Below are 65861 nucleotides of genomic sequence, written 5' to 3' on the forward strand. Positions count from 1 at the left end.
TCTTCCCTCCTCACCCAATTCCTGCTGCCCAAACCCAGCCTGAGGCTCAGCTCCCCATCCCCTCAGTCTCTCCAAGGAATTGCACTTGGATTTCCCAATCCAGCAGGGCAGCAATGCTGTTCTCCTCACCGTGGATCTTAATTGCAGTAATTGCTTAAGAAATAATTAAAATAAATTCAAAGAAAGAAGAGACAATAAAGAAGAACTGCCAGCTCCAGCCAAGGGGTGCTCAAGCCCCTTCTCAATGATCTGCTTTAATTAACCACTGCAAATGAACCAATTAAGATCACACCAACACATTATTCTTTTTAATCAAGTTCTAGAGAAAAACTGCAGAAGAAGAGAGAACCTTTTTAACCCCAAAACTCTTCTAGGAGATGCACAGGGCAGGGCTGCACTGCACCCCCAAGAAGAATTGGGAGAAAAGACAAACCCAGACTGAGATTCCTGGGAGATTGGTGCAGCTTCTGCCAGCCAGAACAATCCCTGGTCTGAACACACACCTGAGAATCCCCGGAGCCTGGGACATCATCAATATCCTCAGGAGCCTTTTTATTAAAAGCAGATTTCCACAGAGAATTAACAGAATACAGCAAATGAAATGCAAAGGAACAGCTCCCCCAGCCCAGCAGGCTGCAGCATCCAAAAGAAAATGAACAGAAAGATGATGGATTGGGACCATCACCAATCCCAAATCCCTCGTGTGGAATCCCACTCTGCCTTTGTTTATCAATCACTTCTCTTAGTGGACAAACCCTTCAGCTTTGCTCCCAATTCACCGAGTTCCCAACTGTGGCCACCAAGATTCTGCTGCACTGAGTCGTGGTAGGATCAAGTGGTACAGATGCAGAGTGGAGCAGGGAAAGAATTAGGATCATCTCTCCAATTCCAGTTTTCTCGGTGAGGTTGAGAAAAATAAGGAGAATTTCATTTACACGAGAAGATTGGAGTCTGTTTTTAATGACTGGCAGACAACACATGTAGGGAAACATTTCCACCTGTCTCAGCACAGGAAAACCATAAACAGCAGGATGGAATCCTGGAAGAGAAATGATCAGGTGCCTTCTATCAGGGTGGCACCAGAGGAGAGGAGAGGAGAGGAGAGGAGAGGAGAGGAGAGGAGAGGAGAGTCTCCCTTCTCCTGGGATAGGTGTTGTACGTATTTACCTGCCTTCCACACCCTCAACAGCAAATTTGCCTTATGGATATCACATCAGAAAACAAAAAAAAAAATTGCAAGTGAATTGTTAATTTGACAGGATAACAGCCCTGGGACAGACATTTTTTCCTGCTGTGCTCTTGCTCTTTTCAGAGTAGCCTGAACAAGTTTTCCAGCCAGGAGACCCCAAATTAGCACAAAGAGCCACCCCCCAGCACTACAGTTATTTACACCTCAGCTCTTGGCTGCAGAGGAGTGTCCCGAAGGCCCCAGCAGGAGCACAACCTTCAGCACAGGTCCCCTTGCACAGTCCAGGCGCACACAAAGTACACACCGGCCTCAAACTCCTCCCTCCTGACTCAGTTAATTTCTGGAAAGCCACAGAAGAAGGAATTCCAACCTAACTGGGATTTCCTCCCCTTCCTGGCCTTCAGGGCACTGCTGGGCAAAGGCAGCGCTCCCTCCCTGGCCTGCTGGATTCAGTTTGACTCCTCCAAGCTCTCCCCCACGGTGGAATAACTGAAATGTCCCACAGGGGTATAACCAGACCATGAGCTGTCCCAAAGCACGTGAGCTAAATACAACCCTGCAACCACTGTTGTGGTATCCAGCACTAAATTAGTGGTTTCAACCCCCTTCTGACCACCTAACACAGCTAATGAGGACAGGAAAATTAATTTAAACTGAGCACAATGGGCTCAATTTCCAACGCCAGGTTTTACAGGTTCACAAGGAAGTGAGTTTCCCCAGTACATGGATTTCAAACCACCGGCAAAGCCAGTAGGTCAGAAAGGGAAAAACAGTTGCTGGCAGTGCTGGAAGCAATTATTGCCCTGAGTTACAACAGCGTGACCTAAACTGAGGGAGCACCTGAGCCCCTGTGAATATGGCATCAGGTATCTGTGCAGGTTACATTTCATAAGCAAAAAGATCCCTGGGAAGTGCATTAAAATTGTTCCTACCTGTCCTTTCTCAAGGCAAGACTGTTTTTACATAGAGCAAATATTTTTTTATTAAAAAGACAACACTTTACTCAGCTGGAGAAGAAAAAGATGAGATCTGCAAAATTTCCCTATGCCAGGCAATACAAAACAAAACAAAACAAAGCAAAACTTTTCAGTTTGGGTAAAAAAGAACCTTTCATTTCACTTTTCCACCATTTTCAACAACCTACCATATTCATTTTGTCTCTCTTCAAACAAAAAGCCAATTCAACTTTGAAAACCGTGTATTCTGGTGTCCCAAGCTAACACATAAATGCATTTCTCTTCCCCTGTGCCCAAATAGATCTTAGCATAGAAACATCCAAACTCACTTTTCCTGGGAACCTGCAGAATTCTGTGCCAGCAGCTCAGCATTGCCTGACAAAAACCCCACAGATTTCCAGTGGGTTCTGCCTGCTTTGATTTTCAATTCCTCTTCCCCCAGCTGCTCCCTGCTGTGGCATCTGGGGCAGTTATTTCCACGGGGAAGGACAGGGAGGGTTTCACACCTCATCTTTCCCTGGAGCTGCAGGAGAGCCTTTGGGTCCTGCTGTGTCATCCCCCCCAGCCCCTAAAGCATCATTTCCTTCCACCCTTCCAGGAGCTGCCTCACAGCCCCCCAGGAAGGCCCCACATCAAACCCCAACAGCTTTGGTTTGCCTGCTTCTTCCCAGCCACAAGGGATTTCACTGAAACAAGGGCTGAAAATCCTCCTCAAAAGAGGAGCAGAGGGACTCTGCCCCTCCAAATGCAAACTCCCGGCCACCACCACTCCTGTTCCATCAGTGAACCCACATTTGGTTCCATTATAAGATGGGCCTCCACTAAAACTCCAGTTTTTCTCTCCTGCAGGAATTTTGAGGCCCAGGGAATGGCTGTGCCCAGGAGATTTGCCAAAATCCGCTACGATTTCACTGCGCGAAACGCCAACGAGCTCTCGGTGCTGAAGGATGAAATCCTGGAGGTACGTGACCCCTCCTGGGAAAAGGTGTGTCCCCTCCCCTTCCCAGGGATAGCAGCCAGCACCAACTCCATTTCCCTGGTGGTGCGTGAGCAGTGACAGAGCTCTGCTCAAAGCCAAAGCTGGAACAGGCTGCCTGTGCTGGGCTGTGTCACTTCCTCAGCTCAAACACATCGGTCCCATCTCAACCACGGTGAGGAGGGAGGACAACAGCTCCCTGTCGTGCCCTGCTCATCCCCTGCTGGACACGAATCTGTTCATAGCACCGAGTTACTCTCCACAGTCCTCAGGAGTTTCATGGGGAAAGTGACACTGGATGAACGCCAGATCACTGGAGTTTTCCCAGAATCACAGGATGGCCTGGGCTGGAAGGAACCTTCAAGCTCATCTCATCATGAGTGTGTTCCTCACTCCCAGTTTGTGCTTCCTGCTGCTTCTGTTCCACTGTGGAGCAAAACCTGGAGCTCTGGGATCAGCAAATCACTCACTAGAAGTAGCAGAGAGGACTGAAAAGGTCTCAATCCCAACTCTCCAATTGTAGATTCTCACAGATCTGTCTGTCAACATCAGGCAACAGCCAAGGGGTGATGGGAGGAAAATAAATGGCAACACAGGGGCACAGGAAAATGGGAACATGGTTCTTGGAAACACAGAGTCCATCCCCCCAACCTCTGCTGCCTCATGGGAGCTGGGATTTTCCCCTCTTGCTGTGAAGTTTGCAGGGCAGTTCCCTTATTTCACCAGCCCAAAGGGAACTAAATAACTCAAACCCAGAAAGATGACAAACTGAAGCAGAGCCCCAGCACCAACGCCAGCCCTCAGGGAATGGGACCGTGTCCCTTGTCACCACCTGAGAGCACCACTGGGATCAAAGACTCTGCCAGATCAGTTTACACCCCGGAGCACACCTGGAGCAGGAGCTGGTGGGTGTTGAGGGGTTTATGTCCTTTGAGTGGGGCAGGAGGAACAGGGTGAGTTAGAAACATGAGAAACAACATGGTGCCACTGTAAATGTGTTCACAAAACAGGTGAAAGTGAGGTTCTCTCCCAGTCACACTGCAAGAAACCATAAAGCAGCTTTTTAGATCCCTTGGCTGGGATTCTGTGATCCCTCCTCTCCTTCATCCTGCACAAGAACTGCAGAAATCAGTTTTTCCCAAAGAGAAAGTGAGGTTTCAAAAGCTGAAGGGAGACTCTTGGCTCAGGGGGAAGGGGGAGATTCCCCACTGTCCTCTAGAGCCCTCCAGCCTCCAAAACCGTGGTGACCTCCCTGTACACGTTTGTTCCTGGCAGTATTCTGAAGGTACAAATGTCATCACTCACCTTATTGCTCCAACAGAGCACCTAAGCTTGTTCTTTAGACTAAAATACAAAAGTAAGCACTTTCCTAGGCTGAATTTACAGAGTTAATAAAAATGCTGAGCCACACCCCCATTTTCCTTACAATTCCCACAACACAGGGGCACAGGAAAATGGGAAACACTTTTCTGGGCTGAATTTAAATAAAAATGCTGAGCCACACCCCCATTTTCCTTACAATTCCCCACAAACACATTTAATGGGATTTTTGACTGAAGATTTGCTTTCATTCCCTATTTGTTTCTACAGAACTTATTCACCAAATGGATGAGCTGAATGACGAACTGCTTAAGAAGATCACAAACAATAAAATTCAGCCTCCCCACAGGAATTTCAAAGTGGAAAAGCCTCAGCAAGTTTTTGTGCCCCTCACCTTTGAATCCAGCACTGAAGAAGTCAAAGCCTGGCTGGAGGCCAAGTCATTCAGCAAAGAGTAAGATTTGCTCTATTGCCACATGAAACGCTCGTCCTTCCCTGGAGAAGGAGCTGGGGAGGCTGCTGGCACCATCTCACCTGGGACAAGTCACTGGGATTTACTTACAGAGCCTGTGCTGCAAGTTAGATTTCAACCCTCTTAAATCCAGGCTCTATAGCCAGGATGTTCAGAGCCCAAACGCACTCCCATTCTTTCTTATAAACATTTTCTTGGAGAAAAATAATCAACGAACTAAACCCACGGCCTGAAATGCCACTGGAATCAGCTGCCACCCTGGCACAGCCCCAGGGCCCTGTGATACGATCCCAGTGCAGCTCCCAGCCTCCCATCTCCCACTCCTCACCTCTGGCACGAGCCACGTGCAGCACATCCATCATCTCCCACTTTGTGTCTCCCCAGGACCGTGGAACACCTGGGCATCCTCACCGGAGCTCAGCTCTTCTCCCTCAACAGAGAGGAGCTGAAGAAGGTGTGTGGTGATGAGGGAAACAGAGTGTACAGCAAGATCACGGTGGAGAAGAACCAGCTGGAGGTAAGTGTTTTTCTGGATAATTCCTGATGGAATGGGGGGCTGTACCAGCAGTGTCAGATAGCTCATTAAGGAGGCATTTTAAGAAACATAATTTGGGGAAAAAAATGCAACCAAACCTACACCAGCAATAAAACACATGTAAAAATTCTGAAGTGTCTTTTAAGCAAAAGGCCCCAAATCCATAAGATCCCCCTGTTTCCACTAATTAATCTGCTTTTTACTGATATCACCTATCCCTTTGAAACTAGCTCTACTCCTACAGCATTCATTAAATACTGTAATTTAACTACAGCTTGAAGTTCCAATCCCAACTTCCTGTTTTGTTTCCATTTCAGAAAAGCAGAGGGGAGTCAGAGCTCCAAGAAATCATGAAGCGCCGCCAGGAAAGGATTGATTCTGCTAATTAAAGTCTCTCTGCTTTATTTCAGCTCTTAGCCCTAAGTAGTGCAGGAAAAAAGGGAATGAAAGCAATGATTCCCGGCCAGGCCGGAGGCAGCAGAGCTCCCCTTGGGGTCCAGCTGCCACCAGAGTGACAATTCCTTGAACACTGTTGGGAAGGGTTGACAATAAGACCATATCCCACTGGGAAAGGTGTTTTAATTTTGCATGAAGTATTTTTTTTATAACTATATATTTTATACCGAAATTTTCCGTGCATGCGATCAGAGCAGGATTCACAGGGGCTGGAGGTACAACAAGGGCTGGATTCAAACAAGGACCCCCAGAGCTTTTCTCCAAGGGCTGTCCCTGCTCCCACCCCTCGCTGGCAGAGCAGGCCTGGACACAGCTGAGGAGAGCCCAGCCTCAAGGCCTGGAGCCTGCACCACGGGAATAAGGCTTGGAGCCCTGCACTGCTTTGGGTTTGAGGAAAGGACATTAAAGCTCATCCTGCTCCAGCCCCCATCATGGGCAGGGACGCCTTTCCCAAGCCCGAGTTGCTCAAATCCTGTCCAGCCTGGCCTTGGACACTTCCAGGGATGGGGAGTAACGACCCCTCTGGGCAACCTAAGGCAGCCCCATTTCCATTTCCTCCTCAGTGCAGTGTCCCCTGCAGCCCATGAGCACAGGCTGCTGACAACTCCCTGTCCCCCTCCTGTCCCTCGTGCCCCCTCACTGGACAAGGCTGGAATGGCAACACACATTCCCAAAGTCTGGCTGCTTCCTTAAATCCACGGACCAGTTAGTGCTGGCTCTGAGCGGCTGAAATGAGCTCTCAGTGCCTAGAAAGGAGCAGGAGTGACAGACAAAGGGATCTGAATGTGGACACAGGTGAGTTCCACCTGCCCACTGCTGCTGATGCACAGCCTGGGCTCAGGGCAGCTGTGCAGCCCTTCCCTGGGCCACTGATCCTGCACTGGAATGTTGTGGTGTTGCCAAACCCGGCCTCAGCCAGGAGAAGATAAGCCCTGACCATTTGCTCCCGTCCCAGGCACGCCCACAGCCCTTCCCAGGGTTGGTCACTCGTCCCCACCTTCACGTTTTCCCTGTAAAAAGTCAGCTGAAATGATTCCCAAATAGCTGAAACCCCAAAGCACACTGGGAAAGGCAGCTTTAACTCCAAATACATGGGCACAAGGAAAAAAAAATCTAATTTAGCACAGGATGTTGCTCTTGACTTCCTGTTTTCCTTCATAAAGTTATGTGCATTTATACATAACAATCTGTAAGTAGGGGGTGAGGAGAACTTCTCTCCCTAGAGGCAGAATTAGTGATTATGCTTCCAAAATTTACTCACAATTTCACAGCTGAAGCAAGCAGCGTAGTTCCAGTCCACAGCAAGTTTGGCACATTGCATTTCTGTCTCTGTTTAGCTGACAGACCAACCTGACTGCAAAGCAGTGAAGCAAACACAGCTCCAGAGCTGCCCGCAGCCCAGGCACAGCTGGGTTTTCTCTCTCAGCACGAGCTGAGTCTTTGCCCAAATTTGTGTCTCTGTTGCACATTTAATGGAAAAAGCTTTAACACAGCTGGGGAACTCGTGTCTTCATCTGAGAGCACCAGTGCTCCTCAGTTCTGCCTTTATTCCCAAGTGTCTCCGACGGATAATCTGCTTTCTTCATTTAAAGAGGACACTGCTGGCACCAGCAGAATGAGGGTGCAGGCAAGGGGGGATCCTGGGTTTAGTCACAGCCCTGCTGGGATCTGAGAAGGGCACTCACCTTGTCAGGGAGGGATGAAGAGGACAATCCTCCTGAGAAGCCCTGGCGCTGGATTAGGGTGGAGAAGGGAAGCAGGATGGCAAGCACAGGAGGTGAAAAAGTTTCTAAAATGAAAATAAAAACAAATGTTGAGCTAGGAAACACACCACCTTCTAGTCCTGGGGTGTAGAGGAAGCAAATCACAGGGAATTACAGTTATCTGGGATTTTAACAGGAGTGTACACGACAGCTCTGTAAAGCTGGGAGCCGCAGGAGCACTTCCCAAAACAAAATCTCAGCAGACCTTATTGCAGAGGTCACTTTTACAAATTTCCATGTGACTGAGCTGTGCATCTGTTCTGTTTGTACTGCCTGCAGACACTGCTATAAAGTACTGTACATTGATGTAACTGAGCGAAGGAGACAATGACATAACCATGCACTGTACCAGAGTTATTAAAATAGTTAAGTTATACTTATAAATCCATCTCTGTCTCTTTCACTGGGTTCTCATAATGGTTTGACACTGACAGTTTCAGAAACTCAGCAAAATGTCTGAAACCACACATTTCCTTTTGGGTTTGGGGACTGACATTCAATAGGAAGGGTGTTATGGTCTGGATAGCTGTGTTTTAAAAATAGGGGCAAACCATTACAAGGCCGTACAAAAGCACATTTGTGCTTATCTGGAAGGGAGATGACTCTGGCAGCCATCCTAAGTGGAACAATATAGAAAGAAGGAACAGCATAAACCCCTGACTCAGCGCCTGTTACATGGGTTCTCCAATTCCAGCCAAGAGCCATCCTCAGTTTCAGGAGGCAAAAGTTTGTTTTCTCTTTTCCCCAGTAATTAAGTTACTCAGTTGAAATAACTGGTAATGTCTTTTGTAAATGTTTAGGGGAGGTCATTTTCCAAGTAGGACCACACTAACAAGAACACCTCCTCTACAGCCTAAATAAAGTTTAGGCAAACCAAGAGTCCAAAGAGTCCAAACCCTGCTGGGTCGGCGGCTGGAGCTGTGCCCGACAAGCCATTCCGAACCTTCCACGACGGCAGGGGAGGGAGCACAGAGCGCTGAGCTCCTGCAGCCGGGCAGCACCGCGCGCAAAACAGAGGTGAAAATCTCACACATCATAAGAATTAAGTACCAGAAAAGCTCCAGGCTGAACTCCTTTCCTTGTCTGGTCTAGTGGAAGATGTTCCACCCGTGGCATGGGGTGAACCTGGATGGTCTTTAAAGTCCCTTCCAGCTCAAACCAGTCTGGGAATCTGTGATTCCATGACTCACAAGGGAGTCTCTATTCCATGGCAAAAAACCCAGAGACAGTACGAACCTGTTTCAATTCAAACAGGACTTAAACCTAAAGCTTCTTTGCATTATTCTTTCTTGGGTTGGGCAAAGCATGAAAAGGTCCCCTCAGGGCCGCCTCCCCTCAGGGCCGCCTCCCCTCAGGCGCGGCGCCGAGCCTCCCCTCACGGCCGCCTCCCCTCAGGGCCGCCTCCCCTCAGGCCTGCCCGCCGCCATCTTGCGGCACCGGCGGCGCCCGGGCCCAGCGCGGCCATGAGGGACGGGCGGCTTGGGGGCGGGTCGGGCGCCGCTCCGGCCGTGGGGAAGAGCCCCGAGTGGTTCTGGGGACCGGAGATCGCGGGGCCGGGAGATCCCGGGGCCGGCAGAGCCCCGGGCACGCTCTGCTGGGGACAATGGCGGCGTCAGGGTCGCCAAGGCGACCGCCCGCCCCGGCCCCCCGGCCCCCGAACCAGCCAATCAGAATCGTTCTCCCTCCCGCTGCCCCGCCCCGGCTCCTCCCGGCCGCGTCCGTCTCGTGTCCGCGCTCCTGATTGGCCGCTGCCGCCCAGCCGGGCTGGGATTGGCGCGGGAGCGCGCGGGCCGCGGGTGCGCGCGCAGGCCGGTCCCCTCCGGGCACGCACCGTCCCTTATAGGCACGCGAGCCCCCACAGCCGCGGACATGTCGGTGTCCCCCGTGAAGCGGCAGAAGATGGAGTCGGCGCTGGACCAGCTCAAGCACCACACCACGGTGGTGGCCGACACCGGGGATTTCAACGGTGAGGGGCGGCGCGAGGGGATCCCGTCACCGCATCTTCTCCTTAGCCCCCTGTCCCGCCCCCCTTCACGGAGAGTGGGCGCGCCCGGCCGAAGGGGCGCGCGCTGGGGGGAGCGAACCACCCAGCGGCCGGAGGGGGGCGGGGGGAGGCGCTCGGCGGCGGCGCCTCGGTCCCGTCCCGGGCAGATCCCGCCGGGCGGGACATTTTCCAGACCCTCCCGTGATCTTCTCCCGGTCTGCCCTCGAGTGTGCCCTGACCAGCACGTCCAGCTCTGCCTGCTGTCAGACTCAAGCCAGGCTCTGCTGTGCTAATGAATTCGGGTTTTCTTCCAGTGACCTGTCCAGATCTGGGACGTGTTTGGGGTTTTTCCAAACTCAAGGCAACCCGGTCCAGCGGAGGGTGTCGCTGCCCGTGGCAGGGGGTGGAACTGGACAATCTTTAAGGTCCCTTCCAACCCAATCATTACAGGATTATGTAAAAATAAGGCCAGAGTGCTTTTGTTTCCCTTATCTGCTGAGAATGAGCCAGCACACTCCTTTCTGAGAAAGGGAGGTGGCCTTCGATTAAAACGCCACTTGTTCCCAAGCTGTCGCTGCCTGGCCCGACACAGACACAGAGCCTGCTCGGCCCATCAGAGCCAAGAACTCCCTCCCCGGGTGTCTCTGGGTTGTGCAGAGCAGCCCTTGAATCCTGTCCTGTCCTCAGCAGGCCTGCAGTAATCCCTCCACCGCTTGCCTAATCCTGCTGGTGTAACAGTAAACAATCCCAAACAGCCACTGTCAAATGTCTTAAGAGTACTAAACTTAAGGTGGAGAGAGCACAGGGGTGGCAACAGCTCAGACACAGAAAATAAAACAAACCCCCAGATGGCCAAGGGGGCGTTTGTGTGCAGGCACGGTAAGGATTGCAGAATATCCCACAGGGATCATCGAGTCCAGCTCCTGGCCCTGTCAGGACATCCCCGAGTTGTTCTCTGGGCTGCTCTTATCAGCTGGGGGTTACTCTGAGAGGCCTAACAAGGCAGGAGCCTTACCTGGCTCGCTCCTGGCAGGTTAAACCCTGGAGGAGGTGAAGGTGGTTGCTGCTGCTGCTGGTTCCCAGTGGTGTTTGTAGAAGGAGTTTCATTGATGTGCTGCTCTGCTTTAAGCAGTACCCACGTGAACTGAAGTTCTGAAGGAGCTGTTTGTATGGAGTTGACCTTTCTCCAGGATCCTGATCATTGCCTGGGATGGATCTATGGAAAAACAAGGCTTGTTTTTAGTACAGTTGCACTCTCTCACTCGGGGTTTCATCCCTGTGCAGAAATGCTGAGGAGAAGGGGCTGGTAATATAGATTTTGTTATTTTTTTGACATTTTAATTGTATTGTTGAAACTGCTGAGCGGCCTGCAGAGGCTCTGCCCCGTTTGCCCTGGTGCCAGGCTGTGATTACAGCCGGACAATGTGTGCCACAGCCTGCTGGAGCAAAAGCTGGCATCACCTGGAACAGGCGTAGTCCAGGGGTTAGGCTAAGACCAAGGGTCAAGTGTCCTCCTGGTAGGACAAGGAAATGAGAAGAGCAGACACTGAGAAACTGCAGCTGTGTGGAAAAGGTTTAAAAAGCAGTAAGAAAAGGTGCTGGAGTCTCACAGGTGAATTCACCTGTCCTGGCCCCATCAGTTGGACACAAACAAAAGCCTGCATTTCTGACTGCTTGAAGGGAAGGTCCCCTGTTCTTTATTCCCCTCCGTGATTCCTGGAGCTCAGCTGTGCTGGTTGGGATGGAGTTTGGAAATTAGTACTACTTCTCTCCATCCGTCATTTCTACAGGTTTTTACTTTTGGGCAATTTCTGTAGTTTATAAACTTTAAAGTTTGCTGTATCTTGTGACTGCAGCCCACTTGTTCTGTGCTCTGGCACAAGCCAGCCTTCAGGCAGTGTTTAAGCACCACTGATGTGCTCTGTCATTAACAAGTGTTTACATTCTCACCTGGCTGAGCAAAACCCTTCTGATTTCTCAGGCTGGCTGGCTGTTTCAAACAGGCTGGTTTTCTTCCCTTAGCCATAGATGAGTACAAGCCCCTGGATGCCACCACAAACCCCTCCCTGATCCTTGCTGCGGCTCAGATGCCGGCATACCAGAAGCTTGTGGATGATGCTGTTGCCTACGGGAAGAAGCTTGGTGGGTAAGTAAAGAGGGGTTTCATCTCAGCAGAGCTATATTTAAAATGCCTTCTTTATATACAAGCAAGGTACTGGGGTTTCCCCCTTGTACTTGTGGGTTTGTCTCCTGCCCCAAAAGGCCTCAACACTTTGAGAAAAATCCTTATGCCCATTCCAGATGTGTTTTTCAGAAGTGTATCCTCATTTCCCAGCTCACACCTGGCCCTCCTTGCTCAGGAAAGGAGCAGCACCATGAAAAAGAGTGTCCAAAGGCTAATCCTGCTGGCAGGACAGAAGTGGCTCATTTGAACTCTGGAATTTAATGTTAAATGGGCTGTGAAATTTGATCTTCAAATCCACAGTGAAGTGTAAACTCACCTTTTTTTTACCCCCATAAATGCTTTTGCTCTTTATGGTTTTCAGGTCAGAAGAGGAGCAGATCAAAAATGCTTCTGACAAACTTTTTGTATTATTTGGGGCTGAAATCCTGAAGAGGATACCTGGCCGTGTGTCCACAGAAGTAGATGCAAGGTTGGCTCTTTTCCCTCTGTGTTATCCTGGATATTTGTAAATACAAAATGTGACTTGAGTTGGAGAAAGATTTTTTTTTGCCTAGAAGACCAGCAGGACTTACATTATTAATATTTAAAAGTGTGGGTTTCCCTTAGTTTGACTAGAACTCTGTAACAAAAACAAGTAGCACTGACCTTGGATTTTCATAATCTTCCTCTCGCTGCTTACGCAAGGGAAACCTCACACTTCCAGTGGCAGTTTTGTTAATTCTCTTCTCTGTGATAGTAGCTGCTCAATTTAGAAAGAGATCTGTTTGGACAGTTTTTTCAAGACTTGCACAGGACTTTGCTGTTAACTTGCTCAATGCCAATTTTTGTTAATGCTCAGCTTCTGAATTCATTATGAGAAACTTCCTTCTCGGGCTGACAGTCCAGGAGGGATCTGAGAACACAAACCTACTGTTGGCATGTAAATGCTGATAAAACAGGACAATGTTTTCCCATGGGGCCTTGGGGCAGAGAATTAAAAAAAAATAATAATAAATCAGTTTTAAACAATGCTGCTCTTGCCTTAAAGGTTGTCCTTTGATAAGGAAGGAATGATTCAAAGGGCGAGGCGCCTCATCGACCTCTACAAGGAAGTAGGAGTTGGTAAAGATCGGATTCTCATCAAGCTCTCCTCAACGTGGGAAGGAATCCAGGCTGGCAGGTAAGGCTGTGTGTGCCTGGTGTGCTGATTCACGGCATGCTCCTGCCCGTCCACAGGCACTGACATCGCATTCTGCACTTCAATAAACAGCAGTGCTGAAAGCACGGCATGAGGAAGTCTGCCATGAGCACGGAAGGTGCCCTGCCACAGCCTGCTGTTGAAATAGGCAAAGTTTCTTCATACAAGGGCCACAGTTCCTGAAATACCCTGCTAAGCTGGCTGCATGTGGCTAGAGGAACAGCATTAATAAAGCAGAGTTTGGCAGCACAAAACATTTGCTGTTAGCTGACAACTTTAAAGCTTGCCGAGTGCACCCCGTTCCTAAATTAACTCAAGGAATTCAGTAGTTAGAACTTAGCAGCTCGTTCCTGAATATGAATTCTGTAGGTGAGCAAAGTGCTGTTCTAAGCCAGCCTGTGTCTGCAGGGTTCTGGAGGCCGAGTATGGGATTCACTGCAACATGACCTTGCTGTTCTCCTTTGCTCAGGCTGTTGCCTGTGCTGAAGCTGGAGTTACTCTGATTTCCCCGTTCGTGGGACGGATCCTGGACTGGTATGTTGCAAACGGAGACAAGAAAAGCTACGAGCCTTCGGAGGATCCAGGTGAGCACACTGCTGAGAAAACAACAGCTGCTCAAACAGTTCACTCATAAAAATCATGGCAAAATGCTGGGTTTGAGCATGTTCTAAATAAAGTTGCTGGTTCCTACTTTTAGGAGTGAAGAGTGTCACCAAGATCTATAACTACTACAAAAAGTTTGGCTACAAAACCATCGTGATGGGCGCCTCGTTTCGCAACACGGGCCAGATCAAAGCGCTCACGGGCTGTGACTATCTCACCATTTCACCCAAGCTCCTGGCAGAGCTCAGCAAAGAGCATGTCAAGTTAACTCCCACACTCAGTGTCAAAGAGGGTGAGTCTACTCCTGGGGGCTTGTTCCGACTTCCTTTCTTCTGCAGTGTTGAGAGTCTGGGGTTCTGGTCAGTGCTGTGGTACTTGCTGCCATCCTGCTTTAGGAATAAATCTAATTTCCTAGAGGAAATATTGTAACCTCAGAAGGAAATACTGTAGCTTCAGTACAATATCACTGCTACAACTACTGACACTGAGCACTAATTGGACTACAATGGGTTTGGAGTCTGCTTCCATACTCTGCACCTCTCCCCACGGGACAGGCAGAGAAGAGGAAAGTTAACCTGCAGATGCTCAGGATGAAATTTTACTGAACAGTAGCAAAGATGCCAAACCTGGCTTCATCTTAATCTCTAGACATGCCAAGAGGTGTTTTCCCTCTAGAAATTAGAAACTAATCATACACAAGACTGAGTGATTTGATCTGGTGACACTGTGCCATGATGGCATGGAATCCTTGCTCCCATTACACCACTTCAAGCCCAGGTTGGAAGGGACTTGGAGCAATTTGGGATAGTGGATGGTGTCCCTGCTTGTGGCCAGGGTGTGGAACTGAATGAGCTTTAAGGTTCCTTTCCACCCAAATAATTCAAGGATTCTCTGATACTCTCCCTTTTCTGCAGCCTCATTGAAATGCTGGTTTACATCTCAAAGCAGCTCTGTGCACAGCTGTAGCCATGGGTTGCTGCCCACAGGCTGCTGCTGGCCTGGGAGCCTGCTATCAAGCGAGCTTTTGTTAGTTCTTGCCAAATAATCAAAGCCCTAATTGTTCAGAATATTTGCTTAGAACGTCTCACTGCTGTGGGGTGGTTACACAATTCCTCAGAATAGGCCTGGAATTGCTGTGCCATTCTGCAGCAGGTACAAGATAATGACACACACAAACACTGTTTTAAGATAAACTGATTTATTAGGCTACCTTTTTCTTTTTCCTCTTTGTTCTCCTCCAGCCATATCAGGAGCACTTTCAATCTCACATCCCAAATGTGCTCCTGCAGCAAGTCATACTGAGAGTATTTAGAATTTTTCCAACAACTAGAAATAGTCAGAACTCAAGACAATTTTAGGAAGTCTGAATTTGATAAGAATCTGATCACCTGCTCTGTTTGTTTTTCTCCTTCTCCTGCACAGCTCAGGCGTGTGATCTTGAGAAGATCCACCTGGATGAGAAGGCATTCCGCTGGCACCACAACGAAGACCAAATGGCTGTGGAAAAGCTCTCTGATGGCATCAGGAGATTTGCTGCAGATGCCGTTAAGCTGGAGAGGATGTTAAAGGTAGGTATCATGCTCCTCCTGTGTACTGCAGCCAGCCTGGTGTGGCTGAGGATTAAACAAGTCTGGGCAGGTCTTTGGACAGGTTATGTAGGACAGGCCACCTAAATTCACTGAACCTGGTAAGCCTCACTGCACGCCAAGAAAGAATTGGTGCCAAGTGTGGGCCACACCTGCAGCCTGAGCCGCAGGACTGGCAGCTCATCAGGATAACTGTCAAAGTGAGAAGTCCCTTAAATCTGATTCTGAGCTGGCAGCAGCAGCACAGGACACAAATAATCTGCAGGTAGTGAGCTGGAAATAAATCATGTTTGTACTTGTAGGCACTAAGAAAGAGCAGATCTGCTGTCAAAGTCTTATGTCAGATTGTGGAGAGGCTTTCACATAGGATTCATCAAACTGTGCTTTTTGAGGAAGAAATACTCAGTATACCTGATCTAGGCATTTGGTGACTGGCAGCTCCTTGCAGCATTCCCAAACTCTTACTCAGCTGTTCTTTGTTTATTCTTTTTCTAGGAGCGAATGTTCAGCACTGAAAATGGGAAATAAAAAAAAGAAAAAATAATAATCAGCATTTCCCTGAGTGCTCCAAGCTGAGGTGGATCGGATCACCTGAGGTTCAGTGGATGTACAAATGTCTTACCTGTACAAGTATCATGCTGTGTATGGATAGATTTCTGTATCATGCTTTTTTTTTTTTTAATCAATTTGCAAAGGGACAAATGGAATTTCAAATTTTTGTGGCACTTTTGTCAATACATGCAAATTAAAACCGACTTGCCTTGTAACATGGTCAATTCATTGTTGCAGGAGACGCCTGATCTCCAAATTCCTTATTAAGTCTTCAGTCCTGACACATTGAAGAAAACAGTTTTTACTTTCAGGTTGTTTTAAAGAGCAAACACAGATTTCACTAGCCCCTCTTGGTACAAAACCCACCAACACTCCTGTGAGACACATATATATGTCAAAACATATATATGTAACATACTCATTTATACAGATCCTGTTCTATGAAGAGGAGACAAGAACAAGTGATAGGACAACAAGGAAATGGCCTCAAGTTGTGCCAGGGAAGGTTTAGACTGGATATTGGGGAACATTTCTTCACTGAAAGCTGTCCAAGCTGGCACAGCTGCCCAGGGCTGAGTCCCCATCCCTGGAGAGATTTAAAGACACGTGGATGTGGCACCTGGGGACAGGGATAGTGGTGGCTTTAGCAGTGCTGGGGAAATGGCTGGACTTGATGGTCTCAGCAGTCCTTTCCAACCTCGGTGATTCATTCCATGGTTCTAAGAGATCCCTGCTCATACACGGATGCAATTAGCTGTTTCCTGAAAAAGTTGCCTATACTTACAACAAAGGGAGAAAAGGCAGCAGTGTGGCTCCAGCACTGACAGCCACGTGCTCTGTCCACACCAAGGGAGGCACTGATCCTCCCCCCAGTGTGACACAGCAGCTCTGCTGTCAGCACATCCACAACAACCTGGGAGCTGCTGTTCCAGCCAAAGGCACAGCCAGCTACAATCAGACACAGGCAGCTGCTGCTCCCTCCCAGCCTGCCCTGGGAATAGTGCCAGTCTGCCGGAGGGAGGCGAAGTCCCCGGGGGACTCATCCAGCCCCCTGTCCCTCAGCTGTTGGTGAGGGGGGAGGCAGACCAGGCAGAAAGCAGGCTGCCCAAAGGAAGGCTTTTTTCCTGTCAAAGTCAAGCCAGCACTAAAACCTTGTCCCTGCCCCTCCCTACAGCCATCGGACTCCGCACTGCACATCCCTTCTCACTTTAACCTATTTTGCATTTTTCACTTTTACTAAACTGACAATTCCAACAGAGATTCCTAGAATGGTTTGGGTTGGAAGGGGACCTTGAAGACCATCTCATTCCACCCCCCTGCCTTGAGCAGGTCGCTGTGCTCTAACACCAAACACTGCAGCCACCAGGGCAGGGTAAGGATTCAGGCATGTAGAATTTGGGGACTTGGTGCTATCAAACTGGCTGGTCAGAGGCTTGGAACCTCTGGAATAAATACCCCTTTTACGCCCTGAGTGAGGCCACAACCTTCACATGCATGGAATTTGTCCACTCACATAGCTGAGACACAACTGGGTCAGTAACACCATGGAGATCAAATGAAACTGAAGCATTGCAGAAGGTGCTCAAGAGAGAATGAAATACTGCAGTGAAAGAGGAAAAAGAGGTAGGAAAAGGTGCCTGAGTAACAGTTAAGCCTTACTCCACTTACCAACAGATGCCTCTCGAGCTGAGGAGGCAAGAGGGGTCACGGGGTCAGTCACGGGATCCTTTCCTTCCTGTGGTGGCAGCTGGTGTTTCCTCCCCAGCACTGGGGTTCTTTCTCTGCAGCACACATGGATCTTGTGAGGTGCCTGACATCCGTGGCTAAGCCACAAAGTCCACATCCTTTCTGAAATGAAAAAAAACCCCAAGCACCACATAAACCTTCAGCTTGTACTGCTCTTTAGTCAGTCACACAAAGTGTGTTCACTCCTTAACTCTTCCTCAACATCTCCTTTCTTCTGCAGATGGAGGGATCTCTCCCAGGGCCCTGTCTGTGCCCTGCTTACAAACTCCTTCTAGGATTTCCCACATCTCCATACCTCCTCAGATTAAGACATCAGGAGATGTCTCCTGTCTCTTAGGAAGGTCTGTGGCTCTCACAGCCACAAAGACAGGACTCAGGAATTAGGGGCAGATACAACACAGATATTTGGAGAAATCCCGAAGAATCAATAGATAAACTTTAAAGCATTGATTTTAAAATGACAGCACCTTTCCCAACCTTTCCTTGTGGTGGCTGCTCTCTGATTTCAACATCCAGCTCTGTGCAAACACACAAAGCTTGGAGGGGGGTTGGAAAAGCTTTTCCTTCCTTCCATCACACACTGTGCTAAGGGAGACACACTGCTGCTCCCAGCACCTCCTCCATTCCTGAAATGGGGTACAGGAAAGCAGAGCTGTTGGAAGAACAGACACAGTAAGTACATCCATTTATATTCACCTTCCCAACATGGAATTAAATTTAAAATTAGTCCTTAGATTCACTGGTTATGTCTATCCAATACAGCCATCACAGGCCAGTATGGATGGCACCAAACCCAGAGAGTTCCATTTGGAAATACTCAAGTAAAGCAGGAACAAAGAGGTACTTCCATCTGTTCTGGCCCTTGTTTGAATGCACACAAGATGAACAAAGCAGCAGATTCCATTAAAAAAATGTAAGTTGTTTTGTTTTTTTTACAACATTATACTGTAGAAGCCCCAAGGAAAGAATCTTAATTAAATATGCTAATACACAAATTGCATGCTGGTATGACCAACAACCACCAGCTGCAGACAGGGCCAGAGCTCAAACATCTTGTCAGGATCCTCAAGAACATGAAAACTGAGATCACACCCACAGGCAGGTCTTGGGGCTCTGCTTTCCAGAGTTAAGCAGTTTCCCAACTGCTGCACCAGCACCCCTCTTCCCAGCTTGGGTGTAAACCTGCCAGGAAAGGCTCCCATACCTTAGGGATGGTAGGCTGTCCTCTTTTTGGGTGAAGAAATCCTTTGTGGGGTGCAGGACAGCAGTGCTCCTTTACAGCTGTGAGCCAACATCTGAGAACACAACTCATCCCTTTGGATTCATCCTGCTCCATGTGCTGCAGGGGCACTCTGATGCTTCTAGCAGGTACCTCCACATCTGCCTGTAAAAATATCAGAGGAAAACAGAGGATGTGGTCCCAGCTATTAAGCCCAGAGAAGAGATAAAACTGTGAGTCCCATTAAAAAAAAAAAAAAAAAAAAAAAAAAAAAAAAACCAAAATGTGGTAAAACTGTGAGTCCCATTAAAATAAAAAAAAAAAAAAACTAAAAAATAAAACCAAACTCCCACCCAGATAAATAAAATAATAAAACCCACCAGCTGGATGTTACCAGGAACAGATTTCCAAGGAAACAAGCCTGCCTGGTAACATTCCCAGGACCAAAGCACCAAGCATTGCACAACACAATGCTGAAACAATAAAGGTTTGTGTAGGATGAAAATCTCCCAAATTTGAAGGTTTTAAATTCTTTGGAAAACAAAGAAGAGAGACAAAAACCCCTCAGTATAAACACCACTGCTTGGATGCCTGGGATGGGATTGTTCACAGGGCTCCTCAGCTGGAACAAGCACAAGGTACAGAACATAAACTGAGGCACCTAAATTCTTCCCCCAGGAAGTTTAACATGCAAGAATTAGCCAAAAATCCTTGCTCTTTGTGTAATGCCACTTCATTATTTTAATTGATGTAAACACCTTTTAGGTAAATACCAAATAAACTATCAAGTTTTATGTTTGCAGAACAAAATTAGCACGGAAAATGAACAGAATAAAACTTTCCTGAACATACCTGGGTGACATTCAACAACTTTGTGTTTCCTATGTTCATTTGATCTTCTTTTCCCACAGTTTTTTGAACATTTTTTTCCAATCCCTGGCTAAAATTCATCATACTGTACAAGAACTTAAGAGCTATCATCACTAATGGCTTCATGTTGTGCCAGGGGAAGTTTAGGTTGGATATTAGGGAAAATTTCTTCATGGAAAGGGACATCAAGCACTGGAACAGGCTGCCCAGGGCAGTGTGGAGTCACCACGCCTGGAAGGGTTCAGAAAACACACGGATGTGATACCCGAGGTTGAGTGGTGAACATGCTGCACTGATGCTTGGACTTGATCTTAAAAACTCTTTTCCAACCTAAATTCCATGATTCTGTGACTCAGGTGGCTTCCAGTTTGGCAGCATGACTTGTGAAGGTGACACAATCCAGCCCACCACATCCAGAGCCACCTCACACTGCTGCTGGCCCACACACACCTGCACACATCACCTCTCCAGCCACTTGCTGCCCAACCACACCTTTCTCCCCCAGTTTTCCCAAGAACAACTTCATGGCTGACGAGATAAAAGTGGATGTGTGGTGGGAAAGAGTGAAAATACACACAGGAACTCATCTTTTTTCTGCTCTCATATGGGAGGAAAAACAAAGCACCATCAAGTCCCCAAGCAGTGTGCTTTGTCCAGCTTCCTGACAGAGGCACAAGCAGAGCAATTCCAGCAGGTCCTGGATGCCACAAAATAAGGAAAAATTGTACAACAGGGGACTGAACAAAGCATGTTTGCTCACCTAGCAGCAGATGAATGAGCCTGGACAGAACCTCATTTAAGGAATGAAAACAGGACACAGTTGTTCTATTTCACAGTTGTTCACCAATGTTCTATTTTTACAGGTAAGCAGGGAAAAGATGTAGCAATTTTGGCAAAATCCCATGGAAACAAAGACCCTAAGGCAATACAGTCTCCCACTTCACAAACAAGATGTGGCTTTCCAGGCTGAAAGTATTTCCTGATGGTGTCAACATCAAATCACCAAGATGACTTGTTAGGAATGAAGATTTAAATTATCAAAGCAAATTGATAATTTAATATCTATCAAAGCACAATTTTCATTTCAAATTCCGGTTTTAATTTCCATCAATGCCAAAGTTCTGTAAGCTGAGCTCTGGAATGCAACAGCAGAAGACCCAGCAAAACCCACAGCAGTCTGTCTTTTCAAATCACACTGAATTCTTGAGACACAGCTTAAAAAAAAAAAAAAGGATTTACAGAGAAAAGAGAAAATTTCCCTACTTGATGACTTGTCAGAACCAAAACATTGTAATATCCTGGTAAGAAAACAAAAATGCAACCCCATTTCTTTAGGGCACTGGAGAAATGCTGCCCACAATTCCAAGAGGGAAGGAAAATCAATTATCTGAAAGTTAATCTATCTACTTTCCAATAATTTTGTATGTTTGAGACTGCAACAATTTTTAAAAAATCTCAGTCTGGTTATTCCTTTCCATGCTCAGCTTCAAGGCACACCTGCAGCTCAGAGGGAAGGAGGAGTCCAGACTCCACCCTACAGCTGGTTCCTCAGATGGGGCCCACATCAGCCACCTGCGTTTTTCAGTGCCCTAGTCCACAAAATTCCAGCAAGAGACAGCAGCATCGTACTCCCAGAGAGGAGTATTTCCAAGAGAACAAAACCCACAATATAATCAGCAAAGGAGAACAAATAAACAATTGTAGGACCATGTTAAAAAAAAAGCTGAGCAAACTTTCTGAACACAATTCCAGCGATGTGAACAGGAAGAAAACAAGGGCAGGCTGTGTACCAGCACAATGCCAACCCAGAGCAAAGCCTTCAGCTTCAGCAATTTGTATTAACAGCACCAACTTTTGGGGGGGTTGAGAAGACAGTTCCCCACATCTGTAAACTGAGGGTCTAGAGAAGCAGTGAGAAAATGGAGCAGCAAAAATAAAAGGGTGTGTCCCAGCTGCTTCTGACAACCTTCATCCATTCCATCCACACAGAACCTGACACTGCCACAGTCACTTCAGAGTCCAGGACAGGGGTTCAGAGGGGTGTTTCATCCAGGTCACAGCCATGGAAATCCTCAGCCTGCTGGCTCTTCATCCATCCTCTTTGCAAACAGACCTTCTCCTTCATTTCCTGCTGAAGGAAACACACCCAGACATGACAGGACCTGTTAGTGCACACAGGACAGGACTGGTACCACACCTGAACAAAAGGGGTTTGTGGTTATTCATATGTGCTCTTCTATCTGACAAGATGACACTCAAACAAGCCAAGCCATTTCCAAAGAAATTAAATACATTCATTCCCAGAATCCTAAATCAGAGCTGTCTCAAAGCCAGCCTGCCAAAGCTCAAGAAACAAGAGATGTTTCCCTGAACAGAAATGTTTAGTGAAGCCTATTCAGCATTTTACTTTGCCAGTACCACTACAGCTGTGCATTTCTCCACACATTTTCATCTTTTTCTTTTAAATAATCAAATGCTCTTTGCCAAAAGACAAAATTGCCTGGCTGGCTTGATCAAACAGAAGTGACACACACTTCAGCAGAAAACCCAGGGGAAAAGCCCCTTCTGAGAGACAGTATTCCTGAAACAAAAAAAAAAAAACCTCACCACTGGCTGTTCCCAGTTCTTAAGCCCCATCTTGTCTCACCTGACATTGCAAAGAATCAGAAGGTTCTGGACAGCAGGAAGGGTGGAATTCTCGTTCTGTCCTGTCACCAGGTGCCTGTCCAGCACCACATGGACAGCATCTGGGCTGCTGGCTGAACACAGGAGGAAAAACACAGGGATTGCATCAGAGGACATGGGCTCAGTGCCAGGATCACACCACTGATAAACCCAACACAACACATAACTTATGGCCAGACAGATTTGCTGGGTGCTGATCTATTACCCCAGCAGAGAGGGGCAGTCTCAAGCCCCTCATCCTGAAAAAATTTCTCTAGGAAATCCTTTTCTGAAAGGACAGGACTGGGTCCTTGATTCAGTTAACAGCAGGTGGGTAAAGTACACATACCAGGAGACTTTAATCATAAAAAAACCCAAAGTATGTATTTGAAAGTTACAATTACCTCACAACACAACATAAACTAGACTCATGCCAGACAGGAGCTGTGATCACCATGCTACAAAAATTCAATACTCTTCTTCTGGCCAATTACAACACCCCAGTGTGCTCAGATCTCCCAGCAACTGCTCAGCACCCCAAATAGAATTTTTAAGTTTCCTCATTCCAGACAGACTCCCAGACTGGTTTGAGTTGGGAGAGATCCTAAAGCTCATCCAGCCCCACCCCCCTGCCACAGGCAGGAACACCTTCCATTATCCAGTATTGCTCCAAGCCCTTTCCAAGCTGGCCTTGCAAATGACCAGTGACATGCTGGTAATTGAGGGAATGGGAATGCCAGATGAGAGGTCCTGCTCAGCTGGATACAACCAGCACACAAACACTCATTTCCCAAGGGAGACACAAAGTGCCCATCCCAGACACCAGGCACGACCCACCACTGAATGTAGCTCCAGAATCCTTCACGAAATCCTCCACAATAATGGACAAACTGGCAAAATTCGGCTGCCTCACCAGCTCGTACACAGAGGGCTGAAATAGATCAAAAGGAAATCAGTCTGGTTGGCTTTTGTACAGAAAAAGCCAAGCAAAACCAGCACATACTTCCCTGAAATTTATATTTCCGTTCCCTCTACTATTCTCCCAGCCAAATGACCACAAGTAGCTTTGATGGATTTTGTGTAGGGAGCAAACTGGAAACTCTTAAGTGAGTTAAGTAAAGAGGAAATAACACCACCAAACAATTTCTGCAGGTGTGATTAACTTCAGGAGGGCACAGACCTGTCTGCCCATGGCACACAAATATTTGGACACAGATGCTGTGCCACCTGCAGAGTCCAAAACCAGTAATCCATGTTGGAATGAATATGGGAAAAGCTTACAGACAGAAAATTTAGGAGCACTTAGAGTTTTAATACACAAAAGCAAGGAATTTAATTTTATGGTTTCCACAGCAGCCATAGCTAGGCCACAACATGATTTAGAATATTTCATCATGGACTGCAACAATGCAGAGAGAGTCATAAATAATCCTTAACTCAAACAGAAGCACATGACAACACTAATAGCTTTTGTGAGTCACAAAATCTTAATTTCTTAATTTTCCATGTAAATGTTCCACACTAGAAAGCTGTGCTAGGGCAATTTGCATCACTCTGACACTATGAAATGGGCTGTGACACCAGAGCACACAAAATAAAGTATCAGCAGTAACTAACTGGCTGCTTTAATTGCAAGCAGTTTGTACAAGCAGCCTTTTTTCCTAAAACTTCTTCTAACTTTTTTCCTAAGACTCCCTCTACCTTTTAAAAAGAAACAGCACTTGGAGAAATATTACTTAGCCCCAGCATTCAGCAAACAAACAAAAATTTTTTATAAGTCCTCAACAACAAATGCAGAGCTGCAGCAGGAATTTCCAGCTTTTTTGGGTTTTTTTTTGCTTCAGTTTAAAGTTTACTGAACAATCAGAGGGAAAGCATTCCCCACATGCCACTTAAGTGGGACAAACCCTTCATGCACTCAGTGCTGGGCCTCTTGTCAAAGACAACTCTGCACATCCTGCACAAACCAAGGCACCAAACTGGTAATTTATATTTACAGGAAGTTCCTGGGTAAGACCAAAACCACCAGAAATCACACAGCAAAAAAAGCCTCCAAACAGCAAAAACAAGGTAAAAGCTTGACTTACCCCTGTCAGGCTGTATCCCTGGAAAACCCAGGATTTATCCTCATTGGTGGCACAACACAAAGCTGCCACTCCCTGTCCCACAGCACAGATAGGCTCTAGAAAAGAATTAAAGCACATTTGTGAGCATCTCCAAGCACTTAAAACACAGGTGAGCCTCATGCTGCCCTGCTGCAGTGAAGTTGTACTGCACTGATAAAGCTCCTTTAGGTTGCAGGGGCTTTCCTGCACACTGCAGCAGCAATTAGTGTCTATCTTAAGAATTGCTACAATTATTTTATTATTATTACAGTAAGAGGAAGAACAAGAATTGCAGATTTAATCTCCAAGTCCAGAGACTGCTCCACAAATGCTCAAAAGTGGAGCACACCCCAAGTCTTGATTAACTGCAGCCTTAATGATGATCCTGGGACATTCCACACTTGGCCCTGAGCCTTGAATGCTGCTGATTTGGACAGAGCCATTTCTGTACCACTGTAAGGCAGCAAATCCTTCTTCTGAGACAAGCTCTGAAAAGCTATTGGCATTGCTCCTTAAGACACTTTAAGATCTCTTTTTCCTTTTCAAGGCTCCCTTTTTCCTCTTTAAGACACTTTTAGAGTCTTAGGTGTTAGAGTGTTAGGACACTTTTCCTTTTAGGACTCCCTTTTTAAGACATTTTAGGACACTTTTGTTTTCTTCTAAGTCTCCCTTTCCTTTTTTAAAGGCCCATTAAGACATTTGTTTCCCTCCTTGACTTCTCCTTTTTCCTTCCCGGTTTGGAATGCTCTTTAGCCACGCAAACACTCTGGAGTCTCTGAAGGCCCAAGGCTCCTGCAGAGGCAGCACAGGAGCCGTGTTTCATTCGCCCAGCCCCCGAGGATGTTCACCTACTGCTCTCAGTGCTGAAGTGCTGCAGGATCTTGGCCAGGTATCCGCTGTTGGCCAGGTCAGTCACGGCCCCAGGGCAGTTTGGGATCAGCAGGGCGTGGTACCGAGCCCCTGGGCGGGAGGAAAGCAGGAACTGATTGCAGGACAGGCAAAAAACACAAAAAGCCTGACCATAAATCCACTGCACATTTGGAAAAAAAAAGACAAACCCACATATATCAGTTAAAAATTACCTAAAGAAACCAATAAAGCTGCATAGAAGAGAGAAAAAGGTCCTTAGGACAAGGAACACACACTTTTAATGAGCCAGGAAAAACTTACAACTGTTCTATCTGCTGGCTCCTACTCCAGCAAAATATTTATTTTTAACAAGTAACAATGTAGTGTGTGCTTATTTACAACACAGACATTATTTGTATATATTACATATACATTAAAAGAGACTGACCATTCCAAAATAAACAACAAAACTGCAAAGCAGTAGCTTGGACTTCCTCTTAAACAAAAAGTAAACCAACAACTGCAGCTCTTGAAACACAACTTTCCTGCCTTTCCTGAGTCATTCTCCCCTAAAATCCTGGCCCTAAGCAGGCCCTGTTTCCCAGACATGCCCACGGTGACACCCTTACCATCAATGGACTCCAGCTTGGCGGGGCTGGCGTAGGATTTCATGCGGAAGTCCTGGACCCAGCGCGCGTTGCCCTCGTTGACATCCACAAAATCAATGGGCTTCCCCTGGGGACAACACGGTTCACACACCGTGCTCAGCATCACTGCACAAGCATCCGTGACATTTCCTGATGCCCTCAGCTCACAAAAGACTGAAGTTTTCCATTTTTGCCACCGAATTAGTGCTAACAGTTTTCCCTCCACTCTTTGTGGGAACAGGCAGTGGACAGAGAAGTCCAAATGCATGCAACAGAAAGGCTGCAGTCACTTTGGTATTAAAAAAACAGAATTAAACAGGTTCCTTAGTGTCTATGGCCAGTAAAACACCTCTCAATATATTTATATTATATTAATTATATTATTTTTTCATTACAACTGAGATATCAATTGGTTTCAGGCTGAAATCACAGCATTTGTCCATTTTCACTCACCCCAGGTGTTGCCACTTGCAGGTTAAAGGCAGAGCTGGCCAGAGTAAAGCAGTGAAGGAACGACTGGGCTGAAACACCTGGAAAACAGATTCCAACACCTTAGGGAAACAACAGTGATAGTTCAATGCAGGCCACACTTTACCCAGCAAAGTACAAAAGCTTGGGTGTTTGCTCAGCTTGAAGGCTCTAGATAATTTCAGAGGATTATTTTGTTATGATTTAATGATTTTAAGACATCAGAAATGTGCAGCCTTCATTACAGGTAAGCTGCGTGCTGAGGAATAGAATCCTGGAATGATTTGGGTTGGGAGAGACCTTAAAGCCTATTTCTTACCAACCCCCTGCCACGGGCAGGGACACCTTCCACTGTCCCAGGCTGCACCAAGCCCTGTCCAAACTGGCCTGGAACACTTCCAGGGATGGGGCACCCACAGCTTCCCTGGGCAACCTGCACCAGAGACTCAGCACCCTCAGAGGTAAAGATTCTTCCCGCAAGCACCCAATCTGAGCCGACCTTGCTTCCCCTCAAAGCCACCACAGCCGCAGGCAGAGGAGCCAACCAGCACAGCTGCCCATGGCGCCCACACCTGCGGCTGTGCACCTACGGGAAACCAGCACAGCTGCGCAGGGAGGGCACACCTGCGGCTGCACAGCCCGGCTGCAGTGCGGCACCCACACGGGACACCCACACGGGACAGCCACACGGGACACTACACGGGACACCCACACGGGACACCACGCGGGACACCACACGGGACAGCCACACGGGACAGCCACACGGGACACCACACGGGACACCCACAGGGCACACGCCGCGACAGCCGCACCGGGGACAGCCCCGCCCCGCCCGCCGCGGCGCCGGGAAGGGACGGGGAGCGCGGGACGCCCGCAGAGGCCGGAGCGGCAGCTCCCCCCGAACCGGCGGGGCTCCCCCGAGAGGGTCTCACCCGCGGTGGCGGCGCTGGCGACGATGAGGCAGGAGGGCTTGGCCAGCCGCTCCGACATGGCGGGGCCGGGGCCTGAGGGCAGCGGCGGAGCCTCGCGCGGCCGCGCGTGCGCAGTGCGGGGAGCGCCGAGGGGCGGGGAGAGCGCGGGAAGCGCCGAGGGAGGCGGGAAAGCGCGCGAAGCGCTGAGGGAGGCGGGAAAGCGCGGGAAGCGCTGAGGGAGCGCTGCCGCTGCCGCCGCCGCCGGGAGCCTTGACAGCCCTCGGGTGTCCCCAGAATGCCCTGGTGCCACGTCCCATCGGCAGCTGTCGTTGTTTCCTTATTTCCCCACCTTCGTAAGCCTCAGCGTTCCTTTTCTGGATTTGCATCTGTCATCCCTGTGTGAGTGTAATAGGTTTAGCCCTTGCTGGCTGCTGGTGTGTTGCAGACACTACACCGCTATAGAATGAAAGGTGTAAAATAAAGACAGCACAATTCTGCTATTGCCTTTATTTGTTTATTATTGTTTTATTCTGCTATTGCCTTTATTTATTTATTAGGGCTTAATTTCTAGCCTGGTTTCCTAAAGGAAATGTAGCTTATGCCACCTTGTCCATCTTGAACTGTGTTCTGAATCCATAGGCTGGTTAATCTGGATGTTCTTCACCGCTCCAGCTTCGATACCAGAAAATTATTTTTAAAAAGGGGAAAAAAGCATCTCATTCACTATTCAGTTTCGCTGTTGTGTGGGGTATTTCGGGATTTAGTGCCACTCCAGCAGCCTAAGCCTTTGTATCACAGAGCATCACGTTTATGGTCCTTATTCTCTGCTTGTGACTCCAGTGCTTTTTAAACAAACACAAAGGACAGTGCTGTCCAACCCCTGCTCCATCAGCTCTTCCCATCCTCCCTGCACTGCCCCAGGTATGTGGAATTCCACACAGCCTGACTGGGGCCAGTGGGAGGGTCAGGCCCCCATCCATCCATCCCAGCCCCTCAGCTCCAGCATTCCCACTCAGAAAATAGGAATTTATTTGATCTCCTGCTCCTGTCAAGACAAACTAAAACTCGAGTCCCCAGCTGTGTTTCTGCAGCAAAGCCCTCAGATGATTACACTTTTGCAGCTGAAGGATGCCCTTTTCCCTGACCCTGTGGAATTTACAGGATTTTTCTGCCCAGTTCTTAAGAAATTAATTTCCAGCAGCCTGCAGAGTTCCACTGGGACCCTGATTGGAGCTGGTGTAATACAACATCAACCCTGTGCTGTGACACGTGCTGCCAAAACCCTCCTCCCCTCCGAGAGCCTGGAGGAAATCCGTGCACAGGGACCCCGGAGACACCACCCCGTGCTCAGGGAATGGTTTGTTTGGGAGGTGTTCCCAGGCCATCTTAGAAACAAAACCAGAAAATCAGCAGGAGAAATTTGACAGGAGAAAGGTCACGACAAAGAACTGGGGGTGAAAGCTGGAGACCAGCCTGTGGGATAGGGAATTTCTTGGACCAGAAACGTTTCCCCTGTGTCTCTGGGTAAATCTACTATTCAATTTAGTTCCTATCTGGGAAAAACCATAATCATCCTGCTTTCCCTGGGCAGGCTGGAGTTTATTTGGGGCAGGCACTGCCTTTTCTCGCAGTTCTCAGTGGGATCACCTAGAAAACATCAGGCCTTTGGGAAACACAGAGATAGAATCCAGGAATCATAGAATGGTTTGGGTTGGAAGGGGACTTAAAGCTCACCTCATTCCACCTCTCCCATGGGCAGGGACACCTTCCACTACCCCAGGTTGCTCCAAGCCCCCTCCACGCTGGCCTTGGACGTGTCCAGGGATGGGGCAGGCACAGCTTTCTGCAGACAACCTCCAGAGGGGGCACAGCAGGTTCCACTCGCACGCCCAGGTACACAAAGATGCTCACGGGAGGAATTATACAATCTCTCTATGTGTGTGTATATATATCTATATATAGTTTATTTCTCACAATCCTGGTAAGAGTTACAGGTGTATTTGGGAATCATTTACAGTTTCACAGCATATGGAGTGGCCATACAGCTTGTGATGTGAGTAACATACAGTGTGTAGAGAGCACACGATTCCGACCCATCCACCCACCACTCACACAATGGGTTTCCAAAGCTAATACTAGATTCAGCTACGGAGAAAGCCTGGAAAATGTCAGGGTACAGCGTTGGGTGTCGTACAACACTGTCAGTCACAATGGGACAAGCTAAACTACTTTAAATTTTCAATCTAGTATTTCTAGTCTACCTGCATTATTGCATTTATACGCTTTTTTTGTTTTCAAAGTCAAAGTAAATAGAATACTATATGGGAAAGGAAAAAATTCTTGACTATTTTAGGATTTGAGCTGCAGCCCATACAAAGTGTCCATAGAAGCATAGACAAGATTATAAATTCAACAAGGTATAAATTAGCTGGATAGCTTTGTGTGTAGGTAGGTGTCCATTTCCCTCCAGGAAATGTGTCTAGCAGCATATTGTTTCTGAGAGCAAAAAAAAAAACCAACCCAAACCTGTATGTTGAACACAGGTAAAGATGTGTAAGTGACAAGCAGGTCTGGTTGTACAGGGAAGAAATCGAGGTGTCACTTGGAAAATTCCTGTAGTTTGGAAAACACACTCAGGAGCTGACTCAAAACCCACAGAGTCATTGGAAAGGTGCCTGAGGCTTCCAAAGGAACAGCAGGCATTTCAGTCTGACTTCCAAGGGCTTTGGATCAGTCCCTGGAGAAGTAACAGAATCCAAACAAACCAAAACCAAAATAAAAATCCCCTGTAATCTGACCTTCATTTTCCCTTCCTAAAATTTTCGTTCCTCCACAAACTGGTAGCCAACCTGCGCCTACCACTGGAAGAGAGTTGGTTTCCTGGGGAGGTGAAACTGCAACTTTTAAAGGCTTCAGTTGAAACAGTCCTGGGAAAAGGCACCAGGGTTATGAAGGGCTGCTCAAAACTCAGTAAAGCCAAATTATTCCCGTGTTGGTTGGTTTTTAACCAAACAAAATTGCGTGGCACCCTTGTTCTCATCAGCTTGCCCCAGAAGCTTGGCTGCTTGAAGCAGCCGTGGCCAAACCAGGGATATGATGCAGGACATGACTTTGGAAAGGTGATTAAAGATTCCTTTTGTCTTGGTGGGAGCTTTGGTGCTGCAGCATCATCACACAGACAGAAAGAACCTCATCATGGCTGGGATGCTGCGCTGGGGCTGAGAAATGGAAAAGTCATGGAACTGTTTGAGAATTGCAAGCTGGGAACAACCAGAAGAGAAATGGGAACAACCAGAAGAGAAATGGGAACAGCCAGTCCAAAGCCTGTTTAACCCAAGTTATGCTTTTCAGCAGAAAAAAAATCTATTTAATTTGAAGAGTATCAAAGAGCAGAGGGCACAAGTCCCAGGGTGCTGCATATCCGAGCACACACTGTCCAGAGGAGTGAGCAGAGCTGTAGCACAAGGTAGATCCAAACTCATGAATTTGGAAAGCCCAAGGCTCTGATCTCTCACATGATTTTGAGGCCTATTATGGTCAGTTGAATGAAATGTGAATTTTAGAGGCCTGGACATCCCACAGTTCTCTATCACTCAGTGACACCGGATCAGCTCATTGAGAGGAGACAATCCTTGCACTTCCTGCACCCTCACCCCTGGCACAACAGCTGATCCTTCCCGGCCAGGAGAAGTCCTCGACTTCAAAACTCCTCTTTTCCCTCTGTTTTTGGTGCTCCAGAGGGCTGAGGGCGCTCTGGCTGCAGTCAAGTGCAGTGTGTGCTCACACCATGCCAGCCCCTCTCAAGCAGCCAGAACATCTCACACCTGAGTGACAGGGAAGGACAAGAACAAGACCTTCCTGGGCATTTGTCATCCATCACAAATCCTGTGGCAGACAAGCACTCAGCCTCTTGCAGACTTAGACCCTCAAAAGTGAGGGTAGATCAAAGCTTCACACATTCCCTGCTGTGACACACAGTCTGGGGCCCAGAACTGCCTATATTTTTTGGGGGACCACCCAAAACCTGCCTTAGACAAAACAAAATCTGCCCCAGCCTTGGGCTATGGAAAGGCCACATCTGCAGAGCTGTCCAGGAAGAAAGTAGAGAAAGAAAAGGGATACGGTGCAGTGGCCAAAGAAGGAGGAAAGAACAAGCAATGAATCAGATCAGAAACCAATGGAACCCCATGGTTTGTAGCAGCTGAAGATCTGGGGTGAACAGACATCCCAGGAATTAGGGAATTTAAAAGGAAAGCAGGTTATAAGGCTGGACTGATGGTCTCAAAAAGAAGAGGAAGAAGTCATCATAAACCCACTTGATTCAGTGGATTAAACCCCCCTTGAGGGTTGCTGGATGGGGCCACAGGCTCCAAGGCTTTTTGGGGCTGTCAGCCAACTATCACCCATAAGACCCAAAATGTGCCAACAAATCCTCAGCATCAGCAGACTTCTCCCCAAAAGAGTAAAGGATCAAATACCTCCAGTGTAAATAGCAGAAATATTCCCAATTCCAGTGTCCTGCAGTGAGAATTTACTGGAATGCAGAACTGTTATGCTCCAGATCAAAGCCAATTCCTCTTTGTGGTGAGAAATGCCCAACCTGTGCAGCAGAACTGCAGCCAGCTCATGAATGAGATGTGATGCTGCAAGGCCTGGGAAGGGAATCAGCATTCCTGCTCCAGCATGGAGAATGGACCAGGAGGATGGAAGCACGAGCAGGCTGCACTTGCAGTCCTTGTCATAACGTGAAAAGAGAACACAGCCCCTCCTGATGTCCTGGCAATTCCCCTGAATCATGCAAAGTTGGTTATAGAAAACTTCAGGTATTTTTCTAACCCCTTAACATTGCTCAGAGCCAGCAGGAATTAATCTGGAAAAGGCAATTAGCAGAGGTTAATTTGCATGGCACCAGAGCTTGTAATTTTTGCCTTTTTCTGAGGGAAAAAAAAGGGGGAAAGAGGATATAAAAGTTAGCATGTCCTTACCAAAGCTATTAAGATAATTAAATATTGTTTTTTCCCTCCAGTTCTCTGCTCTGTTCCTTGCACCTTCTCAGAATCTTCACCGACTTGAAGCTTTCCATGGAGCTGATTGAAATTCCAAGAATTTCACCTTTCAAACATATTTTTTCATTTTGTTCTTTTTTGGTTTACTTATCAAAGAATCATTTTCCTCTCCAATCTTCAGCACTGCTATTTTCAACCAATTCTAAGAATAGTTAGAAGGCCACTGAATTTTAAACCCCAGTAGCGTTTCCAGGAAAAGTAGGGAATATTTTAAGGCATAAATCATCTCTCACCAGCTCCAGGGGTTTTTGGTTGCACTGCTGTTGTTCATACACAAATCCTGATGCCAGCATAAGCAAGGCTGCCTCAGAGAAGAGACTTCCCTTACGCTCAGTCTAAGGAACTTTTGTGTCAATTGAAAAATAAATGTGTAATTGAGATGATTTTATGAGGACCTGTGATCATATCCCTGGTGCCAACAAGAACTCAAAGGCCAGAGCAAGGTGAAGCCAATGGAAAAACTCTCCTTGTTTTCAGTATTCTGTGGCTCAACCTTCAAAGTTTAGTCCATCAGAGACACAAATAGATGTTCAGTTAATCACCCAGCCCCCTAAGAAATGCTTCAGGGCAAGTGACTGTTGAGTGCTTTCAGTGAGCCCCAGGCAAACAGAAATGAATTCTTACCCTCCCAAAAATGCTGCTGCACAATCCCCTGGCTGCCAGATTTGTTTTCATCCTGCTGCAGCACTGTTAGGAATAACAGGACTTATCTACAGGGTATTAAATCAGTAGGAAGAGGAAGCAGAAGCATAATCCATTTCATCTCTCTTAAAATAGAAGCAGCAAAAACCTTCTACTGAGTTGTCCAAGACAGCAAAATGACATCTTTATATTCAACTAAAATTTATGATTCCCTAAAAAGAGGTTGAGATCGGGTGCAGTGATTCAACCGAGAGTTTTGGTGATAAGCTGAAAGGTCTGAAACCAGTTTTGCCAATATTTAATTTATCGACTTGATCAAAAGAGTAAACTAGCAATCTAGATCTCTTCAAACCCCAAGCACAGACTCTGGTTAGTTTTAAGTGTTAATTCACTCTCCCCATGGAGATGTCACTGGAAGGACTTCATACCACAAAAACCACACAAAGAAGGACATCAAGCAAATAACGGCGTGTGCTCAGTACGAGAAAAGACAACTATTTATTTAGCACAGCGAGGTCAGTCATTAAAGCCTTCTGCTTCGACAGATTTGGGGCTGAGAGAGGGGGATTTGCTCCCTCGGCCTGGTGCTCGCTGGACATTTTTGGCTCAGAAGGAAAGCACTGCACAGCCTGGCACGGTAAGGCAGGACAGGAGCTGTTTGCAAGTCAGGGCTGCGGCACGCTGTGGCATCTACGCTGCGTCTGCCCGGCTCAGCACTAGAGCCACGCTTGGAAAAGCGCTACAGCACAGTGCAGGGTGGTCTAAAAGTGCCTCGTTTTAAAGCAAAGAGCCCACAGGACTACCCAGGGTGGGGGGAGCAGTGGCTCGGGGCTCCGAGCACACCACACACTCAGCACTTCACCAGCCAGACATCCCTTGCACTGAGGAGAAACCAGGGCTGGAAAGGAATTCAGGAGCTGCACGGCGTGGTGGGAACGGCACAGAAAAGACATCATGGACACTTGGTGTGAATGCAGGGAACGGAGGAAGGGGCATCTCCAGCTTGGATTCTCTCCCCCTCCCAGACTGCAGCAATGCAACACAAAGGTTTGTACACACACACACTGGATGTGCTCCAAGGCACACACACACACGGACACAGACAGGTGTTTTCCAAAACAAACTGCCAAAGAGGTGGGTTCCAGGTGCTGAACCTCGACAGCAGACTGTGAAGTGATCACAGGAAGTGGAAAATCCCTTGGGAACAGGACAGACCACGATCAAAAACCCCTCACAAACAGAACATACCAGGTTTGCCGAGCAGGGAGGGCTCCAATGAGCGACGTGCCCCGATGAGGAGCTGCAGCCCCATCACCACCTCCGTGGTGTTTCTGGATGAAATTGGTGGCCTTGCATCTGAGTGCTCTAAGGGCAGGCAGGGTTTGGAGATGGAGAAAAGGTTAAGGCCGTTGGCTGAGAACTGTTTTTCCCCTCTTCTGTTGCCAAAGGTGAAGACAAGGAAATAAAAATACTTTAGAAAGTAAAACTGGAGACTCGAGTGGAGCAGGTGCTTCACTTTCCTCCTCTGATCTATCTATGCTGCTCAGGGCAGAACAGATAGGTGCTGTACCTAACGTCACACACTGCTGAAAACAATCCTAGGCCAGAGCTGAGAGGCAGGGAGGGGGCAGGAAAGGTAGAAACATCTCTTGGAAACAGAAGTCACTGTCTGAAAATCATTACCCTACTTGGCAAAACATGAACCAGAGCAGGAGGCGGTGATTTCTCTTCCTTCTGAGCAACATTAGCAAAACTCCCTGTGAAGATTTCCCTGCAAAGTTGTGCTTCTGAGGGGAGAGGAGGACCCTTCTGCTTCTAACCCTCCCCCAGGCTGTAACTGACACACTGCTGCTGGGAACACATCCACAGCTCATGCCAAGTGTGTTTTAGGCTGCCAGGATCTCACCTGGAGCTGTAGCCCTGCTTCCCAAAACTCCTGTGAGCCCAACACGCCTGCTCCTGTCTCTGTGCTGGCAAAGGTGGAGGCATCAACTTCCAGCTGCACTACAACACAGTGTCTGATATTCCCAGAGGCCATACACCTTTGGGAATATTTTCTGAGCTCACCATAGGAGCAGCCATGCATTCCAAGACCATGTGCATTCAGCAGGTCAGGTTTGGAGGTAAATAAGACAGACATGAGCCAAGAGCAGAATTGCCAGGTCAGGTTATACCCCCACACCATCCCATCCAGGGACTGTGCCAGAGGCAGACACTGCACAGGCAGCACCTGAGGAATGCACACCTCCCTCTGTTCCTGCAGCCCCTGAATTCATCCATCCATCCATCCATCCATCCATCCATCCATCCATCCATCCATCCCAGTTAAACGTGCACAATGGGCTCTGTCACAGAACTCACCCCACTGTGTCACAGCCCCTTTCTACTCATCACTGCTGCCCCTGCCCATGGGCTGTGCCTGCTGCCGAGCTCCCACTGGACCTCACCTAATCTCTGACCCAACTTAAACCCAAAATGTAAGGGGTCTTTAGAACACTGTTTTGCAGCAGCCAAGAGACGCCTAATGGAAGCTTTCAGAGGCAGAGCTCCTCACCTCTTGCTGTTTAGCGCTGAGCATCGGCCAAAGCACTAAACACCCTCTCTCCTCCTCCTCACAAGGTCTGGCTTTAGTGCCAAGGTACTCACCCATTAAATCAGGCTGCTCCTGAGGGCTGGGAATTTGTTTCCATTTCCAAAGTGTGGAGGAGTTACAAATCCCTGCTACTACTGTCACAAGAGGGAGGTAAGAAATCCACCCAGGACAGACTCCAGTGCCCTTGAAAGGGATTTCCCTGGTATAAAAGCAGGTAGGTCAGTGTTACTGTCATGGGATCCCTAACACCAGCTCATGTCTCCCCTTTTTCCTGTCTTCCCATGTGCTGAGAGACCACAGCCTTCAGTGGGGAAAACTTCAGTGAAAGGCCTTATCCAAAGCCCAAAGAAATGAACACCAATAGTCCAGCCAACCTCGAGGGAGCTTGGTCTGAGCCCACAGCACCCTGCAAAGCCCAGCCTAACTTTAGGAAATACTAGATCCAAAACAAAGTCTCTCTATTCCAAACGCTGCCCACGTGACCCTGGCGAGCCCTGGGATCCTGAAGGCTGCAATGGGACTTCTCTGGGCCACAGCACAGCCCTCTGGTCACTGTCCCGTTGGCAGCTCAGCCAGAAGAGTGACCTGATGTGACATCCCAGGCTCACACTCGGCTCTGCCGCGCCGCAGCTGCCCTGGTTCCTCCGGAGCACTTCCCAGGTGGGGGTTCCAAGGTGGGATGACGAGGGGCAGATACACAGACACCGATTAGGGATCGCCTGTGGCTGTTGGGTCAGGGAGCTGCCCCTTCCCTGCCACTGCCCCTGCGCTTCCCTTGTCCCAGGGGGCTGGAGAAACACCCCCAGCCCAGCGTGACAGGCAAGCCAGGCCTTAGCACTCCCCTTCCATCTTCTTTACCACAGCCCAAGTTAAAACAGAACCAAACAGAAACCAAAACACAAATTGGGACTCCGAATGGGACGTAGAACACTTTGGACTTGAAAACGGGACTGCAGGGTGGGGGACGAGGGGTGTCTCCCAGGGAGGACAGCAGGGGAGGGGAGGGGACACCGTCATTTACACCGATCAGGAGAAGCTGTAATCTATACACAGCGGTATAAGCCACGATATATTACATGAAAGAACACACTGAGTGCATGGAGTTACCCACAGCGGGTCAGACTGGCACAGTTGTCTTGAACAAGACCCTGGAGTTGCAGTTGGTGTTTGTTGTTGACCTATCTAGCTCGCTCTCTCTATATATATAGCTATGTATAGAATTTCTCTGCATGCATTTGTCTCAAAAGGAGCTGTACAGCTGGGCTGGGTTTCTCATCCCCACCCCGTCTCGGTCTTCATTTTTTCCGGGCTAGGAATGCCACTCCCACAATCACAGCCAGCGCGGCCACCGCCACTCCTCCGACGATGATCAAGGGCTTCATGTTGTCGAAGAAGCTGCCCGGGGACTCCTCGGAGCTGTTTCCCTTGTGGTCAGAGTCAGGGGACTGCCCGCTGGCCTCCTGCGTCTCCGTGGCGGCGGGGCTGGGTTTCAGGTTGCTGTGGTTGTTGGCGATGGCGGCGTCACCTCCCGCCTTCTTGGTGGCCGTGGCAGGAGCAGGCTGCTCTTTGGGAGCCTCCTTCTTGTCTGCATTCGTGGCAGGCCCGGGGTTGGGTTTTTCCGGCTTCCCGGAGCTGGCGGCCTTGGCGTCGGGTTTGTTTCCGCTTCGGACGTTGCCTTTGGAATCCATCCTAGGGGTGCTGTGGGCAGCGATGGATACGTGGGGCTATCCCAGCTCTTCTCCCTCGCCCGGCTGCTGCAGGAAGCAGAGGAGCCACCCGAGCTCAAGGCCTGGGAGAGGGTTGTCTTGGGATGCTTGTTACGCTGGCAGTGTCCTACCTGGACATGGTACAGCACCTGGAGCAGGAAGCAGAACAAGGAGAGGTGAGTGACAGGACAGAGCAAGCCAGTGCTGCTCTGCCTGGAGGTGACAGAGGAGGACAGAAAGGAAGACTGGAAAACTGTTGGCTCCTTCTTTCAGAACTGTGAACTCCATTCAAAATTTGCTACAGGCTCTGTGCCTGTGTAACAATCACAGAAGCAGAGAACAGCCTGGGTTGGAAGGGACCTTAAAACTCACCTTGATCATGCCACAGGCAGGGACACCTTCCACTGGATCAGAGGGCTCCAAGCCCTGTACAGCCTGGCCTTGGACACTTCCAGGGATGGGGCAGCCACAGCTTCTCTGGTCAATGTGTGCCAGGGCCTCAGCACCCCCACAGGGAAGGATTTTTTTCCTAATATCGAACAGGAACATCAAACAAGTTGGACTGACTGTCACCTATGGCTGCCACATCTGGGCTCCGTAGTCCAAGTCCATCCTGGCTGTGCGTGTGAGGCCATTTGTCAGTGGTGACAAACTCACATCCAACCAAATAAGCCTTACCTTGCCTTTGCTCACCGTTCCAGTTCCTTCTGGGTAAGGAGAGAACACTTTGTTCCATGGGCAAACAGATGGATAGATCCTCCCTGCCTGTCTCACCCTCCACCCTCCGTTTTGCAGCACTATCCCAAGGTCCATTTAGGAAGGGGTTAAAATGTGATCTTGTGTGATACTCTCCCTCCAGATGAGTACTGCAGGAAAACCAGCATTAGTTTCTCAATTCTCACAGGTACCAGGGATAAAAGGATTATTTCTGCCAGCCTTTTGGTGGAGCAACAGCAAAACAAAGTGCCAGATCCTCAGCTGGTGAAAAACAGAGAACTGACTGCATGGATTTACTGCAGAGATGGATCTCTTGGTGACAGAGACCTCTCACTCCTGTCATCTCCTTTCAGGGTTTGCTGGACTTGCCCTTGGAGCCAAACAGGATGCTGGTGATCAGCTGGGGCTATCTTCCTCAGGGAAGTGGTGAACAGCACGGGAATTCAGCAAAGGGACAAAGTGGCCTTTGAGGGGATGAAAAACCACCACAACAACCTCACCCCACAAACCTGGCAGGGCAGGGTGAGCTGAGGATGGAGCTCCTGAGGCTGCACTTCCATGTGATGGCAGGAGAGGACAATGCACCGGGCATTTTGCCAGCAGGCTCTGGCAGTTCAGCACCACATCAGCTCCGAGCTCGGGAAATAAAGAGTAACCAGGAGGCAGCGTGGGATCCGAGCCGCCGGCATTGCTGGCTCCCTGCTGACCTTCAGGACTGCCAGGAGCTTTCTGCCTGCTAAGTGAAATCAGAGCTCATTGTCTGCATCGAGAGCTGAAGAGGCTCCTCAAAAACCTCAGCCAGCAAAGGTTCCTTCCACAGCGGCTCAGAGGGCAGATCACTCCTCTAATGACAGGAACAAAGTCCCGGGACTGCAGCAATGATCTGTGCTGCTGACTCTTCTGGGAAAGAGGCTGATAAACATGGGGCTTCATCCCCATTTAGGCAGAAATGGAGGAAATCTCACAGAAATGACAGGTTTTGGACCAGAGCAAAGCTGAGCAACACCTTATGGCTCCTAAGTATAAGACAGAAACACCTCCCACTCCTGCTCTCCCTTGCCAACCATTGCTTGGTGGCCACCAGCTGCTCCAGTGCCAGTCAGCTAGAGCAGACTGAGGGAACTGCAGCACCAAAATCATGGAATTCCACAACTCTCACAGAATATCACAAGTTGGAAGGGACCCACAAGGATCTTCCAGCCCAGCTCCTCACGCTGCACTAGGCTTGGTGACCATAAAATCCCATATTTCTCATTGACTGCAGCTGGACAGTGCTTGCATTCCCCAGTCTGGGAAACTAAACCCTTTTAGAAAAGGAACTTTCCTTTTGTAAAATTAAACTTTCCTTTTGGAAAGCCCAAACTGTGCCTCTCTCACGGCTTGCTGAGTGTGTATCAGACACTTGGGCATCCTGTACCATACAAACACCACCCCGGATGCTCACCCAGCTTCAGACCCCGCTGTGGCTTGGGGCGTGGGAGGGAAACAAGGGCCTGGCCAAGTGCAAGAATATTTTCTTCTCAGTGCTCATTCTGTAATATTTCTGTAGATATCACCTGCCTCACCTTTTCCTGTGCTTCCAGAGAGCATCCATACTGCTCTGTCAGCACAAGTCCTACATAAATCCAGAGCTGAGGCTGCACACATTCACTCCCAGGAATCTGCTCCTCTGGTTTGGGACCAATTTATCCTTTTTTGGTTTTTTTTTTCAATCTGGTACAATGAGACACAAAGAAATACTAAGTGGAGCCCACAATTGAAGCGAGCTCACAGGTTAAAGCAGGGAGGGTCGGATTAATCGTGGCATAAATATTAATTTACCTGCTTTGTCACTTGGATATCAGTTAACTGGGCCACTCACACACTCTGATATTTGTGTGGCTACAGCACATGGACCAAGCATTAAACTTCTGCCCTTTCCCTAGTAAAATCATGTGCAGCCTATGGAGATCATGAGGTAAATCAGAGAGGGAAAACTCACCTTCTTGCTGAGAAATGGGGACCCTGCACAGCCCAGGCACCTCAAAGTTTATCCACTTCCCCCTGCAGGGACCAGCCCCATCCCAGCTCCAAACCTGAGCCACAGCACAGCTCCATCAGCACGGCCCAGCCCCATCCCAGCTCCAAATCCTCTCATCCTCCCCTGCTGCTTCCATTTGGAAGGGAAAGTCAGTCACCCTGTTGCTCCAGGGTGTGGGTCTGGGGTGCAGTGGGAAGCTCATCCACAGGGTTTTTCCCTCTGTCAGGTTCTTGACTGCCACACTGAGACGGGCAGCAAGGAAGGATTTAACAGCACAGTGGGGTTATGTATCAGGATTTATCCTGCAATAAAGGTCCATCCCTACACTCCAGGTGTCCTCCAGTTGGAAACATCCATCCTGGAAACAGCTACTGACCATATATGCCCTGGAGCAATGCTGTGCACAAAGAGCCAGAGATGGCAGGAAACACCTTGTCTTCAAATACTCCCCTCATCCCCTAATCTCCTCTTCCATTCTTTGTCAGTCCTGCCTGTGTGGAAGAAAGGCACTCATTCCCTCGTGCACAGGACAGACAGACCCTTGCTCCCCCTAAGGAAGCAGCAGTTGGCACCAAAGGTGACTCTGGCGCAGCGGAGGGAGCTCCTTTCCCAGCACTCTCACCATCCCACTCTCTTCCACCTTCTCATCTAACCCCTAAGGAATGCAGCTTGGACCACCCTGTCCTTTGGGATGTGTCCTCAGGGGTCTGTGCCTGTCCCCTCTGTCACACGTGGAGTGATCTGTCAGGGCTGGAAGGATTTGTACCCAATCCCCTCCTGCAACTGAGCAGCATTCCCAGTGCCTCAACTCCCCATTCCCAATGGGGAAAACCAGCATTTCTCCCTTTCTCTGAGCTGCTGGGGGAATAAATGCCAAGCAAGCACCCAGGAGAAGGTCGCCAGAGTAGTGACTAAGCCATTCCCCATGCCCAAGAAGTGCAGTGAAGATGGATGAGGTAATGCACCGCCTCTGATATTACCATAAATATTAAAGCAGCTTTACATAAGGAGCTTGTGTTCTCTCAGCTGCCATGAGCAGCTCCCCAAGGAGGATTTTTAGCTCCCTTCCAGGCTATTTCAGCCCCCAGCTCCTGACGCAACGCGCGGCAAACGTGACACAACGCGACGCAAACCCCACGCCAGCAGAGTCACTTGTCACAGACGCTTCTAAACGGCCTCAGTGCTGCACAGCCAGGGACAGACTGTACAGGAGCCTGCTGTGCTCCCCAGCCCTCCCAAGTCCAACCCTCAGAGACAGCAGCACCAAGTCACAGCGAACACTGGTGACCCACTTCACTCTGATGAGATATTTATGAATCCTTTTCCCAATCTGTTGTTTGTTACTCTCCACGTCCCTCCCCCCATCCCTGGATTAAACATTTCCCTCTCAAACAAGCCCTTTGAATCTTGTTATGGAGAGTGTCAGATGCTGGAAGTATTTTAGCAGTGGCAGCAGCCTCAAATCGCTGCCACGCGGGGAGATCTGCCAGCCAAGCTCTGCTCCATGGCTGCGGCAATTCCTGCAGCTGCTCGGAGCCCCAGCATGCTCCTCACTGGTCCAGCTGGTGCTGACAGTGACCAAAAATCTGTACCCACCACCCCCACAGCCCCCAGAGCACGGCCAGGACCCTCCTTCTCACTCCCAGTGCCACCAAGCCACGTTCCCTCTCTCCAGGCTGGGCAAGGCATCCACACTCAGAGCTTGGGTCATACCTGGCACCAAGGTGAGGTGTGGGAACAGGATAGGTTCCTGTAGCCCAGTAAAGGCAGCTTTGTCCTCCATTTGCAAAGGGAAGGGCTCTGGGATGCAGACCCTGGGCCAGCAGCTGCACAGAGGTGTGACACCATTGCCAGAGTCCTTTCCAGAGGCTGCCCAGCCATGCTGCCCACAGAGGTGACACAGCACTTCAGCCTCCCCACCAGAAGGAGCCCAGGAACAGGACATACATGGTCTTTTCCTACACCACAACCTCTGCAGATGACAAGCTCTGAGCCGAGCGTCACCTCTGCAAGCCACACACATCCTGTCCCCAAAGAGCTCCTGGGATGGACGTGGCAGACATTTTATTCTCTGAGAGATGGAGGCAGCATTGCAGACCTCACACTCCTGCCAGGGGCTCAACCTGTGCTCTTTCGGAGGGGTTAAACCCCAAACACAGCTCCAACCTGCCCTGGTAAGACACCCTGTCTGTACACAGCCATGTGCACAGCAAAAACCAGGCACTGCCAAGCAGCCGTGGGAGAGAGGAGATTTTGTCTCCAGCCACGTGCTCCGACTGACTCCCTGGGGGTGGGCACTGAGTCACAGCTGGCACTGCCCTGGCCTGCTCTCAGCAGGAGAAGTCACACCTGGCAAGGCCCCTCAAGTGCCACCAGCCTCCCCCATACAGCTTGCACTCTCAGACACACCTTACAGCAAAATAATTTCTAGAATACAACAGAATCTGGGAATACGTAGCTGAGGCTGGGTTGGAAATACCCTGCTGCAAAAAGCCTGGCTCCTCAGGGTCCCAACACAGTCCCCAAGCCCCTAAAACAGAGTTCAGAGCACCTCAATCTGCTGTGCTAATCTCACTTTAATCTCGGGTTTGAACCCCCCTCAGACACAAAATCAAACACTCTTTTCCCCTGTACAGTTTAATTTTTTGTAGCAGAGCAAAACTGCAGCTCTTACCCTTCAAAAACCACGAGGTGTTAGATCTTGAGCCTCTCCCTGGCAGAGCTGGGCATTCCTCACCCCAAGACAGAAATTCAGGGCACAAAGGAAAGGCTGCTCAGCCAGGATGACTTTTTTTTTTCCCATGGCAGCTATTTGTCAGGACAGTGGATCAAACACTGGAGCAATAATGGGGAACACTTTGGGAGACACCACAGCAACAAGAATCCTGGAGCCTTAATCCATGAGTGTGACACCACAGGGATCTGGGTGCACCCTGAACCCTACTCTGGGAAACTCCTCCTGTTTTGACTTTTGCAAACACACTCAGTTCGTTTCTTTCTAATGTTTTTCCAGCCCTTCCAGAGCCAAAAATTCAATTCCAGCAACACCCTGGCTGGGGCCATGGGGCTTGTCTTGGTTCCCTGCTCAGTTCTGGGACTGTGGTGCCAGCTCAGGGATAACGTGACAGGGTCAGCAAACATTCCCTGCCTCTTGGAAAATGGTGAACACTCCTTCCCTCCCACCACAAAGCCCTGCTCCTTACCCCGGGCCTGCCAGCACTTGGGAAAAGCCTTTGGGAAGAAGGCAGATGCTTCCAAATTGGGGTGCTGCTCCCCAAGCGGCCATGAGCCAGTCCCCAGCTTCAGGAGGCTGATCCCCTTTCTGACAGATCTTACTATTAAGGCATCTTCCTCCCAGTCTTGTATCCCAAATTCAATATCCATAAGCAAAAAAGGATGAGGGATATATGTGACACAGTGAAATAGCCCCAACCACTGCAGGAAGCAGCAGCAAATTCAATATCCCTCTCCAGTTTATGGGCATCCTAAATCCATCCCTTCTGCCTGATGCAGCATCACCCCCTTTGTGGCCCAGCTGAGGCCAGCAGAAAGATTCTGGAAGCAATTCCTCACATGCAGAGCTGGGTCTGGAACCTGGCAGCCCCTGGATCTGCAGGCATCAGCCTGAAAACTGTTGCTCTGCAGCTGAAATCTAAGAAGCCACTGCAGGCAGACAAGAGGCCAATTCCACACGAGGCAGTGACCTTCCAGGGAGGCTCCCACACTCTCCAGGGTAAAACCCACCCCTTACCTTGTGCAGCAACACCAGGCACTCTCTGTCCCAGCAGAAAGCTGGAAAGCATCTGAGGAAGGATGGCCAAAGCTCCTCCAGCGTGGAAATCCCTGCTCAGGGAGCTTCATCCCTCCCTCCACCCCGTCTGCCAGCCCTGACACCTGATCCAGAATGGGGACAGTGTGCCAGGGTGTTCTCCAGCCCCGCATCCCAGCAGCCTGCCAGGGGAGGGGAAGGATGCAGCGGGATGAAAATGCACTTTTAGGGGAGAATTGGGATTTCTTCCCCCACCCGACTACAATATCACAAGGTTAGATGTTGGTGTTGGGCACTGTGGCTGAGAAAGGACAGATGGAAAACACTGAAGGTCAAACCTGTGAAGGTCAGACTTTTGGAGGTCAGTCCTGAGATGGAGCAGGGAGCTTAATCCGGCATAGTCCATCCTCCCTCTCCTGACGGCATCCTGCCCAAGCCCCACCCAGGAAAACGGGGTTGCGGTGTGGAGGTTTCCTCCTCTTGTCCCAATGCCCAGGTTCTGCCAGCCTCACCTCGATTCCATTTTAAAAATCCTCTTCTTTCCCCCTTTGCACCTCCCCAGAAGCCACCAGAGGGACAGAGAAGTAAACAGGAGCAAATCAACAGGTCCCTGCCAGCACACATCACAGGGATGCACATGGATGTGCAGAGAGCAGGGACATCAGACTGAAGAGCTTGAGATATTCCTAAAGCATTCCCTCCGTGGAAGCACCACCGTGACTCAGGAGGCCTGGTCTGGTATCCACCCCTCTCCCACTCCCTCGGTGCAATATTCTCCTTTAAAACAGGCACTGCTGCTTCTGACATATTTTTCCCTTTTGGGTTTTTTGGGGCAGATTTCCCTTTGTGAGCTCCTCTCCGATGCAAGCCCAGGGTCAAATGGAAGGATACACCTCCTAATTGATATCAAATTCTCCCTGCCCAACAAACAACCCCCTTTCCCGGGAAAAGGTGAAGGCTGAACCAAGCCGGCTGTTCCTGCTTCCCTCCTGCCTCAGCACTGACAGAATTAAACAGAGTCATTAAATCCATCCAGGCAGAGCAAAAGGCAAACAAATCCCACTTTCCATGCACATGGGAGGGGAAAAGCAGCTGGAAAAGCGCTCAAAACCTTTCGGGGAGGTGCGGCAGGCGGGATGCCGGAGGAGCTCAGCGCGGACGCCGCCTGCCCTCCTCCCTCCCAGCAGCCCTGCTTCCGGCACATGGCCGGCTCCGCTTCCCCGTGCCCGGCGCCCTCCGGCCTCGGGAGCGCTGCTGCGGCATCCAGGGCCTCTCCGCATCCAGGGCCTCTCCGCGCCCCGGCCCGGAGCAGGCGAAGGGCTCGGCTCGGCACAGCCCGCGGAGGCTGCAGGTACGTGCAGGAAGCTGCGGGCAGGAAGCGGGCAGGAGGCAGCCGTGCATTTGCAGAAACACCTTCTGTGCCTGCCTGACCTTCAGGGAGCAAAGCGTGGGAGCCGGGACGGGAAGGGAGCCTCCCGGGGCCGGCCGTCCTCACCGTGCTCCTTGTTTGGGGACAAAAAGGCTCTTTTTGCCTCCCACGGGGGAAGCTGTGGGCTGCCGGCTCCGGAGGCAGCGGGCACGGCAGCCCCGGCCTCCATCCCGGTGCTCACTCACCTTGGGCAGGTGGCTCCACGTCCCCGTGTCTCCTTGTCACCCTGCGCAGGACATCCGCACGTCCCGGAGCTGGGAGCCCCGGCCCTTGCACCCCGCGCCCCCATCCCAGCGGCATCCCTTACCTCTGTCCTCCGGCCGGACGAGTCACACCTTGGGAGCTGGCTCTTGCGCAGAGAGGAGGGAGGGAGGCAGGCAGAGGGGGGGAAACTTGGGAGTTTCCCACAATGCACCTCTGCAGACTGCATGAAGATGGAGAGCAGGGAGGGGGGGAGAGGGCGCTCCAATCCAGAGGGAAGGGCTGGGATCTGGAGGGGCAGGGTGCCAAGGGAGGGTGCAGGGTGGTACAGGCAGCCCAGCTGCATCTCCATATCCTCTGTCACTTGGGGCTGAGCTGGCTCAGCAGTTCAGGGCTGTCCCTGCGGCACTGACCCCTCTGCTGCTCCGTTTGTTTCTCCTCCAAATCCTGCCTGGATTTGCAGCAATTACTACAGCAACAAAATGGGGAGGACACACTTGGAAAAATACCTGGGAGCAGGCCAGCCTGATAAATTGGGATGCCTCTGTGTAGACCACAGGCAAAAGGAGTATGAGCCTCTCCCCACCAGAATTTCCAACTGAGATGATCCCTGGCAGTCATTTAAGGAATGTAAAACTGACTTGCCAAGGAGACACTCTGCACAGTGCAGGGAGGACACTGAATGCTGCACCTTGGGGATAGTTCTGTGCCAGCTCTGCTTCCCTTCTCCCCAGACTGCTCCTTGTTTGACACCCCTTCCCAGACCAGAGCCGGGCACACAGCCCGGTCCCACTGCAGAGCGCTGTCAGCCAGCCAGGCACTGCCAGACACAGCCACCTCATCCTCATCCTCTTCCTCCCCCTCATCCTCACCAGCTAAAAGCCAAGAGCCCTCTCTGTTACAGCCTCACCTCTCCAACCAGGCACAAGGCTCAAATTCCCATCCCTGTGTCACTTCCTGCTTGTATCCCAGACCTCAGCAGGTTCTGGGATTGTCTGGAGCTCTTTTAGCCCTTATTTCAGAGCAAATCGGGTTGTGTGTTAATTGCCCATCTGCCTCCATCAGTTACTTGGGACCCACCAGTGCCCAGCCAGGTGCATGTCATGTCTAAAAAATACTCAGGTTGATTAAATCCTACTGCAAAGACAAATCCTGCCTGTGTTTGAAGAGAGCTGCAGAATGAGGGGCTGGATGGAAGAACCTCAATCTCCCAGAACGTGCTGTGCTTCCAGGGCCTGCTTTGGGATGCAGCTACCCACACCCCCTCGGGGCAGGGATGAGCAAGGTTATTCCTTCTGTAGTCGGTGGCTCCAGGAGCCAGCTCGGCTCAGACAGGTTGGCACTGCCAGGATTAGCTGTGGCTGATGCTGATGCACCCGCTGTTCCCTGTCTGGTCCTGCCCCCAGCAGCACCAGCACTCCCTGCTCTTTCAGAGACTTGTGCCAGGCACACCCAGGACCTTTCCGTGGCTCCAAACAGCTGCTTGCCCTTCCTAACGCCTCCCAGATCTGCTGATCTACTGACAGCAGCAGAGAGGCTGAATTCCTGCAAAGCTGGTGGAAATCCACAGTTTAATGCAGGTGACACCCCCAAACTGCTTCTTCCCTAGCAAAATCTCTTTGCTACTTCTGTATCAAGCAGGAATATCCTCAAGGTGGCAGGAGGAGGGAGGGAGCCTCCTGCAAGTGGGAACCCCCGGGTCTTGTCCCCAGAGCCTGGATGAGGGGTTCCAGCAGCGGTTTCCTTATGTTCACACACTCTGCCTCTGCCTTAGGAGATAAACAGCCCCACGTGATGCTCTCACACGCCTCAGACCGGAATATACGTTGTATTTAAATTCTGAATGTAAACTTTTTTTTTTTTTACTGGTAGGAAAAAGGGAAGTGAAGGAAAAGCTGTGAAAACAATACACTTCCCCCATCTCCCTGTGGCAGAGTCACATCCCCCCTAACGCAGCGCGGGCACAGCAAGAGCAGCCCTGGCTGAGACACAGCAAGGTGAAAATGGCTTTTTCAAGGTCAGAAGGAGTGGGAATCCTTTAGAAACGGTGCTGCTGGATTTGCCCCCTCCCCCTCAGCTCACAGCACCTCCCAGGAGGAGTTAGCAGGGATAAGGACAGCCCTGGCTCCTGGGGAGCTCCTGCTGCAAAACCCACAGGGGAATGTTGGTGGCAGCAGCATCCAGGGGAAGGAGCATAGGATCATGGAATTGTTCGAGCCCTCTGAGGTTATCAGGACCAAACATTCCCCAGCACTGCCCAAGGCCATCACTATCCCTTTTCCCCAAATGCCACATCCACACAGCCTTTAAATTCCTCCAGGGATGGGGACTCCACCTCTGCCCTGGGCAGCTGTGCCAGGACTGGACAACCCTTTCAGTGAAGGAATTTTCCCCAATATTCAGTCTAAATCTCCCCTGACACACTTGAGACCATTTCCTTTGGAGAGAAACAGTTATCCCCAGAATTATTTGACATCCTGCAAGCAGGAGGGACAGTGTGCAGTGTGATGTCTGGCTCTGAGCAGGGAAATAGGGAGTCCACAAGGAGTCCTTAAACTCCCGATGTGCCTTAAAACTTCCTTTCTCCCTTTCCCAGTATCCCTCACAAGCTGCTTTGCTAAACACATAGTCCTGAAGCTTTTTCCCATCATGGAAAGAAAATCATCACTCACAGAAAATAAAATCATCGAGAGGGTTACCCCCTCCTAATCCAGACACAGGTGCCCTGTGCATAAACTGGAGCAGGCAAACCAGGAGAGCAGGTCACAGCACAGGCTCACAGCCCTTTTATTCCTGAGCATCCAAAGATCCTAAATGAGCCTCTCTCCTTTCCTAGAGCCCCATTTACAACCCACCCCACAGCTGGAGAGGGGGGAAAAGGCCACACAGCAGCAAAACCCTGTGGCTGTTTGGGCAGCTCCGTTTGTCTGTACCTCAGACTTCTGGGAAAGCAGAATGAAGGACGTTTCTCACAGTGGAATGACCTGCTGCAGCAGCCAAGGTGGGTTTCCCTGGCAGCAGGAAGTTCCTTGCAGTGAAAATCCAAGCCCTGCTCACCCTGGGGTACTATTAATAGCCTGGAATGCTGAGCAGCCTCACCTGGGGCCTCCCACCACCTGGCATGGGCCTGGGCTCTGAGTTCAGCCCTGGGCACTCCTTGTTGAAGCTGTTCTGGGGACAGGGTCACCAGCTCTGTGCAGGCAGCTCATCCCTGCAGTGAATTACATGGGCTTGTAACTCCTCGATAAAGGCATTGTTTAAAATCACAGAATGGTTTGGGTTGGAAGTGACCTTAAAGCTCACCCAGTGCTCTCAGCGCTTTCCAGCAGCCAGCTGGGCAGGCTCTTTCCTCCTGGGATGGGGATTAAGGATATTTCTGCTGAGGTCTGTGCTCTGGAGCCCAGGGGCAGTGTCTTTGTCCCCTGAAGCATGAGTCAGAGACTGCAGGTAGCCCCAGGCAGTTGCATTTGCTCCCAGGTGGATGAGGATGATGAGGGTTGATAGATCAGGATCAGGACCTGGAAGAACGCCCAACCTACCAGAGTCCCTAAATCCTCACAAATTGTGTCCTTAGTGCCCCAGCCAGACTTAGGAGAGCACTGAGCATTGAAATAAGTGGCTGCTGGTGTGTGGGGAATGTGTCTGGGCTGGGAACTGACCCTGCTCCTCTCGGCACAGAGCACGGGTGGGACAGCAGAGAGCACACGACCCGGGAGTCCCACCAGGACAGGGAGCTGGGCGCCTGTCCCAGGGAGAGCCCGTCCTTCCACAGCCGCTTCACCACCCTGACCATCACCAGGGAGCCTCGGAGCAAGCATGGAGCCAAGGATGGAGCTGTGGGAACCAGCCAGGGATGTGCCAGCACCAGCAATGGAGCAGCGGCCACCACCACCCCCATGCTGTTTGAACCCAGTGGAGATGGGCAAACCCCGCAGGTCGTGGTGCTGGTGGGGGCCCCGGGGATGGGGAAGACAACGATGGTCAGGAAGGTGATGGTGGAGTGGGGAGAAGGAGCACTCCACACGCAGTTTGACTTTGTCTTCTGCATTGACTGCAAAGCCATCGTCCTTCCCATGGAAGCCAGCGTGGCAGACCTGATTTCACGGTGCTGTCCTGGCCTGCGAGTGCCGGCTGGGAAGATCCTGGATGACCAGAAGAAGATCCTGTTCATTTTTGATGGCTTCGAGGCCCTGGGGTTTTCCTTGGTTCAGCCCGAAGCTGAGCTGAGCTCTGACCCCAGGGAGGTGAAGCCGCTGGAGCTCACCCTGATGAGCTTGTTGAAGAAGACTTTGCTCCCCAAAGCCTCTTTGCTCATCACCATGAGGCCAACAGCTCTTGGAAGCCTGAGGCAGTGCCTGAAGGGTGAGAGTTACATGGAGATACTGGGATTTTCAGCAGCCAGGAGGAAGGAGTATTTCCACAAGTATTTTGAGAACCCAAACAAAGCAGACATGGCCTTCAGGTTTGTCAGAGGCAACGAGATCCTCTACAGCTTGTGTGTCATCCCTATCATGAGCTGGACCATCTGTACCATCCTTGAACAAGAGCTTTGTGGGAAGAAAAACCTCCTTGAGTGCTCCAAAACCACCACAGGGATGATGATGTTCTACTTCTCCCAGTTACTGAAGCTCAGGGACAGGGACAACCCACAGGTCCTCCAGCAGTTCCTACTCCAGCTTTGCTCCTTGGCTGCCGAGGGTATCTGGAAGCACAAGGTCCTCTTTGAGGAGAAGGAAATCAAGGACTGTGGCTTGGACCAGCCAGGTCTTCTCCCCTACTTCCTCAATGAAAGGATCCCAAGGAAAGGAGAAGACCATGAGAGTGTCTATGCTTTCACCCACCTGCACCTCCAGGAGTTTTTTGCAGCAATGTTTTACGTCCTGGAGGATGATGGGGAAACGATCAGCAGCTTGGGGAAGCTTGAGAAGGATGTAAATAAATTATTAGAAAGTTACAACAAGTCCAGAAAGGATTTGAACATAACAGTGCGATTCCTCTTTGGTCTGGTCAGCCAGAAATCCATAGAGTACATGGACAAAACCATTGGGTGCAGAATTTCACCACGAGTCAGGGAAGAGCTGCTGGAGTGGCTTCAGGGGAGGCACAGAGGCCTCTCCCACCCTGGCCAAGCACTGAAGGTTTCGGAGATGGACACTTTCCACTTCTTGTTTGAGATGAATGAGAAGAGCTTTGCACAAAATGCACTGGGTCATTTCACTGACCTGGACTTGCAGGACACCAGGCTGACCCTGTATGACCAGATGGCTCTTTCCTTCTGCATCCAGCACTGGGCTGGGCTGGGCTCCGTCACCCTCCAGGGATGCTCCTTCCACTGGCAGGATCCTGAGGCAGAGCTGGATGTGTTAGTGCCTTGGTAAGTCCTGCTCCTCCTTGCTTTAATGACCCAAAACTGCAAAGATTTCTCTTTCTCTGTCCCAAAGGATGATTCAGCTTCTCCCTCCTGAATACCAATTTGGCCTTTCCCTGGGTGTTTGATTCCTCAGCAGAGGATTTACTTATTCTTGGGGAGAACAAGGAACATGTGGGCTCCTCGATCCGCTGCCTACTGTGGGATCGATGGTGATGGAGTTCTTGGGTCGACCTAGCCAGGCCCACCTGTGCCCAGCCGTCACTCTGGCTTTCCATCGTCCTCCTTCTCCCTCAAAAAGGGAGATCCCTGGTGCTGGAATGTTAAATGCACCCTGTGACTCCCCTTACATCTCCCTGGGTGGCTCCAACAGCAATGTTCGAGGTCCTTCACTCCTCCAAAGCCATAAAGATCCCTCCGGAGAAGCTGGAGGCTCTGCTCGGGATGGGGGGGTTGTATGCTGGTGTCAGAACCGGGAGCTGCCAGCACCGCTGAGGGCTGCGTGTGCCCCACGGCTCTGTTCCCTGCAGCTCTGGAGCCTCGGGAGCCAGAGGACATCCCGGTGCTCTCGTCGTGCGGCGGCGGGAGGAGCTGCCCTGCCCCATCCACCTGCTCTGCCGGGCTCTGCGGCACCGGGACAGTGCCCTGCAGGTGCTCCGGTGAGAGACGCGCGTGGAGCCCACACCAGGGCTGGGAGCCGGGGTGTGGGTGGGGGCACCCGAACCACAGTGCAGTGGGCGAGTGGGTTGGGGCTGCCCCACTGCTCCCTGGGGACAATGGCAAGCAGCCAGAGGGAAGCCAGGCCCTCCTTACCCGTGGGTTTGCTGGGCAGGTGAGCAGCCAGGATAGGTGAGGTGTGCTGAGCCCCTGTTCTCCGTGCTGTCCCGCAGGCTGCGGTGGTGCCGGCTGTCCGAGAGCTGCTGTGCAGAGCTGGCAGCGCTGCTGGCGGAGCACCCTGGCCTGGCCCAGCTGGAGCTGGCTGACAGCTCGCTGCGTGACAGCGGCGTGCGCCTCCTCTGTGAGGGGCTGCGGAATCCGGGCTGCCGCCTGCGCATCCTGCGGTGAGCACCCCCAGAATCCCTAAGGCATCTCAGACCTGAGAGCTCGGGAGACACTCCAAAGGGTCCCCCCGGGATGGCATCATGCCTCTGTCCCACACTTCCAGGCCAAGGAGTGTCAAGGTTATGGCACCAGGGTGGGGACCGCCACCGTGGTGGGATGGCAGTAAGGGCACTCAGGAGGCTCTGAGGATTTTTCTGGGGTTTCCCATCAGGCTGCGGTATTCCCGCATCACCAGTGCCAGCTGTGAGGACCTTGCCTCTGCGCTGAGCACCAACACCTGCCTGGAGGAGCTAGATTTGTCCTTCAGTGAGGACCTGCGAGATGCCGGCGTGGAGCTGCTGTGTGAGGGGCTGCAGCACTGTGCCTGCCCGCTACAGACACTGCGGTAAAGGGGCTGCAGGATGGGCAAGAGCTCCCTCCTTTTTACATAGAGCTTTCTCCTTTCCTTTCTGCTGGAGCAGCTCAGCCGGCAGAGGCCAGAGCGCTCCTTCCCTGTTCCCCTCGCTCCCACAGGCTGGGCAGCTGCCGGCTGTCGGGCGCCTCCTGCCCAGCCCTGGCTGCGCGGCTGCTGCAGGGGCCCCGGCTCACCTGCCTGGACCTGAGTGACAACGAGCTGCGAGCCCAGGGCGTCCTGCAGCTCTGCCAGCAGCTCCGGCATGCCGCCTGCCCGCTGAGGAGCCTGGGGTGAGTCGGGGCCCTGCCACGGCCCCTTCCGTGCCCGGCATTCCCGAGCCGGGCAGCGGAGGCCGCGGGACAGGCAGGGCCGCAGCGGCACCGCGGCCGCCTCAGCGCCTCCCTCCCCACGAGCTCCAACACCTTCTCCTCTTCTCCTGCCCCCTCCACGGCCAGGCTGAGCACGGACGGCTTCAGCCAGGCCCTGCTGCAGGAGCTGGACGCCCTCCGGACCCTGCAGCCCGCCCTGAACATCGGGAACCTCCTGGAGCACGAGGTGCCGCAGGCAGGGGCCATGGCCCGGCTGCCCTGCCAGCGCGGGGTGCTGCCGGGGGGCAGGAAGGCGCTGCCCTCCTTCAGGAGACCTCCCATCCTTTAGGAAAAGGATGATTCCAACATCCAGAGCCATTCCCTGCCCAGCTCTGAGTGGGGCTGAGCCTGCCCCACCCGTGGGGCACAGGGAGGAGATCCTGCTGTATCTGCCAGGGGGGGATCCGGGTCCTGAGCTCTCCCTTTTCCCCTCACTGTTGCTGGCAGCAGTTGTGGGCATGTGGCAGTGATAAATAAAGACCTTGCAATGCCAGAAGTCTCCTGGGCTCTTCCCTCTTCAGCCCACCAATCCCAGGGATGTGGCTGTTGTTCCAGTTCCTGCCTCACATCTCCAAGGAAGGGCTGGTGTACCTGGCATGGAAGAGCCAGCCCCAGAATGCGGTTGCAGGCCTGGGAGTGAGTCTCTGACCAGATTAGGTTTTAATAGGAAAAAAGGGAAATTCACACTGAAATCACAGAAAATCCCTACACAGGAGCTGTTTTCCTGCAGCGCTGGACAGCGAGGGCTGCCCTCTGTGGGCAGAGCCAGCCCTCCCTGGGGACAGGGCCCCACCACACTGCCACACACGTGTCCCCAGGACTGCGACATGGCCAGGACATCCTCATGGCAACGTCCCCAGGGCACTGCTGCCGACATCATCATAGTCCATGTGTCCAGGGAGCTGTTCCAAGGGGTCCCCGGTGGCTGCTGGGGGATTTGGAGGGTCGTAGATGCCACCTTGGGGACAGCACAGATAGGTGCCCGAGGGGGCAGGCGGCTCCGTGTCCCCCTGATGGACCCCACCTGGGCTCTGACCACAGCACCCACGGATCTGCTGCTGGGGCCCTGCCCGCCCCCACAGCCACAGCCTGCCATGGAGAGACTCTGCAGAGGGGACAGGGCAGCTGGGAGCCCTCTCACCTGTGGGGAGGACACAGATCCAGCTCTGCCGTGCCGCTCCCTCGCTGATGTCCCCACTGCTGGCAGCGGGGGGCTCCTGGGGCACATCCAGGACATCGTCGTAGCCATCCGGGGTTCCTTGCTCGCGCCGGGCAGGGGGATCTGGGAAGAGCAGAGGGCTCCATGGCAGTGACCAGCGGCCCTGGCAGGCCTCAGCCTGTGCCATCCTCTCCAGCCTATGCCCTGGGCACGTGCTGGAGGCCCTTGGGTCCCACAGTGAAAGGCGATGTTTCCCTGCACACTAACAAGGGGGGATTTGTGCCCTCAGCCCTCCCCAGGCCGGGTGTGTCCCCTGTCCCCAGCTCTCCCTGCTGGGTTCCTGCCCTGTGGCCCTACCTGGGGCTGCCTCGGTGTCACTCCCCTCCACGCTGTCCCCGCTGGAATACGGCAGCTTCTTCACCCATCCCTCCAACAGGGAACCTGCAGGGCATAAACAGGGACTTGGGGGTGGCCTCGAGCGGCACCGCCGGTGACAGAACCTCACACTACAGAGCAGGGCTGCTCTGGGACCGAGGGACACCCAGAGCCCATGGCCAGGAGCCGCTGCTGGGCCACCAGGAGCCGCAGCTGCCCTGGGGCTGCCAGGCAGAGCCTTCACTCCGGGCACAGCTGGGACACAAGGGCTGCACCCACCTGGGGGAGTGGGCACCTCCTGGTACTCGGGCATGGCTTTGTAATCCAGCTCCTCGTAGACAGCGTTGGAGACGGCATCTGCAGCTCGGCCAGGGCCTGGAAGGAGCTGCAGCACTTACCTGGGGCCCTGGGCACTGTGGGTGGCACCAGGATCACCCCACCCTGGCCACCTTCTGAGCTGTTCCGCAGGGCGGGGCCCCTGGAGCCCCAAACCGGATCTGTCCCCAGCCCCACACAGCGGGACCCACCTCGGCGCCGGGCACGGGCACGGCACAGCAGCAGGGCCAGGGCACCCAGGGACAGGCACAGCAGCGTCCCCAGCACCACGCACAGCACCGTGGGCACAGGCACAGTCCCCACGGCCACCGCCGGGGCCCTTCTCCTGGGGACACCTGTGGGGACACGGGCAGGCAGTGAGGGCAGGGGGATCCCAGCCAGCCTGCTGGGGGGATGCAGGCATGGGCACAGCTACCTGTGCTGCTGGCACCCTCCGGATATGGGCTGGTGTGTCCCTCGGTGGTGCCATCACTGCCACCCTCACACCCTCACACTCCACATGGGCGTGCCCGCCGCTGCCACAGCTCTGCAGGCGCCAGGGTGCCGAGGGGCAGCCCCAGAGCGAGCGGGCCCCGTCCTCACAGCCCAGCCAGGCCAGCCAGGCGTCGGTCGGCTCCAGGGCGGGGACATCTGAGAGGCGGCCCCGGTGCCCACAGCCCAGCTGGCGGCAGACGGCGGCGGCGGTGCCGGGGCTGGTGCCGCTGGCGCACACGCGGCCCCAGGTGCCGTTGTAGAACAGCTCCAGGAACCCCCGGCAGTTCCCAGGGCCTCCTGCCAGCCGCACGGAGAGCTGCTCTGCAAGGGGGGCAGCGGGGTCACGGCACGGCCAGGAACCCCCCGGGGCCTCTGCCGGGCCCTGATCCGGGGTGCCCGGGACTGACCTGAGCAGACGGCCCCCGCCCCGCCGCCGCGCCCGCACTCGCGCCGTTCCGTGCGCCCGCATTCCCAGAGAGACTCCTCGGAGCCGGAGCAGTCGGGCACGTACGGCCACAGCGGCCCCGTGCCGGCACCGAACCGCGCCCAGCTCGGGACTTCCAGTGCCGTGCCACAGCCCAGCTCCCGGCACACAACGGCCGCGTCCTGCAGCTCCCAGCCTTCCTGGCAGACCGAGCTCCAGCTGCCACCGGAATAGACCTCCACACGCCCGGCACAGCGCCCAGAGCTCCCCACCAGCCTCACCTGCAGGCTGCCTGTGGGCACGGAAGGAATGGGCTGGGCTGGCTGCTTGGGGCACCGGCACTTCACCGGTCCTTCCCGGGACACCCACCTGAGCAGACTATGACCATCTCCTCAAGGCTGCTATTTGGTGCAGAGCCCATCCCTGAGACATTGCCCATCTCCTCCAGCTGGTCATCCGTCTCCTCAGGGCTGCTGGGCACTGCAGAGCCCATGCCCGAAATGCTGTCCATCTCTTCAGTCATGATGTCCACCTCGCTGGGGCTGCTGCTCAATGCAGGAGCTGTACCCAAAGCAGTGTAAACACCCTTGGGAAGACCACAGCCCAGCACGGCACATACTGTGTAGACATCCCATGAGTTCCACTGCTCCAGAGACACACGGCGCCAGGCTGGGCTGGTTATGGTCTCCTCCAGCCACCCATCACAAAAGCTCTGACCATCCACCAGCCGCAGGGACGGCAGGAAGCCAACACCTGCAATTTCACCAGAAGAGCCATGGGGCTCTAGCACCTGGCTCAGACCGCACTTCAGTCCAAAACATCCCTGCATCATCTGCTAAAAATTCTTGGCAGGGTCCCAAAAGCCCTTAGGGCTCCTCACACAGGTGCTGTACCCACCTGAGCAGTTGACGGCAGCGGCGTTTCCAGGGGCACAGGGGGGCTTGCCCAGCACGGCCACGGGGCACTCGCCCGGGTGCCGCTCGCTCCCGCTGCAGCCGAAGGCGTCCGGCCGCAGCGGCCCCTCCCCGCTGCCGAAGGAGCCTCCCGGGGGCACGCTGAAGGCGCGGCCGCAGCCCAGCTGGCGGCACAGGACGTGCGCATCGGGCAGGTCCCACTCGCTGGCGCACACGGAGCCCCACGTGCCCCTCACTGCCACCTCCACTCTCCCGGAGCATCCCGAGCTGCTGTTCCCCAGGCGGAAGCCCGTGTAGGCTGCGACAGGAGCGGCAGTGAGAGCACTGATGGCGCAGGGACCCCAACAGTCCCCCGTGTCCCCGGCACTTACAGGAGCAGATGACGCCGCCAGGGCCGGTGCAGGCCTGGCCGTGGGGCGGACCCCGGGCACAGGCACTGAGGAGGGGCTCGGTGCCATTGCACTGGAAGCCCCCGTCCCAGAGCGATCCTGACGCTGCCCCAAAACGGCCACTGCCGGGGATGGCGATCACCTCACCGCAGCCCAGCTCCCTGCACACCACCTGGGCCACCTTCATGTCCACCTGATCCTCACAGACACCGACCCAGGCCCGGCCCTGACGCACCTCCAGCCGCCCGGCACAGGCTCCATCGCCACCGACCAGCTGGGAAAAGCCTGTGGGAGCAGTGCAGGGCCGGTGTCAAGGGATGTGCATGAACAGCCTCAATCCCCTCCAGCCCAGCTCCTACCTTGGCAGACAAGGGCAGCCTCCCTGTGACGGAAGCTGCTGTTATAGGGTCCCCAGCCACGGATCTTGCAGTCCCAGAGCGTGGCCTCGTCTCCACTGCAGTCCACCAGGGCCAGGCTGACCAGCCCGTCCCCTGCGCCAAAGGGCTTGAGGATGGAGTAGGCCCGGGAAGCCGAGCCACAGCCCAGCTGCTGGCAAACCACCTCGGCGTCCTCCATGTCCCAGCTGTCGTCTGCCACCGAGCCCCAGTGTCCCTGCAGCTTCACCTCCACCCTCCCGGCACAGGGACTGCCGCCGCCCGCCAGCCTCAGCTCCACGGCATCTGCAAAGGGCACCGGCACGGCTCAGACCGGCCCGGGATGCTCCAGCACGAGGAGGCTGTCCCAGCACGGCCAGCGTGTCCCCTCACCTGTGCAGGTCACCCCCACATCCCACTCGTGGCCGCAGAAATGCCGTCCCCATCCGACGTGCGGACACTGCTCCAGCTCATCCTCGGTGCCATTGCAGAAGGGCTGCAGCCAGATCCGCCCGCTGCCCTGCCCGAACGGGGCGTGCAGGGACGCCCTGGCCACCCGGCCGCAGCCCAGCTGCCGGCACACCACCGCGGCCCAGCGAGCTTCCCAGTCGAAGTCGAAGACGCACACGGAGCCCCACTCCCCGCCGTGCTTCACCTCCACGCGCCCGGCACAGCGCCCGCCGCCGCCCACCAGACGCAGCTGCCCGGAGCCTGCGGCACGGAGGCTGCTGAGCCGGGCCCGCCGCCGCCCGGGCCCCGCTCCCGCCCGCCCGACACTCACCCGCACACAGCCGCACGCACACGAGCAGCCCCAGCGCCAGCAGCGGCCCCATGGCCACCGGCCCCGAGCCCGCGCAGCCGGGCCACCTCTCGCCAGCGCCCGAGCCCCTGCGCGCAGCAGCACCGGGGCAGCAGCCTTTATCAGGCGCCTCATCTCCCGGCGGCGGGGCCGCGGCCTCCAATAACCTGCTCCGTGCCCAAATATGAGCCTCGCCTGCGCTTCTGCCGTCACACACCTCGCCACAGGGGGCTGGCACCCGGATGTGCCCGGGGGGAGACAGCCCCCCCACAGCACCTGCCCTGCGGGGGCCCCTCCTGCATCCCCCGGGCCTCCGACGTGCTGCTGCAGCCTGCCGAGAGCCACCCTGATGGGCATCAAGGGCTGCAGCCCACATCCTAGCAAGAGCGTACGCGGGCCCACCTCGTGGTCTGGCACCTGCAAAGCCCAAAGCCCCCTCCCTCGGGGCGCTCCCCTCCCGGCTGCTCGGAGCCCCCGCGGCGGGTGGCAGCAGCCCCCGGCTCTCCGCGGCGCTGCCAGCTGCCAGCTGCCCGGTCCCTCGCCGCGGCGCTGGCACATGGCGCTGCTGCCGCAGCCGTGGCCCCGCGCTCGCCTCGCCGCCAGCGCAGGAAGGAGGCGGTCACCGCCCGGGGCTCCCGGCCTCGCCAGCGACCGCACGCGCCTCCCGGCACCTGCGCTGCCGCCGGCGACGCCGCGGCTCCGCCACCCCCGCCCCGCCGCTCCGGGCCCTGCAGCTCGCCTGCCGCGCCCTGCAGGAAACTTCCCGCTCTCGCCCTTCACCGCACTCTCTGGCAGCGCATTCCCAACGCAGGCATCCACTTGCACTGCGGGCACCCACGCCCCTTCTCTGCTCGGCCTCCACTGACCCCCGCTGGCTCCGGAGGTTCCCCAAACACCCACAGCCACACCTCACGTTTCCACTCCAGATTTCCCCTGGCACATCCGCAGGTGTCTCCCTCTTTAAATCCGAGTGCTGCTGCCGCAGGAAAGCAGAAACAGCCCCAGCTGCTGAGTCCCAGGATTGTCCCAGGCAATGAACAGGGCTTTGAGCCTCTCACATTGCAAGTACAACTGCACTCTAAAGTCTCTCTTCCTCCTGCTCCCGAATCCCGCTGTCACTCTCAGTGTCCCTCACCTGGCCGGGACCACGCTTTCCTGGCCCCGGATCGGCACTTCCCGGACTCTCGTCCCGGGCTCCCCCGCGGAGCAAACGCAGCAGCTGCAGCTGCAGCCCATCCAGCGGCACCGCAGCCGTTCCTCACGGGCACAACGTGCCGGTGCCTCGCTGGGCGGCGGCGGGAGGAGCTGCCCTGCCCCATCCCCCGCGCTGCCGGCGATGCGGCACCGGGCACTGTCCGGGGCTGCTCCGCTCAGAGACGCGCGCCCTGCACGGAGCCCACACCGGGGCAGGTGGCGGAGGGCACCCGAACCGGAGGGCACTGCGTGGGCGGTGTTATAGATGGATAACGAAATGATTGCCTCTCGCAGTTGAGGGATGACTACTGGACTATTGTGTGGATATTAAGAAAAGCCCTAGTGATGTAGAGTTATGTTGTTATAGCTGAGATAGCCTCTGGTCTCCCCATTGTTCCCTTCTCCCCCCTCTCTCTATTGCTGCCATCAGACAGGCGGGGTTCTCTAGGATAGGTAAGGAGTGCACATGTGCCCCTCGCAAGGGGCAGTGGGCAATGGAAAACCTTGTTGCTTAGAGGGTGCGGCACGGCAACACCTGACCCTCCAACCAAGTTACAAGAAAGCAGTCTCCACCGAAAAATGGCAAAGAAGAGCTGACTGACAGACTTCGGGAGGGCCAGGGCGGGCTGATGCAACCCCGGGGTAAAAAAGACTGAGCATCCAGCTTGAAGACAAACGGGGCACATGGTATCCACGAGGGCAGTTCCTGGTGCTGCGAATTTTACTTTATGCAGTCCTTTTGTTGTATTTTTGTCAAGGTTCAAGAAACATTTTTAAACTTTCAAAGTGAGCAAGTTTTTCTCAGAGTGGGGGGCTGCTGCCCGGGCCCCGAGGCCATGGACACCTCTGGGGGCCAAGGCGGGCTCTGAGAGTCTTTCCCGGGGGTTCTCATTGGGCTGCGCTGTTGCCGCCTCGCCAGCCCCTGCTGCTGCGAGGAGCTCAGCCACTGCTCCGCCCTTCCCAGCTGGAGCAGCTCAGCCGGCAGAGGCCAGAGCGCTCCTTCCCTGTTCCCCTCGCTCCCACAGGCTGGGCAGCTGCCGGCTGTCGGGCGCCTCCTGCCCAGCCCTGGCTGCGCGGCTGCTGCAGGGGCCCCGGCTCACCTGCCTGGACCTGAGTGACAACGAGCTGCGAGCCCAGGGCGTCCTGCAGCTCTGCCAGCAGCTCCGGCATGCCGCCTGCCCGCTGAGGAGCCTGGGGTGAGTCGGGGCCCTGCCACGGCCCCTTCCGTGCCCGGCATTCCCGAGCCGGGCAGCGGAGGCCGCGGGACAGGCAGGGCCGCAGCGGCACCGCGGCCGCCTCAGCGCCTCCCTCCCCACGAGCTCCAACACCTTCTCCTCTTCTCCTGCCCCCTCCACGGCCAGGCTGAGCACGGACGGCTTCAGCCAGGCCCTGCTGCAGGAGCTGGACGCCCTCCGGACCCTGCAGCCCGCCCTGAACATCGGGAACCTCCTGGAGCACGAGGTGCCGCAGGCAGGGGCCATGGCCCGGCTGCCCTGCCAGCGCGGGGTGCTGCCGGGGGGCAGGAAGGCGCTGCCCTCCTTCAGGAGACCTCCCATCCTTTAGGAAAAGGATGATTCCAACATCCAGAGCCATTCCCTGCCCAGCTCTGAGTGGGGCTGAGCCTGCCCCACCCGTGGGGCACAGGGAGGAGATCCTGCTGTATCTGCCAGGGGGGGATCCGGGTCCTGAGCTCTCCCTTTTCCCCTCACTGTTGCTGGCAGCAGTTGTGGGCATGTGGCAGTGATAAATAAAGACCTTGCAATGCCAGAAGTCTCCTGGGCTCTTCCCTCTTCAGCCCACCAATCTCCTGGATATGGCTGTTGTTCCAGTTCCTGCCTCACATCTCCAAGGAAGGGCTGGTGTACCTGGCATGGAAGAGCCAGCCCCAGAATGCGGTTGCAGGCCTGGGAGTGAGTCTCTGACCAGATTAGGTTTTAATAGGAAAAAAGGGAAATTCACACTGAAATCACAGAAAATCCCTACACAGGAGCTGTTTTCCTGCAGCGCTGGACAGCGAGGGCTGCCCTCTGTGGGCAGAGCCAGCCCTCCCTGGGGACAGGGCCCCACCACACTGCCACACACGTGTCCCCAGGACTGCGACATGGCCAGGACATCCTCATGGCAACGTCCCCAGGGCACTGCTGCCGACATCATCATAGTCCATGTGTCCAGGGAGCTGTTCCAAGGGGTCCCCGGTGGCTGCTGGGGGATTTGGAGGGTCGTAGATGCCACCTTGGGGACAGCACAGAAAGGTGCCCGAGGGGGCAGGCGGCTCCGTGTCCCCCTGATGGACCCCACCTGGGCTCTGACCACAGCACCCACGGATCTGCTGCTGGGGCCCTGCCCGCCCCCACAGCCACAGCCTGCCATGGAGAGACTCTGCAGAGGGGACAGGGCAGCTGGGAGCCCTCTCACCTGTGGGGAGGACACAGATCCAGCTCTGCCGTGCCGCTCCCTCGCTGATGTCCCCACTGCTGGCAGCGGGGGGCTCCTGGGGCACATCCAGGACATCGTCGTAGCCATCCGGGGTTCCTTGCTCGCGCCGGGCAGGGGGATCTGGGAAGAGCAGAGGGCTCCATGGCAGTGACCAGCGGCCCTGGCAGGCCTCAGCCTGTGCCATCCTCTCCAGCCTATGCCCTGGGCACGTGCTGGAGGCCCTTGGGTCCCACAGTGAAAGGCGATGTTTCCCTGCACACTAACAAGGGGGGATTTGTGCCCTCAGCCCTCCCCAGGCCGGGTGTGTCCCCTGTCCCCAGCTCTCCCTGCTGGGTTCCTGCCCTGTGGCCCTACCTGGGGCTGCCTCGGTGTCACTCCCCTCCACGCTGTCCCCGCTGGAATACGGCAGCTTCTTCACCCATCCCTCCAACAGGGAACCTGCAGGGCATAAACAGGGACTTGGGGGTGGCCTCGAGCGGCACCGCCGGTGACAGAACCTCACACTACAGAGCAGGGCTGCTCTGGGACCGAGGGACACCCAGAGCCCATGGCCAGGAGCCGCTGCTGGGCCACCAGGAGCCGCAGCTGCCCTGGGGCTGCCAGGCAGAGCCTTCACTCCGGGCACAGCTGGGACACAAGGGCTGCACCCACCTGGGGGAGTGGGCACCTCCTGGTACTCGGGCATGGCTTTGTAATCCAGCTCCTCGTAGACAGCGTTGGAGGTGGCATCTGCAGCTCGGCCAGGGCCTGGAAGGAGCTGCAGCACTTACCTGGGGCCCTGGGCACTGTGGGTGGCACCAGGATCACCCCTGGCCACCTTCTGAGCTGTTCCGCAGGGCAGGGGCCCCTGGAGCCCCATACCAGATCTGTCCCCAGCCCCACACAGCAGGACCCACCTCGGCGCCGGGCACGGGCACGGCACAGCAGCAGGGCCAGGGCACCCAGGGACAGGCACAGCAGCGTCCCCAGCACCACGCACAGCACCGTGGGCACAGGCACAGTCCCCAGGGCCACCGCCGGGGCCCTTCTCCTGGGGACACCTGTGGGGACACGGGCAGGCAGTGAGGGCAGGGGGATCCCAGCCAGCCTGCTGGGGGGATGCAGGCATGGGCACAGCTACCTGTGCTGCTGGCACCCTCCGGATATGGGCTGGTGTGTCCCTCGGTGGTGCCATCACTGCCACCCTCACACTCCACATGGGCGTGCCCGCCGCTGCCACAGCTCTGCAGGCGCCAGGGTGCCGAGGGGCAGCCCCAGAGCGAGCGGGCCCCGTCCTCACAGCCCAGCCAGGCCAGCCAGGCGTCGGTCGGCTCCAGGGCGGGGACATCTGAGAGGCGGCCCCGGTGCCCACAGCCCAGCTGGCGGCAGACGGCGGCGGCGGTGCCGGGGCTGGTGCCGCTGGCGCACACGCGGCCCCAGGTGCCGTTGTAGAACAGCTCCAGGAACCCCCGGCAGTTCCCAGGGCCTCCTGCCAGCCGCACGGAGAGCTGCTCTGCAAGGGGGGCAGCGGGGTCACGGCACGGCCAGGAACCCCCCGGGGCCTCTGCCGGGCCCTGATCCGGGGTGCCCGGGACTGACCTGAGCAGACGGCCCCCGCCCCGCCGCCGCGCCCGCACTCGCGCCGTTCCGTGCGCCCGCATTCCCAGAGAGACTCCTCGGAGCCGGAGCAGTCGGGCACGTACGGCCACAGCGGCCCCGTGCCGGCACCGAACCGCGCCCAGCCCGGGACTTCCAGTGCCGTGCCACAGCCCAGCTCCCGGCACACAACGGCCGCGTCCTGCAGCTCCCAGCCTTCCTGGCAGACCGAGCTCCAGCTGCCACCGGAATAGACCTCCACACGCCCGGCACAGCGCCCAGAGCTCCCCACCAGCCTCACCTGCAGGCTGCCTGTGGGCACGGAAGGAATGGGCTGGGCTGGCTGCTTGGGGCACCGGCACTTCACCGGTCCTTCCCGGGACACCCACCTGAGCAGACAATATCCAACCCATGAGAGATGCCAGCTGGTGCAGTCTTCATGTTCTTGTAACTTCCGAAAAAATAACCCTCAGGTATGGTCCTAGTGGTCAGATCAGTTGTCATCCCCTTGATGGTCTCAATCACTTCTTTCATGATGGCCCACTGTGCTTCGTTGAGGTCCCACATGGACACATTACCAAGTACAGCACCACTCTTCTCCAGTCCTCCACAGCCCAGCTTCCAGCAAACATTGCTCAAATTCCGTAGGAGCAAAACCTCTCCGGGCACACGGCGCCAGTGCCCAGTACTTGTGGCCAACTCCAGAAACCCCTCGCACCGGGTCTCACCCTCCATCAGCCGCAGGGACTCAACAGTGCCTGTAAAATGGCCCAACTCAGCCCTTCATCAAAAAATGAGCCTGCCTCACCTCCTACCTTCTACACTTTTGGCAGGGTCCCAAAATCCCTTAAGGCTCCTCGCAGAGACACCGTACCCACCTGAGCAGTTGACGGCAGCGGCGTTTCCAGGGGCACAGGGGGGCTTGCCCAGCACGGCCACGGGGCACTCGCCCGGGTGCCGCTCGCTCCCGCTGCAGCCGAAGGCGTCCGGCCGCAGCGGCCCCTCCCCGCTGCCGAAGGAGCCTCCCGGGGGCACGCTGAAGGCGCGGCCGCAGCCCAGCTGGCGGCACAGGACGTGCGCATCGGGCAGGTCCCACTCGCTGGCGCACACGGAGCCCCACGTGCCCCTCACTGCCACCTCCACTCGCCCGGAGCATCCCGAGCTGCTGTTCCCCAGGCGGAAGCCCGTGTAGGCTGCGACAGGAGCGGCGGTGAGAGCACTGATGGCGCAGGGACCCCAACAGTCCCCCGTGTCCCCGGCACTTACAGGAGCAGATGACGCCGCCAGGGCCGGTGCAGGCCTGGCCGTGGGGCGGACCCCGGGCACAGGCACTGAGGAGGGGCTCGGTGCCATTGCACTGGAAGCCCCCGTCCCAGAGCGATCCCGACGCTGCCCCAAAACGGCCACTGCCGGGGATGGCGATCACCTCACCGCAGCCCAGCTCCCTGCACACCACCTGGGCCACCTTCATGTCCACCTGATCCTCACAGACACCGACCCAGGCCCGGCCCTGACGCACCTCCAGCCGCCCGGCACAGGCTCCATCGCCACCGACCAGCTGGGAAAAGCCTGTGGGAGCAGTGCAGGGCCGGTGTCAAGGGATGTGCATGAACAGCCTCAATCCCCTCCAGCCCAGCTCCTACCTTGGCAGACAAGGGCAGCCTCCCTGTGACGGAAGCTGCTGTTATAGGGTCCCCAGCCACGGATCTTGCAGTCCCAGAGCGTGGCCTCGTCTCCACTGCAGTCCACCAGGGCCAGGCTGACCAGCCCGTCCCCTGCGCCAAAGGGCTTGAGGATGGAGTAGGCCCGGGAAGCCGAGCCACAGCCCAGCTGCTGGCAAACCACCTCGGCGTCCTCCATGTCCCAGCTGTCGTCTGCCACCGAGCCCCAGTGTCCCTGCAGCTTCACCTCCACCCTCCCGGCACAGGGACTGCCGCCGCCCGCCAGCCTCAGCTCCACGGCATCTGCACAGGGCACCGGCACGGCTCAGACCGGCCCGGGATGCTCCAGCACGAGGAGGCTGTCCCAGCACGGCCAGCGTGTCCCCTCACCTGTGCAGGTCACCCCCACATCCCACTCGTGGCCGCAGAAATGCCGTCCCCATCCGACGTGCGGACACTGCTCCAGCTCATCCTCGGTGCCATTGCAGAAGGGCTGCAGCCAGATCCGCCCGCTGCCCTGCCCGAACGGGGCGTGCAGGGACGCCCTGGCCACCCGGCCGCAGCCCAGCTGCCGGCACACCACCGCGGCCCAGCGAGCTTCCCAGTCGAAGTCGAAGACGCACACGGAGCCCCACTCCCCGCCGTGCTTCACCTCCACGCGCCCGGCACAGCGCCCGCCGCCGCCCACCAGACGCAGCTGCCCGGAGCCTGCGGCACGGAGGCTGCTGAGCCGGGCCCGCCGCCGCCCGGGCCCCGCTCCCGCCCGCCCGACACTCACCCGCACACAGCCGCACGCACACGAGCAGCCCCAGCGCCAGCAGCGGCCCCATGGCCACCGGCCCCGAGCCCGCGCAGCCGGGCCACCTCTCGCCAGCGCCCGAGCCCCTGCGCGCAGCAGCACCGGGGCAGCAGCCTTTATCAGGCGCCTCATCTCCCGGCGGCGGGGCCGCGGCCTCCAATAACCTGCTCCGTGCCCAAATATGAGCCTCGCCTGCGCTTCTGCCGTCACACACCTCGCCACAGGGGGCTGGCACCCGGATGTGCCCGGGGGGAGACAGCCCCCCCACAGCACCTGCCCTGCGGGGGCCCCTCCTGCATCCCCCGGGCCTCCGACGTGCTGCTGCAGCCTGCCGAGAGCCACCCTGATGGGCATCACGGGCTGCAGCCCACATCCTAGCAAGAG

The 65861-nt window shown here is 53.7% G+C and overlaps 6 protein-coding genes across 11 annotated transcripts in view; 3 read left to right on the top strand and 3 right to left on the bottom strand.

Moving 5' to 3' along the window:
* Window positions 1–4666: 4666 nt before the first annotated feature.
* LOC121352364 (epidermal growth factor receptor kinase substrate 8-like protein 2) lies at window positions 4667–8055 on the top strand. Its single transcript, XM_041465233.1, has 3 exons — window positions 4667–4895; window positions 5298–5430; window positions 5766–8055. Exons 1-3 carry the CDS (start codon window positions 4726–4728, stop codon window positions 5835–5837), a joined length of 375 nt encoding a protein of 124 aa, XP_041321167.1. The 5' UTR covers window positions 4667–4725; the 3' UTR covers window positions 5838–8055.
* Window positions 8056–9391: 1336 nt separating this feature from the next.
* Window positions 9392–15957, top strand: TALDO1 (transaldolase 1). The gene is made up of 8 exons (XM_041465230.1): window positions 9392–9633; window positions 11674–11797; window positions 12198–12305; window positions 12864–12995; window positions 13422–13597; window positions 13711–13908; window positions 15039–15184; window positions 15698–15957. Exons 1-8 carry the CDS (start codon window positions 9537–9539, stop codon window positions 15728–15730), a joined length of 1014 nt encoding a protein of 337 aa, XP_041321164.1. The 5' UTR covers window positions 9392–9536; the 3' UTR covers window positions 15731–15957.
* A 4473-nt stretch (window positions 15958–20430) lies between these two features.
* GATD1 (glutamine amidotransferase class 1 domain containing 1) lies at window positions 20431–27363 on the bottom strand. 2 transcript variants are annotated; one of them, XM_041465140.1, is made up of 8 exons: window positions 27255–27363; window positions 26308–26384; window positions 25837–25942; window positions 25211–25318; window positions 24341–24435; window positions 23091–23184; window positions 22237–22348; window positions 20431–21717 (listed from the first exon to the last, which is right to left on the bottom strand). In XM_041465140.1, exons 1-8 carry the CDS (start codon window positions 27310–27312, stop codon window positions 21711–21713), a joined length of 657 nt encoding a protein of 218 aa, XP_041321074.1. In that variant the 5' UTR covers window positions 27313–27363; the 3' UTR covers window positions 20431–21710. The 2 variants fall into 2 exon arrangements, with proteins under 2 accessions (XP_041321074.1, XP_041321073.1); XM_041465139.1 differs by having other exon boundaries at window positions 20431–21720.
* An 8638-nt stretch (window positions 27364–36001) lies between these two features.
* Window positions 36002–45374, bottom strand: CEND1 (cell cycle exit and neuronal differentiation 1). 4 transcript variants are annotated; one of them, XM_041465215.1, is made up of 3 exons: window positions 45361–45374; window positions 37372–37389; window positions 36002–37232 (listed from the first exon to the last, which is right to left on the bottom strand). In XM_041465215.1, the coding sequence occupies exons 2-3, from the start codon at window positions 37377–37379 to the stop codon at window positions 36830–36832; spliced, it is 411 nt and encodes a 136-aa protein (XP_041321149.1). In that variant the 5' UTR covers window positions 37380–37389; window positions 45361–45374; the 3' UTR covers window positions 36002–36829. The 4 variants fall into 4 exon arrangements, with proteins under 4 accessions (XP_041321149.1, XP_041321152.1, XP_041321151.1 ...); XM_041465218.1 differs by lacking the exon at window positions 45361–45374 and adding an exon at window positions 44858–44966 and having other exon boundaries at window positions 36002–37389; XM_041465217.1 differs by lacking the exon at window positions 45361–45374 and adding an exon at window positions 44085–44143 and having other exon boundaries at window positions 36002–37389.
* On the top strand, window positions 44873–53388 carry LOC121352327 (NACHT, LRR and PYD domains-containing protein 12-like). 2 transcript variants are annotated; one of them, XM_041465171.1, is made up of 9 exons: window positions 44975–45097; window positions 47249–47373; window positions 48213–48377; window positions 49055–50750; window positions 51275–51403; window positions 51635–51805; window positions 52018–52191; window positions 52320–52490; window positions 52656–53388. In XM_041465171.1, exons 3-9 carry the CDS (start codon window positions 48332–48334, stop codon window positions 52855–52857), a joined length of 2589 nt encoding a protein of 862 aa, XP_041321105.1. In that variant the 5' UTR covers window positions 44975–45097; window positions 47249–47373; window positions 48213–48331; the 3' UTR covers window positions 52858–53388. The 2 variants fall into 2 exon arrangements, with proteins under 2 accessions (XP_041321103.1, XP_041321105.1); XM_041465169.1 differs by lacking the exon at window positions 47249–47373 and having other exon boundaries at window positions 44873–45097.
* Window positions 53389–54104: 716 nt separating this feature from the next.
* LOC121352286 overlaps window positions 54105–65861 on the bottom strand; it is a 12703-nt gene continuing 946 nt past the window's right edge. The window contains exons 1-20 of the mRNA XM_041465100.1: window positions 65069–65861; window positions 64661–64981; window positions 64284–64586; window positions 63896–64210; window positions 63407–63775; window positions 63021–63329; window positions 62563–62934; window positions 62339–62482; window positions 61797–62189; window positions 61129–61562; window positions 60107–60515; window positions 59075–59197; window positions 57407–58687; window positions 56999–57319; window positions 56622–56924; window positions 56234–56548; window positions 55706–56089; window positions 55320–55628; window positions 54630–55233; window positions 54105–54477 (exon numbers count right to left, since the gene is read on the bottom strand). The exon at window positions 65069–65861 is cut by the window's right edge and continues 946 nt beyond it. Coding sequence (XP_041321034.1) covers window positions 54234–54477; window positions 54630–55233; window positions 55320–55628; window positions 55706–56089; window positions 56234–56548; window positions 56622–56924; window positions 56999–57319; window positions 57407–58687; window positions 59075–59197; window positions 60107–60515; window positions 61129–61562; window positions 61797–62189; window positions 62339–62482; window positions 62563–62934; window positions 63021–63329; window positions 63407–63775; window positions 63896–64210; window positions 64284–64586; window positions 64661–64981; window positions 65069–65861 — 8046 coding nt within the window. The 3' untranslated portion in view covers window positions 54105–54233. The remainder of the gene's footprint in view (window positions 54478–54629; window positions 55234–55319; window positions 55629–55705; window positions 56090–56233; window positions 56549–56621; window positions 56925–56998; window positions 57320–57406; window positions 58688–59074; window positions 59198–60106; window positions 60516–61128; window positions 61563–61796; window positions 62190–62338; window positions 62483–62562; window positions 62935–63020; window positions 63330–63406; window positions 63776–63895; window positions 64211–64283; window positions 64587–64660; window positions 64982–65068) is intronic.

Source organism: Pyrgilauda ruficollis, unplaced genomic scaffold (assembly GCF_017590135.1).
Source record: "Pyrgilauda ruficollis isolate IOZ18807 unplaced genomic scaffold, ASM1759013v1 scaffold187, whole genome shotgun sequence".
In the NCBI taxonomy this organism is placed as follows: domain Eukaryota; kingdom Metazoa; phylum Chordata; class Aves; order Passeriformes; family Passeridae; genus Pyrgilauda; species Pyrgilauda ruficollis.

What these genes read in the sequence shown, in the direction of transcription:
- LOC121352364 (XM_041465233.1), top strand. Translation starts at nt 4,726, where the DNA reads ATGGATGAGCTGAATGACGAACTGCTTAAGAAGATCACAAACAATAAA. An exon ending in GCCAAGTCATTCAGCAAAGA is followed by an intron (nt 4,896 to 5,297) that starts GTAAGATTTGCT and finishes GTGTCTCCCCAG; the next exon opens with GACCGTGGAACACCTGGGCA. An exon ending in TGGAGAAGAACCAGCTGGAG is followed by an intron (nt 5,431 to 5,765) that starts GTAAGTGTTTTT and finishes TTTCCATTTCAG; the next exon opens with AAAAGCAGAGGGGAGTCAGA.
- TALDO1 (XM_041465230.1), top strand. Translation starts at nt 9,537, where the DNA reads ATGTCGGTGTCCCCCGTGAAGCGGCAGAAGATGGAGTCGGCGCTGGAC. An exon ending in TCCACAGAAGTAGATGCAAG is followed by an intron (nt 12,306 to 12,863) that starts GTTGGCTCTTTT and finishes CTTGCCTTAAAG; the next exon opens with GTTGTCCTTTGATAAGGAAG. An exon ending in CGAGCCTTCGGAGGATCCAG is followed by an intron (nt 13,598 to 13,710) that starts GTGAGCACACTG and finishes TCCTACTTTTAG; the next exon opens with GAGTGAAGAGTGTCACCAAG.
- GATD1 (XM_041465139.1), bottom strand. Translation starts at nt 27,312, where the DNA reads ATGTCGGAGCGGCTGGCCAAGCCCTCCTGCCTCATCGTCGCCAGCGCC. An exon ending in CGCCAGCGCCGCCACCGCGG is followed by an intron (nt 26,385 to 27,254) that starts GTGAGACCCTCT and finishes TCTGTTTTCCAG; the next exon opens with GTGTTTCAGCCCAGTCGTTC. An exon ending in TGCAAGTGGCAACACCTGGG is followed by an intron (nt 25,943 to 26,307) that starts GTGAGTGAAAAT and finishes TGTTGTCCCCAG; the next exon opens with GGGAAGCCCATTGATTTTGT.
- LOC121352327 (XM_041465169.1), top strand. Translation starts at nt 48,332, where the DNA reads ATGAAGGACGTTTCTCACAGTGGAATGACCTGCTGCAGCAGCCAAG. An exon ending in TGCCGCCTGCGCATCCTGCG is followed by an intron (nt 51,806 to 52,017) that starts GTGAGCACCCCC and finishes GTTTCCCATCAG; the next exon opens with GCTGCGGTATTCCCGCATCA. An exon ending in TGCCCGCTGAGGAGCCTGGG is followed by an intron (nt 52,491 to 52,655) that starts GTGAGTCGGGGC and finishes CTCCACGGCCAG; the next exon opens with GCTGAGCACGGACGGCTTCA.